Source organism: Pyrus communis, chromosome 12, assembly GCF_041283825.1.
Source record: "Pyrus communis isolate YQ-2024b chromosome 12, ASM4128382v1, whole genome shotgun sequence".
Taxonomy (NCBI): domain Eukaryota; kingdom Viridiplantae; phylum Streptophyta; class Magnoliopsida; order Rosales; family Rosaceae; genus Pyrus; species Pyrus communis.
In genome coordinates, this window is record NC_142576.1 from 1,407,999 (window position 1) to 1,478,421 (window position 70,423).

A 70,423-nucleotide genomic window follows, 5' to 3' on the forward strand; every position below is an offset into this window, starting at 1 on the left:
GGCTTTTTCTCTGTTTTTGGTTGGTTCTTATGAGGCAAAAGAGCTTCATTTCACCCATTTTTTATTCAGGACTTAAACGTAAATTTTGAGTCCAAGACTCCGAATTTGCATCTCATTGTTTGCAAGTGCGTATTTCTTCATTCTGTTTGGTTGTATTTAGCATAGTAAGGAAATCAGTCGAATATGGTTTGCCATGTCTTGTTTATAGCTTTTGGGGCTCTATTCACTTTGTGTTCTGGTACCCTCGGGTGCTCATCTGTCCTAGACTCCCACTTTGTGTGAATCAGAGTAGGTGAGTTACAACTGACTCATGTCATTTCCGTTTCCTGCTATTTGTGCATTTAAATTCCTTGTATTTGTGCAATATTCTCTTGCTTAATTATGTTTATTTGGGAGTTAAGGATTTAGTTTCTGTTTCTTATTTGTTGTAGTTTGGTTTTTTTTTCCGCAGTACCCCTTTTTTTTTTTTTTTTTTTCTCCTCGTGTAGTTTGCTTTCTGGGGAGTATAGTCTACTAAGTTCTGTATCGATTCTCTGAACCGAGTCTTAGATCTTGACCTGGTCTACTTTCTGTGGAGTTAGTTGGAAACTGGTTACATGCTTTTCTGGGTTTGGAACCCTAGTCCTTTGAGAATGCAAAACTGAAAATAAATTCTAATTGGTTTTGATCGGAGATGTTTTATGATATACGTCTTTGTTCGATTTTCATTTTGTTGGTTTTTGCAGTGATTTTCCTAATGTCCTGGAATTTGTTTACATATTTTCTCAATGTCCTTGTATTCTTTACGTAGTTTTTTTTTTTTTGGCGAAGATATTTTCTTTTACGTGGTTTGGGAAAATGAGAATATATGTTTTTTTTGGTGAAGATATTTGTTCACGTATTTTTTAGGTAGATTGGGAAAAGGAGAAGCTGTTATTAGAAGTTGATTTGTGAGTTTCGGTTTGCTTTGTAGAGATCCTTGATGGAACTTGGGTGAATTTGCAGGTTTCAACGCGTCACCGTCGCAGATCAATGTCCAGTTTATTGAGTCCCAATCGTCCAGGCATAGCAGTGCATTTCGAATGATTTGGATCGATCAAGTCATCGTAATGCAATTTCGTTTAAAATGGTTGCAATAAAACTTTGAAAGTACGATAACTAATTTGGAAGCCAAATGACCAGTAAGGCTTAATATTGTAGCCTTAGATGTAGCCTTCAAAAAGGCACCTAAAGTTAGGTTATTGGACGACAACCACCACCTCAATAGTTTGGTCCAAACAACAAAATATTTAACAAAGCCGGGGGGGAAGGAAGATTTTAATTTCTGCTGGACTTTTAGCGGCGATCTTTTTGACCGCCGCAAAAACATTCTTTTGCCACAACTAGTGACAATTTATATCGTCGTAAAAGACATTTTCCGGTTTTTTAAATATAAAATGGTCACTAAAAGTCAAAGAGTCGTTACTAAAACTATAAAACCGTGGCAACAGATCCAAAATCGTCATTTTAAACTTAGAATTGCTAACTTTGTGCTGATTCAAGTGTTTTTGTTTCTATTTTCTACAAGACATTTATCTTCCTCCCCTTAAATACACGGGGAGTTAAGTAAAATCATGAAAGAACTATGTTATGTCTCATTTTTCTGATGTTATACCTGCAATCAAAGTAGGAATTCAATCAAATAGCTTGCGAAGTACGTTTATTTGCAACTAATGCTACTGCGAATTATGGCATGCTTTCCAATCTATTATCTGAAGCATTCATGTAAGACGTTGCAGCCAAATTATACCCATTTAATTCATAAGATTAATTTTAATCTTCGAGTAGGTCTCACAACAAGAATTCGCAAAGCCTTCGGCGTAGCGCGATGTATCAACAAAGCCGAGCAAAACAATCACAAATAGTTTACACAACTAAGACACGTAACTACTTGCGGATTTAAGTTTGGAATGCATATTTGCGATGGTGAGAGTCATCAACATCAGCTTGAGCTATAGCAAGCAAGCACAAGCATGCGCATCAAATTCACAGCCTTGACATATTTTCCAAATTTTTTTTTCTACAGGATCGATGCAAGACGTTGCAGCCAAATAGCGAAACGGATCTACAACGACGTTGGGGTAGTATTGGTGTTAGATCAGTGGCCAGCTCTGCCGTTTGTAAAATTTCCATCTTTTTATGCTACATTCTAGTTTTTTGGATTGGGGTTTAGGGTTTAGAAAATATAATCAGGCTCACAATGTATGAAACTCAGAAATCTTTGTTTGTTTCTCGAGAAAGTATGACACGCCCCGATTCTGATGTCCGGAGGGATATCAAGATGGTCACGTGCTGGCCGACACCCGAAGGTGACGCAAGCCATTTATGAATGCAAATGCTGAGGACATGCACCTAATTTGTAGCAAGATAAAAGAATGTGACAAAAATAATATTTCAACAATGAATTCACAATGATAATGCATGGCATGATCAGAGCATATTCTAAATTAGATTACAATGGAAGGTGTTATTACACGAGTGATCAAGCAGAGGGGATAACACGATGTCACTGGTAGGGGAATGCCTCGTACGTTGGATCGTAGTTCTCGTTCCTATATCTTGAGGGAGCGCAAAACAAACATGAGTGGACCAAGTTTATATATATATATATATATATATAATACTGAAACTGTTAATGAACATACTAACCCCCAAAGTTTTATGAAAACTAATAGCATAATAAGTGATAGGTTTTTCGAAAACCCTAGCATGCCATAAAATATCTCATAAAACAAATCTCATATATAGTTCAAAGACATCTTCATAGTATAAAGTCATCCATCATCTATACTATAAATAAGTGTGTGAAAACATGTTCTAAATAGTATATCATCATCCATCATATAACCTACAAAGAACATGAGTTTGATAGAAAATATGGTATTCCAAAATAAGCTTAGTATAACATGATAATCAATTTCTCATAAAACGTTCACAAAACGTATTCTGTAAATCATGTTTTTCATGTATGCATTTCTACTATTAAAACATGCATTTTAGAAGGGGTCCACTCATACATACTCCGTCGAAGTAGAGCCGTACGAAATAGGAATAATGGAAACGTCGCTAGTAATTGCACCTAAACACATAAATGGGTACAATTAATAAAACTCAAACGATTTAATTTAGGAAAACGGATGCCAGAAATGGATCAAGGACGTCAAAATTAGCCTGGAAGGGGTTCCGGACGAAAACCCGAAAAAATCAACGTTGACCGATGACCAGTCAACGGTCAACGGTGAAAGGAAGTCAACGGTCAACGGGTTCGGGTCGGGTCAAAGTCAACGGTCAATGCGTTATGGTCAGACCGATTTAGGGTTGGATCTAGGTCACGGGTTGGGCTTAGGGTTTTTGGGTTTTTGGGCTTGGGCCCAGGTTCACACGGCCCGAATGGCCTGGGTTTTTGGGTAAAAAGGTGAATGGGCCTAAGGCCTTAAAGGAATTAGCCCAAGGGCCTTTGGGTTTTAGAACTTACCAAATAAAATAATAAATAAATAAAAGGGTTGGGTTGGGTTTCTAACGGGCCTAAGCCCGAGTCCTAAAACGGCCTAAATGGCCCTTGGTCCGAATGGGTTAGAACGAACCAGCCCAAAGCCCTCGGCTCGACGGAAACAAAAGGCGTTAGAGCTTCCCTAGCTCCGATCGACGGTAGAACCAAACCCTAGACTCCAATCTAGGTGTCAAATTAAAAAGGGAGGTGAGAGGAGTAAGATGATACCTTGGGTTCGCTATGGAACAACCGATAGTGGCTGGAATCTGGGTTTGGTGTCCTCGCGATTAGCAGGAGGTTTTGGGTGGATTTGAGCGTCCCGGAGCTTGCAGTGATGAGGAGAAGTGAAGGAAGCAGAGCACGAAGGTGATGGTGGTGGCTGTCGTCGGGATGGCTTGAGTGTGCCTGGGTGGATGGGGGAGAGTGAGTGCGAGAAAGATAGAAAGAGTTGAGAAAGAGAAGTGAAAGTGCGAGAGAGAGAAAAGAGAGATCGAGGAAAGAGAGGGAGATAGTGATGAGTTAGGGGGCAGCCACGTGGCAGCGTAGGGGAGAAAGAGAATCCAGATAAAGGGTCCATATTAAAATCGGATAAGGGACCAAAATGTAAAAATCAGCAAACCTTTGGGGAAGTTATGAAATTTACATTAATTTAGGGGTGGGGTTTAACAAAGTAGACGGGAAAGTGTAAAACATCTGAACGATTCTTACTCATTGAAACAAAGTAGAGAGGAAAAAACAAGAAGGATCTAACAAAATGATTCCTTCTATGTTCTTTCCGATTTCCACAATTTACAGTTGGTAATATATCGTGTATATAAGATTTATATACTAGAAGAGAGACTAATATACAAATTATAACTTTATCATATAGCTCACCGGGAAGAACAAACTCGACTTCTGCATGAACTTGTTTGTGTAGCGTACAGATTGCTATAGAATCATATATAGGAACAAAAAGTAGATAAAGCACTACATACAACGAAATCAATAAATGTTGTGAGTTGGTCTGATCCCATATTGCTTTCTCTTACTGCAAATCATGAATTAAGAGCATTACGTTTATCGACCTTTTGGATTGACAATCTGTGAGAAGATTGCGCTGGTGTCGTCGGTGTTCTCATTTGTGGTGGTGGTGTTGTTGTTGTTGGTTTCTTCTCCCAAATCACTGTCGCTTCCGAGGCTCAGGTTGCTGTAGTGTACTGCCATCATGTTCTGGTTTCTCAGATGGGGGTCGTCAGAGTCACTTCTTTGGCGTCTTGAGGAGTGACTCGAGCCATCTGTGTCGTCCTGCAACTGGAGTGCAAACTCAAGGTTCCACAAAATGTCGTTCAAAGTGGGGCGGTCGAGTCCTGAGTCGGACAAGCACTTCTCAGCTGTGTCTGCGAATTTTTTGACGCTTTCCATGTTGACTTTCCCCTTGAGGTGAGGATCAATGTTTTCCTCCACAGTTCCTTTTCTTTGGCAATGAAGAGCCCAATCTGCTAGACTGACCTGTTCCTTCGACAGGCTAGGGTTGAGAGCTGGCCTTGCGAACAATGCCTCAAAGAGGACAACTCCGAATGAGTAGACATCCGATTTTTCTGTCAGTTGCTGCCTCCTGAAGTATTCGGGGTCCAAGTAACCGAAGCTACCCTTCACCACTGTGCTAACATGGCCTTGATCCATGTTGGGACCAGTCTTCGAGAGCCCGAAATCAGAAACCTTGGCCTCCCAATTCTCGTCCAAGAGAATGTTTGTCGTCTTGACATCCCTGTGGATGATGGTCCACCTAGCCCCGGTGTGAAGGTAATGAAGTCCCTTTGCTGCTCCAATACAGATCTCCAGCCTTTTCTTCCATGACAGTTGACCTTGAGATTTGTTGCCCTTGTACAGATGCTCTCGTAGAGTGCCGCGTGACATGTAGTCATAAACCAAACACATTTCATTATCTTCTTCACAGAAGCCAATCAGAGAGACCAAGTGTTTATGCCTCAGCTCTGAAAGCATCTCAATTTCGGTCTGGAATTCGTGAACTCCTTGCTCTGATTGTGGGTTGGATCTCTTGATGGCCACTTTTGTTCCTCCATCGATGACACCCTTGTACACCTTTCCGAATCCTCCAACACCAATGACATTGGACTCGTCGAAATTCTTAGTAGCATGTTTCATCTCAGGGAAGGTGAAACGCCTACAACGGCCTTGAGCAGCTGACGAAAGGTGGGCGCTACCATTGCTCTTGCCTGAGGTTGTGGATTTGGTGCCACTGGTATGGGAATTGCCGTAGATTGGTAGCCAGCTAGAGGTGTGTGTATCGCTTCCCAGGGCCTTTTTCTTTCGTTGGTACACAACAATGCACAATGCAGCAACTATGCCGAAGGCTGCAGCTCCTCCAGCAGCTCCACCAATCACGTGAGCTTTGTTGGTTCCGCTTCCTTCCTGTTGCTGCTGACTTTGAAAGCTTCTCTGCTTTTCCTCAATATCCTTTGCCAACATGTCGGAAATCTTGGGATTAAGGCCTGCCAAGTTTTTACCTTGTTCGAGCTTGAATATCTCCACCCCATTGAGGAGCGAATCATAGAACTCCGGACTTGATTTCGTTAAAGGATGCAAAGCTAGCCAAAGATCCCCGTTAAAATCCTCATCGGCCGCTACCACATAATCTCTGTATGTAGTCACCCCCTTTCCTCCTGTCCATCCGATCACATCTGCTCCAGCCTCGGCGGTTAGATTATTAATGTAGATTGTGAACACCATTTGATTGGTTTTGGTGAGGTAAAAGTCACAGAAGTGTAACCTCACAAGGTACATGAATTTGGCATCAACTTGGTTGAACACCCATGTGAGGTTGTAACCGAGGTTGACATCCTTGTTCTCACCCATTGATCTCGAGGTCCTGTAGATATCAACGGGAGCAATGTATGGTGGCATATTTTTGTAGTTGATTTTTACATCCTTGGCGGCTTCATTGGTGACCCCAAGTTGCGCACCATATACATAAGCAAAGTCATCGTACCATGTCCTTGTTAGGTCGCCGGAGTCATTGGTTGGGGAAATAAACTGCCCCCCAATATTCACTCTAAACATGGTCTGCAAATTTGACCTCTTGCCGTCAAAAGTCTGGTCCGAAGACCCGACTATTGCAGCGTCGCCGAACATGTCAGGCGTTCCAATCAGTTCAATGCCATTCACAAATGCAAACCCCGAGGAAGGCGAAAAGGTGACCTCTAGAGAATCCTTGTTGAGGGGTGCCAGCAGATACTCTCTCATGATATAAGCTTGTGTAAGGGCCTTGCAAGTGATTGAAGCGCTAAAGTTTTGCAAGAGAGTGATTCCATTGGCGACGACCGAAAAATAGGACCCCTCAGCGTTGTTGCTGCCGTACACAGCCGGATAGAAATAAAGTCTAAGCATGTACCGCTGCTTCGGTTTCACAGGCAACTTGTATGTGGCATTCGCGGTGAAAATCCTGGCTTTCATGTATGGAACCTCGGAAAGAAGCTCAGGGTCCTGGTACTGCGCTTGTGCCGAGGTTGTCTTTGATGAATCGGCAAGGTACTTCGTGTCTGGTTGCCATTTCCTCCCATCTGCATCTTTGGCCTCATTTTCATAGCCGCAGCCAAGGATCAGCGGATCTGAGCCCGAGTTTGCAGCATTGAGGCCGTTCAAGAGCACGGATGCAAAGGCGAGAAAGAGAAGAATCGGGGTTTTGATGTACATTGCTAGCTAATAAAAAATGAAAACGAAAAAGAAAAGAGAGACAGAGACCGAAAGCTCTGTCAACGGCGTACAGGAAAACGGAGGACTCTGATCAATGAAGAAGTACAAGAAGTTCTCCTGTACGCCCGGAGAAACGACAAGGGTTTCTTTGGTCTCTGGTTTTTTCTTTGTATTCTTCTTCTATGGATGATGGTGTTAACCTAAGCCATACCTAACCAAACGCAAAAACGGTTAGCAGTCTTACCTGGACCTCAAGGACTAGACCAGGCAAGACGAAGACATAGGCAGAGGGTTGATTATTTGGTACTCTTCTATTTTTTGTAAAATGTGGGTTCTTTTGTTTGCTTAGTTCGTTTCGATTTCCATTTCTGAGACGTCCGTTGTTGTTTGACGGACGGGAATGTAGTCGGAAACCAATGGTTCGGAGCAAGAATCGAAGATTGTACAGGTTTTGGTTGGTCGTAACAACGTCTGAAGTTTCTGTTTGTAGTAAAAGAACATGCTAAATTTAGCAATTTCTTTATAATGTTTTTGTTTCATAATTTTGGAAAAATGTTTTGTGGAACCAATGAAATCTGAAGGAAGGAATCCACCGTTGATTTCATGGACTTATGAGCTGACTTCAATTGGTATATTGATTTCCATATGAACGTACCCCAAAAGCTGGAGAAACTACTCTAACGACCTCCTGCAATGTAGAACAGGAGCATTGCCCAAGCTTTTAGGTCTCTTTGCAGTGAGATTTTTAACCCAATGACTAAGGGCTGGTGTGAAAGATACTTTTAAAATGATTGAAAGTGTTTTAGAGAGAATATTTTTGGGTTTCAAAAGCATTTGAAGTGCTTCTTACAATAAACGCGAATCGTAGAAAGCACGCTTTCAACCATTTTAAAAAGATGGTATTACGTAATGACTATAAAAGTTGAATTTGGGAAAAGATTATACTTTTTTATCAACTAAGTGTTGTTTATAAGATTCAAACTCAAGACTTCTTATCACAAAGTAGAATTTGGCTGTCGGTAATTACAGTAGTACTTTAAAGATATTATAATAAGTTAGATGTTATTGACACTTCCGAATCATCATTTGAAACTTCTCTTTAATAAAACACGAGAGAAAATGCACACAAAGGAGTGTAGGATAATAATTTTTGTTTTGTGCCAATAACAACTCTCTACATGAATGTTAAATTAAGAAACTTATTAGCAATGAGTAGTAAACATCTGGCACTACTCTCTCTTGTTTTTTGAATATGGAGGAGTGTATGATGACTGTTTTGGAGTACTAGTACTAATAACTCCCTTAATTTCAAAGGATCATTCAAAACTTTTCGTTAATTAAAACACTTACAAAAGAAAATGCATACAAAGGGATTGGAGGGTAATAATTTTTGGTGCCAATAACGGCTCTCTACGTGAGTTGCAACTCCTCTTTGGGGGAGTGTCTAACGACTATTTTGGAGTACTATTAATGGAGTGCTACTAACAAATCCTTAAATTAAAAGATTATTCAGATGTGTTACATTGTTCATTGTTATTTAAACTACATTTACTTATCACATTACCTGCAATACAAAGGTTGTCAACAATTAGTTCAAATAGTAGCACTCGTGTGTAAAGAGAAGTGATTTGTGCACATTTATTTATTTATTGTATTTCTAAATTTTAGAGTGAATAAATTAAAAGAAAATTACAGAATATAAAATAAATAAATAAATTGTCCTCCATGAGCAAATTGGTCGGAAAATCCTAATTATTCACAATATTAAAACATTGTAACTTCTAGAATGATACTGTTGTCAATGGTAGGTAACCATTGATCATGTTATCATTCTTTTTTTAGTATCACCAGCTAAATCCAAGGACAAAACGTACATAAATTTAGGGAGCATGCCTGCACACGATATTTGTCAGAATATGAGAAGATATGTACGTGCTATGTACCCTCCAAAATTAACAAATTAATTAGGGAGGGTTTTGGTTAGTGACAGTTAGAAATGGATGGTGGAAATGGCAACGGATGTGCGTGGCCACCGCAGGTCCATCCACCCTCGATGTCCCCATTAAAGCCCTTCACACAACATCTGTGTTGAGCTGGTCGGGTTGGTGAGAGATCATGCACCCCAGAAACCCTAAATTCCTCTGATCCTTTTCTCCTTCTGATTATCTTTTTTGGGGAAGAAATAAAACACCGCCACCCCACCCCAACCCTCCAACCCGGCCCCGTACCACACTCAGATCGAAAGACCTACCTTGTCTGGTTGGTGCGGCGGCTTCCTTCTATTGCCGCTGTCACCACCACCACCTCCGTATTAAGAACACACACACATATACACATACATAAACCTTATACCATACATTCAATACCATACACCAGCACGTATGTACGTGCATGCATTTGGTTAATCAAGCAACCTCATCGTTTGTTTAATTAATTTTTAGTTACGTAAAAATGAAGGACGAGAATTTACACCGACGGAAGATGTCGTCATCGTCACCATCACTATCCCTTTCGTCCTCCTCCGAGGAGCTCCAGCACATGCCGCTGGCGCCACCCAAGATGATGAACCGGAAGCGCCTGAGCAAGCAGCTGTCCATGTGCGAGACGCCTAGGGACATCGCCTGGGAGAGGCGGCGGCGCCAGATTCTCAGCCAGGAGAGGAGGATGCACGGGATCAGAGACTCCGAAGACATGCATCTGACCGACGAGGACTTGCATGAACTCAAAGGGTGCATTGAGCTAGGGTTTGGGTTCAATGAGGAGGAAGGTCAGAGGTTGAGCGCTACCTTGCCCGCTCTTGACCTTTACTTCGCTGTCAACCGCCAGTATTCCCTGAGCCCCGTGTCCACGCCGAATAGCGCTAGCTCCCGCCATTCTACGTCGTCCATGGGTGGACATTCCTTGTCGTTTGGAAGCCCTACGAGCGATACCGATGCATGGAAGATATGCAGTCCAGGTATGACGACTTTTTATCATAACAAAAGTATGATAAGAGAACATTTTTTTTTAATAAATATACACAATATTTTAGAACTTTATCTGTCAAATGGGAAGGATGTTTCAGGCTTTGAGCTGCTTCTATCTTTGTGAAGAAAAATATCATCAAACTATCAATTCATAAAATATGAAATATGAGAATTTTATAAAAGAAAATGTGAAATATGAGAATTTAATATTATTGTTTACCATACTATGCATGGATATTGTAGACAATTGATGGTCATAGAATTAGTTTTTTAGATTTTAAACTTTTATTGTATTTTACTCCGAACTGTTTGTTTTGAAAAATATTAGTTTGATCTTGTGGATTTGTAGGTGATAATCCTGAACAGGTGAAGACCAAATTGAGGCATTGGGCACAAGCTGTGGCTTGTTCAGTGATCCAGTCTTCCTGAAGAGTGGAATCATCATCAGATGGCTTTGCTTGTACAGAGGACTAAAAAGCAAAAGCAAAAACATGAAAAAAAGAGGTTGTTCTTGTTCATGAGTGAGTGGTGCAGTTTAAGGAAATTGAAGTGTGAGATGGCTTTGCTTGTACAGAGGAAACTATTTATACTTTCTAGAGAGAGAGAGAGAGAGAGAGAGAGAGAGAGAGAGAGAGAGAGAGAATTCTACAGGGAAAAAAAGGAGAAAGGAGATCGAGAGGAGGAAGAAGATCGATCGAGGTCGGCTTAAGGTTATGCTTAATAAGGATTTCTTGATTAAATTGTGCTACTAGTTACCATCTAAGAGAGATTGAACATGTTAAGCAGCATGTATGCAAAAAACTGCAAATTAGAAGGATCTATTGGCACTCATCAGACCCTTCTGGTTGGTTTGGTTGGAGGATTAACGTATATAATTTTCTAATTACTTTTATAATCCAATTAAATTTCTCTTGGGTGCTCTGCACAGCACTTTTATCATGTAAGATATCTTATTTGGGACACATAGAGAGTTGATGATGTATGTTGGGGACATCTAACATGCAACCACACCAGTAGCACATCCGGCCTCATCGATCAAATATGAAAGTGGAATTGGAGGAATGTAGTGTATATGAAACAATTACCCTTAATAAATAGAACTCTTCTTAGAAATTTTTGTTACTTCTTATTATTTTTTCTTAAGGATTAATTGTTACTTTTTATTAGATATAGATGCTAATTGTAAAGACGTATTGCAATGATCATAAATTACAATATTTTTCATACCAATATTTGTCAAATGGAAGGGATGATTCAGACTTTATGCTTCTTCCATCTTTGTGAAGAAAAATATCATAATATCAGCCGCAATAGGTGACAACAAAGGATTTTCAGCATTTGGCTGCAAAACAAAAATAACCACACAATGAAATAATATAATCAAATATCACCACATATTTCAGTGAGATAAAGAAGACCCTTTGATCTTGTTGTGCCTTGGCCCGTTCGTTAGTGCGGAACCGAGATTCAGATTACAACCTCACCAAAATCACACACAGTTGAACAAAATAAAATACAAGAAATAAAGACACAGAGAAATTTACGAGGTTCGGCAAAAAACTGTCTACGTCCCCGGAGAGATATTGCTCTTCACTATGAGAATAACAGTACAAGTATACATGAGTTAAATCGACATAACCCAATCCCATATCCCTTGTACACCCACTCATAGAATTTTCCCAAGAGCCTCACTCTACCCCAAGAGTTCTTTCACTAGAATACTTTTCACTCTAGCTCTCTTGATTTTCTCTCAACCCATGTTCAACCTTTTCCATGGGAGAGCCGAATGCTCTCCCCCTTGGATGCTCTCTTTCACTGCAACTCTCTCTTCCTCTCTGCCACAAAGAGCTCTCTCTTCTCTCCCTTCTTCACACCGAAAATGAGCTCTCTTTATTCTGCTCTCTCAACTCTCCTTTCTTTCGGCCGCACACATCAACACAAGGCCACTCACCTTTTCTTCCCCAACATCATAATTGTTGCCATAATCATAAGAGCCACATTCAACAGAGCCGAATAAAAAAAAACAACCACCTTTACTTTTTTCTTACAACCATCATTATTTTGTCTCTACTCATAATGATGTCCACCAAACTTTTCTTTGTTTATTTTATGCACCGAAAAGCTATTGCACATTATTTGGCTACTAAATCCAACAATCTCCACCTTGGCCAAATTCCGAAAACATCAGAGACTCGAATCAACACTGTACCAAAGTCCATTGGCCTTACGTACCAGCATGCACACTCTGAATCAACCTCGTTGGTCCTGTTCCGATTCAGTCACTGCCAATGCATGTGCAGCTGCTGCAAGCTAAAAATCACCATTTAGCTTCAGACAGGATCTCAACACATCCTCGTCTCCTCCAGCAGGTTTTCCTCCTCTTCATTGTCTGCAACCTGGAAACTCGTCAGCGCGCCTATTTCCAGCAACAACCCATCGAGCCAGACAAAATTCCCACACTTCCTCCTACCTCAGGACCTTCTCATCACCTGTGAATCTCATAGCTCCACCTGCTGCAAAACCCTTGCAACACTTGAGACTAAACATCACTAGGAGAAGTGTTGCTTCGAGTACCTAGAGGGCATACTCAAAGTCTTCCACCACAAACTTGCTAACCCGGCCTTGCACCCGTAGCACTGTGGACCCTTGCCTCCGGAACCGGTTCCGAACCTGCTGTCTCTCTCAGATCCTCTTTCCAATTTTCTTCCACGATTTCAACCTTGAATAGCTTAAGCAGTCTTGTGCCCACCATCATCCATGGTCTCTTGTGTGTATCATTCCACACCAAAGAAGCTTGCACCTGCTCCAAACTTACTGTTTCTTTCCTTGCAGTAAAGTTTCACAAGGTTCTCGTACAAATCTGAAAGTGAGGTAAGAAGAAAGAGGCCTTTGTCTTCTTCCTCAACATCAACTTTCGCAGTTGATCCAAGCATCCCTAAACACGGCTTCCATTTCTTCAGGCTTCCATTACTTTCCTTTACCAAGAGCAAAACCGCCTCTCCCTTTAAACTGCTCAACTGAAAATTCCATGGTGAACAACAAATCTGGACCTCCAACGAACCAAAGCCCCCAACGATGCTCTGATACCAATTGTTGTGCCTTGGCCCGTTCGTTAGTGCGGAACCGAGATTCAGATTACAACCTCACCAAAATCACACACAGTTGAACAAAATAAAATACAAGAAATAAAGACACAGAGAAATTTACGAGGTTCGGCAAAAAACTGCCTACGTCCCCGGAGAGATATTGTTCTTCACTATGAGAATAACAGTACAAGTATACATGAGTTAAATCGACATAACCCAATCCCATATCCCTTGTACACCCACTCACAGAATTTTCCCAAGAGCCTCACTCTACCCCAAGAGTTCTTTCACTAGAATACTTTTCACTCTAGCTCTCTTGATTTTCTCTCAACCCATGTTCAACCTTTTCCACGGGAGAGCCGAATGCTCTCCCCCTTGGATGCTCTCTTTCACTGCAACTCTCTCTTCCTCTCTGCCACAAAGAGCTCTCTCTTCTCTCCCTTCTTCACACCGAAAATGAGCTCTCTTTATTCTGCTCTCTCAACTCTCCTTTCTTTCGGCCGCACACATCAACACAAGGCCACTCACCTTTTCTTCCCCAACATCATAATTGCTGCCATAATCATAAGAGCCACATTCAACGGAGCCGAATAAAAAAAAACAACCACCTTTACTTTTTTCTTACAACCATCATCATTTTGTCTCTACTCATAATGATGTCCACCAAACTTTTCTTTGTTTATTTTATGCACCGAAAAGCTTTGGCAAATTGCACATTATTTGGCCACTAAATCCAACAGATCTAATATAATTATGAATGAACGCTTTACCAGAATTAGTGAACCAAATATTAAAACTGAAGGTGAACAAATCCTACACAAAAGAGAGTTGTAGAGCATATATGCTGCATAAAACGAGTGTCCTATTGTTTATATGACAAAACTAGAACAAAGAGAGGCCTAAAAGCCTGAAAGTGGTAACAGCAAACATAGTCGAGTTGCTGCTATCTTCACCGAAGGCTTGCAAGCTCAAGAAAGCCTTTAAAGCCAAGATACCTAGTCTGCAAGATAAAGGTAGGAAACTGCACAATCCGTGCCTATCTATCTAGGAAAGAGAAATGTGAAGGACAACATCCCTAACCAGGAAAGGACAATGCTCAAAGGAACCCTCTCTGCAGAACTGCAAAGCAAATAAGCACCTAAGTAAAACAAGTATCTTCATAAAAGCTTACATTAGCATGGTGTTCTAACAAAACTTTCACGGCATCTTGTTGTCCATGACCGTTGCCCATCCCTACCGGTGCCAAGGTAAATATTAGTGCTGGTGGTGCAACCCCTTTGCACATTGCTGCTGATATTGGGAACACACAGATTTTACAGTTATTGTTAAAAGGTGGAGGTGATCCTAGTATCACTGATGAGGTAGTTAAACATCCTGACGTATGAATTATCTTTCCAAACATTAGAAAATGGGGATTTCCTTCTTTTCTAATTTAGATTGTTCGATCTTTTAGTGGCGCATAGATTAATGGTGACTTTTTGTTGCACCATAGGATGGTTTGCAGCTGGAAGAGGGAACCGCAGTGCCGTTGAGATTCTCTTTCCTTTGACATCAAAAGTTGAAAGTATCCCAAAATGGACGGTTGACGGCATACTTGAGTATATGCAATCTGAAACAAGCAGACAACAGGTGCCAAGATCTTGACATTTCGTAGTATACATCCACAAAACTACATAATGGTTGGATTGCTTAGATTTGGCCCAATATTGCCTCATAAACTATGTTTTGTATATGAAGTGTGAACACATAACATAACATAACAGGATTCCCTGGATTTGGCTCCCATTCTTGAAGCTAACTCTGACTTGTCGAAATTTTCAGGAAGCGGTGGGAAATTTTAAGGAACTTAATCTGTCAAAAGACTCTGCATCCCTGAAGAAAGAGCTGCCTGAGGTGCTCACTTTTACCCTGTAACTTAATGTACCATACTGGCTTATAGATACTTTGCACATTCTTGATATATGATTAGCATTAAGATTTATATTGTGTTTACGTCTAACGATTTATTCAGGTGACACCTGAAGCGAAGAAGAAAGCTGCAGAAGCAAAATCAAGAGGAACCAATGCTTTCAAAGGAAAGGTATTGGAAGTTGCTTTCTTCCTTAATTCAAGGGTGTCAACTCAAGGGTGCTTTGCTTTCTTCCTTAATTCAAGGGTGTCAACTCAAGGGTGTTTTCCGTAATACAAGGGTGCTTTCTTCCTTAATTCAAGGGTGTCAACTCCCTTAATCAACTCCCTTAATTCAAGGGGCTGTTATTTTATTTTTTCCTAAGCCACCTGTTGTGGCGTAAAGCAAGAGGAGCAAGAGGTGTGAAATCTCTTATATATTGCTGTACAATTGTAAAAGAATAGAGGGGTGAAATACAATTCAATCCTTGAAAGTCAATATGGTATCAGAGCAGGAAAATTAACCTGCGTCTGCTACACTGCTATCCGAGCGTGTTCAACCCTCAAAATGTCTGAAGAAAATCCGCTGATATCCGAAGTTGAAAGCTCACAAGTGCCTTCCTCCTTGAACATGCATGAGGTGGACGTCAACCCAAATCAAAGATTAAGCTCAGTCGTGTTGAATGAGTTTAATTACTTGCCTTGGTCGAGAGCTGTGTCTTTGGCGCTAGGTGGAAGGTCCAAGCTGGGGTTCATAAATGGAAGCATCAAAATACCTGATGCTTCCTCACCAAACTATGAATCATGGCTTAGCAAGGATCAGCTGGTTATGTCATGGCTTTTGAATTCCATGGATCGTAAATTAGCTGAAATATTCAGCTATTCAGAATCCTCGTACCAGCTATGGGAAGCGGTCAAGGAAATGTATGGCAGCCAAAACAATGCTGCACGGGTCTTCCAATTAAAGAAGGACATCTCCGATCTGCAGCAAGATGGAAAACCGTTTGTGCAACTCCTAGGAAGCATGAAAAACATGTGGAATGAGTTGGAAATCTATCGCCCTCATACAACCGACGCAGCACTGCTACGAAAGAGAGCAGAAGAAGACAAGATATTTCAACTCTTGTCCAGTCTTGATTCAACGTATGAAGACCTTCGATGTCACATACTCATGAACATTGAGCTTCCTTCTTTCACCAGTGTGTGTGCGACGATTCAACGGGAAGAAGTAAGAAGGAAAGTCATGAACATAGGTACAACGACCAGTGTACCTGAGGCTAGGGCATATATAACCAACGAAAAAAGGTACAAAGGAAAACATCCGAACTTGAAGTGTCAACACTGCAATAATATAGGTCACGTCAAAGACACATGCTGGATTTTACACCCAGAGTTAAAGCCTGAGTTCATGAAGGACAACAAGGGTATGCAAAGGATGAACCGTGCTCCACATCGAGCGAATCATGCGTCTACCTCCACCTCCAATGGGCCAGATCCACTCAAGAACTTCACAGCGAATCCAGCTGAACTCATGAATGAGTTTATGTCATATCTTCAAAGAAAGAAAGGAGTTGCTGGAAGTGATCGTGCTGATAGCATAGAAGAAGGGAACTCGACGGCATTGCTCGGCAAGTTTGCAGGGTTCTTGGCAGACACGAAATCCGTACCCCAAGAGGACATGCAAGGTATCATGTAAGCCTTTAAAACTGCTCTTAAAATAAATATGTTGCATGATTTTTGGGTTGTAGATTCGGGTGCCACAGATCATATGACCAACCATGTGTCTAAGTCTCAAAAATTTGAAAAATTTGCAAACCCTTCTCAAGTTTCAATTGCAAATGGTGAGAATGTAAAGGTCTTAGGGAAGGAAAAAAATGAAATTAATGTCAGACAAAATTGAATCAATGGCTTTATATGTTCCTTCCTTCCCATTTCAACTTCTATCTGTGGGAAAGATCACAAATACCTTGAATTGCTTAGCCATTTTTTCTCCTCACAATGTTAGTTTTCAGGATTGTGCCACCAAGAAAACGATTGGTGAAGGGTTTTATTTAGATGGTCTCTATTACATATCAAAGAGCAATCCGAGAGGGTTTCAAGCCAAGCTCAACCACATTCAAGATAATCAATTGTGGCATCAACGTTTAGCTCATCCTTCTTCACCCATTTTGTCAACTCTATTTCCAAACTTAGGAAAGGATGATATTTCATGTGAAACATGCCACTTGTCTAAATCCACTCGACTACCTTTTAACTCTTCCTTGTCTAGAACTAGTAAGTGTTTTGAACTAGTTCATTCAGATGTATGGGGACCAACTAGTGAATCATTTTATGGCTATAAGTATTTTGTGATTTTTGTGGATGACTTCTCTCGAGTCATATGGTTATATCTCTTAAAGTCTAAGAATGAAGTTATGGAAGTTTTTAAGGATTTTCATAACCTTGTTAAAAACCATTTCTCCTCTCAAATTCAAACCTTAAGGTCTGACAATGGCACCGAATATATGTCCCATATCATGAAACAATATTTAAGCACTCATGGCATCATGCATCAAACAAGTTGTGTTGGAACACCTCAACAAAATGGTGTATCCGAACGCAAAAACCGTGATCTACTTGAAAAAACAAGAGCACTAATGCTACAAATGAATGTACCAAAGAGATTTTGGTCTCAAGGTGTTATGGCAGCTGCATATATCATCAATAGATTACCCAGCCGAGTCTTGGAATTCAAGTCTCCACTCAAGGTCATGAAAGGAAGGAAAATTGACCTCTCACATCTTAGAGTGTTTGGCTGCATCTGTTTTGTGCATATTCAATCTCTTCACCGAGATAAATTAGATCCTAGAGCTGCTAAATGTATTTTTCTTGGTTATTCCTCTACACAAAAGGGATATAAGTGTTATAATCCCCAATTAAGGAGATTGATTGTATCCAAAGATGTGCGATTTCATGAAACTAACCCTTTTTTCAGCAAGTCAAATGAAATCACAGCCCAAGGGGATGGCATCTTGGATGTGTTCCCACTACCAAGAATTGAACTGGATGAACCACATCAACACGAGCTCAGTTATGTCAACGTTGATGATTCTCCCAATGAAGATAGCAATGAAGGATCTCACTCTGAGGATACACTGCATGACAATTGTGACAATGAAGATGATGCGAACGAGTGTGAAACAACGCTTCCAGCTCCTCGACGCAATCCAATGCGAGTTAGAAAAACTCCCACAAGACTTCAGGATTTTGTTATGTGCAAACCCACACATCCAATCTCCAATTGTGTGTCATACAAGAGAGTGACACCGAATCATGCTGCATTCCTAAGCACTATATCCAGTTACCAGGAGCCTCAGAATTTCCACGAGGCCAACAGCCAAGAGGTGTGGAAAGAGGCAATGCAAGAAGAACTTAAAGCTCTAGATCAACACAATACCTGGAGCATCACCAAACTTCCAACAGGCAAGAAAGCAGTAGGTTGCAAATGGATTTATAAACTCAAATTCAAGTCAGATGGTTCAATTGAGAGACATAAAGCAAGACTGGTGGCTCGGGGATTCACTCAAACATTTGAGGTGGATTACAAAGAAACGTTTGCACCTGTGGCCAAAATGAACACAGTAAGAGTGTTATTGTCTGTAGCTATAAACAAAGGATGGTCCATGTACCAAATGGACGTGAAGAACGCATTCTTACACGGTGATCTCAAAGAAGAAGTCTATATGAAATTGCCACCAGGGCATCCACAAAGCAATGAACCGAATGTGGTGTGCAGATTGCACAAAGCCATTTATGGCCTAAAGCAGTCCCCACGAGCTTGGTATGCCAAACTAAGCTCAGTTCTCACTATTGTTGGTTTCAAAAGCAGCAACGCCGATTCCTCACTATTTGTTCGCACAGGAGCTGTGGGCACATTAGTTGTGCTTATTTATGTTGATGATCTGATAATTACGGGTGATAATACTGACGAGATCTCCACTCTCAAACAGTCTCTCAGACAAAGATTTGCAATTAAAGACCTTGGGATATTGAAGTACTTTCTTGGTATAGAAGTGGCAACCTCACATAAGGGACTGTTTCTTAACCAAAGAAAGTATGTCTTGGATTTGCTCAATGATGCTAACATGAGCGATGCTAAACTAGCCACCACTCCTCTTGACAGTAAGCAAAAACCTAGCTTGAAAGGCACGCCACTCACGGATATCACCCATTATCAGCGATTGGTTGGAAAATTGATCTACCTCACAATCACTAGACCCGACATCACCTATTCTGTAAGTCTTGTGAGCCAATTCATGCACTCCCCGACTCTTGAACATTTGACTCTGGTTAAACGGATCTTACGCTACTTAAAAGGTTCAGTGGGTCGTGGTATCATCATGCGGAAGAATGACAACACTCAAGTCGTAGGGTATTTTGATGCTGATTGGGCAGGCAACGCAATCGATCGTAAGTCCACCTCCGGCTATTGTACATTTGTCGGTGGAAACTTGGTCACCTGGAAAAGTAAAAAGCAAACTGTTATCGCCAGATCCAGTGCCGAAGCTGAGTACCGTGCAATGGCTTCCACTGCGTGTGAGTTGATCTGGCTCAAGGTTCTTCTGTGTGATTTAGGATTTCCTGCAACTCTTCCTATGTCCTTATTCTGTGACAATCAGGCAGCCATGCATATAGCATCTAATCTCGTGTTTCACGAGAGAACGAAACACATTGAGGTTGACTGTCATTTCGTTCGGGCACAGGTGCAGTCGCAGGTAATTCAGACACGGTATACACGAAGCTTCGACCAGTTGGCCGACATTTTCACCAAGCCCTTGGCTTCTCATCAGTTTCAATGGCTTCTGTTCAAGCTTGGATCCATAAACCTTCTGGATCCAGCTTGAGGGGGAGTATTGGAAGTTGCTTTCTTCCTTAATTCAAGGGTGTCAACTCAAGGGTGCTTTGCTTTCTTCCTTAATTCAAGGGTGTCAACTCAAGGGTGCTTTCCGTAATACAAGGGTGCTTTCTTCCTTAATTCAAGGGTGTCAACTCCCTTAATCAACTCCTTTAATTCAAGGGGCTGTTATTTTATTTTTTCCTAAGCCACCTGTTGTGGCGTAAAGCAAGAGGAGCAAGAGGTGTGAAATCTCTTATATATTGCTGTACAATTGTAAAAGAATAGATGGGTGAAATACAATTCAATCCTTGAAAGTCAATAAAAGGATTATCAGATGGCCATTGATCCATATACACAAGTGTAGTATACATCTTACTCTGCTACTAACATTAATCATTTTCCCAGTTGTGTTGCAACTTACCAGTTACAATTTTCTTTTGGTCATTCCCACTCCCATACTTAAGACAAGTTTATTGGATGATTGTGGATCCTGTTCTACATAGAATAGTCTAAGCGGTTGAAGCTGGACGAAAATTTCATGGCGCTGATAAACAGAAACCGTAGTTTTCCCGATCCTCGTATCCTAAGGTGACCAGTCCGAAGGAGGCGGACGGGCGATTGTACCGGATTGAGATCGTTTCCTCTTCTTTCATGAGAGTGGCGTGTTGTTCTAATTAGGAACTGTGAGATTGCAGTAGTTCTTGCGGTAGCTTGCCTTTCTTCAGTTCTGTTAGGGATGAATGTTTGTGATTTTGTGGTAGTGATATTTTGAGCATTTTGTACCCTTTTCGTTTTTGCCTATTGCTCTTCCCGTCTAACTCGCGTAAGGCTAGCTAAGAGTATCGCCAAATAAGTCAAATTGTTTAAATTAGCAATAACGATAATAGAAGACAGCATTAATGTTTTCCAATCGAGAAGCCGAATCTGATGTGGTATAACATGGATTGACATCTCTCATTCCCTTGCTGTCAAATTTAACAGCACCTTCAGATTTTTTTAATTAATTATTAAATGTTTTTTTATTAATTTTTTATTAGTTTAAAACATTATTCTTTTGTTTCTTTTTATTCTCAATGTAAAGAAAGTACATGAATTATTATTTTATATTTAAAATTGACATATCGGTTGGAGAACAAAAGTTTAAAAGATGTCAAAATGTCATGCAAGCCTTCAAATTTAAATTTTAGGTTTAAAATTTGACATCTCCTTTGGAGATGGTCTAACCAACTTAACTCATGTTTAAAATGTTTTTTTTTAATAAAAAAAAATTAATCAAAAGGACCTTCGAAAACAAATTTTTATTAAACACACCTTATAATCATTTAGTAAGTGTTTTTTATTAATAAAATCTTCCAAGGAATAAGATAAAAAATAAATTTACATACACTCTCTTTTAAGTTGCGGTCTAAACTAATGCATAACTTGGGTTTCCATCAATGCGATTCGGGTTTGAAACTTTTTGCTTCCCTCTTGAACGCTTTCCTTTCTCTTAATAATAATAAATTTAAAAAAAATCTAGAAAATAAAACAAATAAACAACTGAAACCTTGACTTTATACAGAAGGGCACCACACAAAATTCCAATTGTATTTCAACACAAAATACAATTTTCTCACTTAAAAAACAGAAAGGCCGCAAACAATTAAAAAATAATTAAAATAAATTAAATTTCCGAGCTTTCTCTAACATTCTCGAACTTTCAATCGATTCAGGTCAAAATCTCCCTCCGCCGCCCAAATTTCCGATCTCGCATCAAAATTTCCCGGATTTCCACCAACATGCCGCTAAAACCACCGTCGAGTTACGGCACCACCACCGTCACCGCCGTCCAAATCGACCCCCAAACGTCCAAAGATCTCACCTTTACCTCCCGCCCCAAACCCCAGACCTCCTCCCTACCCCTGTACCCCACTATCACCTCCCAATCCGTGTACCCGACGCGCCGCCCATGGCGCGAGCTCTTTTCTCTCACCTCCTTCTCCGTCCCATCCAACTACGCCGACGCCATGGCGCGAATCAAGCGCAACACCGCCTACTTCCGCGTCAACTACACCATGGCGGCGCTCTTCATCGTCTTCCTCAGCCTCCTCTGGCACCCGATCTCCATGATCGTCTTCCTCATCATACTCGTCGCCTGGCTCGCCCTCTACTTCCTCCGCACCACCCCCGTCGTTCTGTTCAACCAGACCTTCGACGACAGGGTCGTCGCCATCGCACTGGGATTTGTCACTGTCGTGGCGCTGGTATTCACTCACGTGGGTTTAAATGTGCTGGTGGCGCTGATCGTCGCCGTCGTGATTATTGGGCTGCACGCGGCGTTTCGGGTCACGGAAGATTTATTTCTCGACGAGGAGACCGCCGCGGAAAACGGGTTGGTCTCGGTTGTTGCCAGCCAGCAGTCCCTACGCCTGCCGACCACTTACACCCGGATTTGATTTGAACCCGGTTAAATCGGGTTTCCGGGATAATTCGGATTTAGAGTTTACTGAGGGGGTTGGATATTATTTTACCAGGAAAATTGGGATTTTTGTGGGAATTTTTTGGTTTTTGGAGGACTGTTATGCAAATCGTAGGGGGAAAATGTAGCGATTGCAGTGGGAAAGGTGTTTGATTTTTTGTTTTTGCTTTGATATCAAATGGTCGGTAAAGATTTGTTACTACTACTACTTATGTAACAGTTTATGGTGTATTTTCTAGTATATTCAGAGTATTTTATACTTCGTTAATACTCCAGAGTAATGTAGAATTTTCGTTTGAATGTTGTTCAATTGATGATAAAATCTTACGGCAATGTTGTACAATTCCTGATGGACATGATCGAATTAAGTAGTATGAGTATATTTAGTCTCTCTCAATCTTGAGACATCCGTAGGACTCTCCTGATTATGGTAGCTTTCGTATTGGGTATGACCGAAGTTTATATTTTTAGGGCAAAGATTGTTTACCCTTCTACTTTCGGTGTTCTTTTGTTTGTGTGGTCATAATTAAGTTACGTCAACATTTTATATTACTATTCATTTTTATCTTATTATCTTTATAAAAAAAACAATATAAAATGTTGACGTGTCTTAATCGTGATCACACAAAACAGAAGGGCACGGAAGGACACCGGAAGTAAGAGGGCAAACAATCTTTGTCCATATTTTTGGGAGAGGTTTCATACAAACGGTTTTGTCAGACAGGCCTGTCAAAGATTTTTTTAATGCTTGCATCCAAGTTTGAGAAGAACTTTAATAGAAAAGCTTGATGGTGTGCTTGGTTGGGCACTTTCACAAGGAGTGAGATGCCGTGTATTGAGAACTGTAACTATATGAAGTTGAATGGTACCTTAAGAGGGTTAGTTATTTTATAAAAGTGGCGTGACCAATCATGTGATTAAACTAACTAATGTTCTCTCAATTTTGATATTGTTTTACTGGTCTTTGTCAAATGGTTGACATGGTCACTTTTCCTGTAATTTCATAATCCAATTTAACTCAATTTTTGAAGTTTAGAACTTGGAAATGGCAAAAACTCAAATTTGAGATTTGGCATTTGAACTACCACAACTTTGATTCAGAGTTTTCAAGACAAGTGAAACATTATTTGTGTTCTTCAATCCTAGATTTAAGCATGTTAGAAGTCCGACCATTTGAGCTACAAGTTCTTTGGTCAAAAATCGAAAGTTGGTCAAAACTTGGCCACCATGTGGAGGGTAATTCAAGAAGTGGGCGCATTACATTAGCTAACAGACCTAACTCACGTCTACCGAATTTCAAGGTTTTACTGCAAAATCTTAATCGATTTTCAGAAATAAAGAAGCCGATGAAGAAAGAGAGACCATCCAGATGGTAGGAACAAGTTTCTTCATGTATTAAAAATATAAGTGAACAATTCCTTCTCAGAACAACATTCAACATCGCAATTCGTATCAACGACAAATCATTCGGGAAACAGAACTACGGAAACACAGGCCACGCTTTTAATCCTCCTCTAGATTGATGGAGTCCTTGAACTTTCCATACAGAATTTTCTTCAACTCGGCCATCTGTGCAAGAATAGAATCCTTCTCTTCTTCAAGTTTCTCTAAACTTTTGCTCGTCGCCTCTTGCATCGCTTCTATCCTGCTCTCTACTTCTTCTTTTGGCACGTGGGCGAAGACTTCACCTATCTGGAACCGGACCACCTCCTCGTCAGTCAGAATCAACTCGTTGCTAGCATCCTCCAGATTATCCGTTGATTCCTGGACGGCAACATTGGATCAAGAAGAAGGCACATCTTACAAAATAACAGGATAACAAATAAATAAATGCACTGGTCAATAGAAATGACGTTCAAGTCCAACTGTTAACAGTAAAACGTATGACTGAGTGTTGACAGCCAACCTGATACAAATTCTTAAAAAGTTTAAGAGGAGAAAGGCAATATCCAAAAACAATTAATGTCACAAAGTGATGGCCGACTACTCAATGGACTAGAGATCTACGATAAGACTCCCAAGGAAAATAGAAAACGTACATCAAGTTCACAAGACTCGGGCAATGGAACAGTCAGGTATAAGCCTTTATCCTCCCATGGAAAATCAATGGTGCCAAAGTAAACTTTGACTTAAAGAAACACGCAAAATGATCATAACACAAAATCCCAGCATGGAGGCGTACTGGATAAAGTTGATGATTGGTAAGTTGGCATATATCAGGAACCATATTCCACGCCGACCAACAAGTTTTTTCATGTTAAACCATCCACTAAAACCATGGAATCATATGCATTTCCACTATCAACCTTCTTCGAGGCGACTTTCTGAACTTACTGCCAGTTGTACAACATAAAATTGGTTGCTTTCAGGGTAGTTTGAGAAATCATTTGATAAACCAATCCTGCAAAACCTAGAAGACTAACGAACATACCAATCCGTCTTTAGCTTAGCAGCAGCGAGGCAATCGGTAATCATATGCAATTCCACTATCAACCTTCTTCGAGGCGACTTTCTGAACTTACTGCCAGTTGTACAACATAAAATTGGTTGCTTTCAGGGTAGTTTGAGAAATCATTTGACAAACCAATCCTGCAAAACCTAGAAGACTAACGAACAAACCAATCCGTCTTTAGCTTAGCAGCAGTGAGGCAATCGGTACCATCTCTTTTCTTTTCGTTTAATCAATAAACAGCCAGTTAGCTTCTCTCTTCACTGTTTTGCACTTTCAGATTGCAATCGCCCTCTCTTCCCGCACCCTTAATTCAAAACGCGGTACAAGTTCTACATACCGTCGACACGAATCCATTTAAACAAGTGCATTTCTGATTTTATCAGATTCAAGACACAAACAGAATATGCATTCTACAAATTTTTGCAATCACATCAGGTATAGGAACAAAAAGACTTGATCTTTAAACAAAAATAAGAAGAAAAAAACTAAGCAACCCCAAACCCATGAAATTTGAGACAAAATTACAACGTGGTTGGACGAATTTTCGAACCTCATCTCAAGAAATGCAACAAATCAAAACAAAATCCCATTAAATATAAAACAAAATAAAAAAGCCAAAAAATTAATTACCTTGGCAAATTTGATCTCGTCCTCGAGCTCGTGAAACCGGTTATTCAATCTGCCAAATTTGTTGATGTTCTGCTGGTCCTCCCATGTCACCTCCGTCTCAGATCCTCCACCCTTTTGCCCCAATACCAAAAATTCATAAGTTGAATAAATATAAATAACAAAACTTTTTGCACGGAAATATTTGAAGTAAATAAGTACAGAGACATTAATCATGCGAATGAAATATTGGGTTCGAATTCACCTGCTGCATATTTGATTCAAAGCGTTGAACGAACACGATGAAGAAGCTCAGTTAACGGTGAAGAGTAAAGTCTGTCAAGAACACAAGAGGGTACTGTGGGCATTTCCGTGCTTATACCTAATTAGTCAACGAATTGGGCTGTTAACAACACAAATACAGTTGTGGGCCTTCCAAGTAAAAATAAGGAAAATAAAATTTGGGACTTTTAGTGATGAATTGACAATTTACATATATAGTTCTACAATACTTATTACATGACTTTCTGTAACGACTAAATATGGCACCAATGTTTATTTGCAAACACTCATCATGTGTCTTCATGCGACGTGTATTTTTTTTAATCCAAATATAGCTTCAATATTTCTTCTTACAACACTCATCAGGCAACTTACGCAATAAGGAAGTTTTTTTCTCCAAATGTCGTCTCAAATCTTCCTGCAACGCCTATCACATTACCTCATGTATTGAGAGAGTTGTTCTCCAAATATAGCCCAAATGCCCATCTCTTTAATACTCTTTTTGTAATCTGACTAGTGAAGTTTTTCTATAACACTTATCACGTGACCTAATAGTTCCAACTTTAGAGTTACCTTTTTCTTCGGCCTCATCTGGGCAAACTATGTTAGGGTTTTAAGAAGCCCATTCCAATGCCAATGCATGACCTAATCTGGAAAGAGATTCTCTCCAGATCTCACTCTCCAAAGCACAGAGATTAAGTGATCCGGGTCTTTAAAATTTGATCCAATAGCTAAAAACAGAGAAGTTAGTAGAAACTTTTAAAAGTTATAATAATTTTTAACTGTTGGATCAAATTTTAAAGGTACGGATCACTTGATCCCTAAGCTTTGGAGGAAAAGATATGGAGATGATCTCTTTTCACCTAATCTGGTGGGAAATAAAACAAGACCCTAGAAATCAGGGTTTTGTCAAAATTCAGAAATGTCAAAGGTTTTTTGTGTCTAATTTCAAAATACCCAAGAAATCAGGGATTGACCTGAAGAATTGCATCCAATTAGAAAACAAGTGGTAACAAAAATGCCACCAGTAAAATAATCACATAAAACTCTGTAGATAACATCATCTAATTTTAGCCATTCTTGCAAATTTACCACCTTCTGTTTCTGGAAAGAGTACTCCACTTCATGACCTAATTTTGCCTCAAAATTGCATGCATGCTAGCAAAAACTCATGGCAGCTGCACATCAGACTACCCATCTAGTGACTATTAATCTTTTCTTTTATCTTGTATGTTCTTCTTCATCAGCAAATAATGTCAATGGTGGCGGATTCAGCGTCGAACTCATTCGCCGAAACTCGCCAAATTCACCATTCTACAATCATAATACATCTCCTCCAAAGAGCTTAAGCAATCGTTTTCGACGTCTATTGGAGCCGTCCAATCCAAACATACCGCAATCAGAAGTGAGACGCGACTTTGATGGCGAGCATCTCATGAAGTTTTCAATCGGAACTCCACCTGTGGATATTTATGGGGTTGCAGACACAGGCAGCACATTAACATGGACGCAATGTGAGCCGTGTATCGATTGCTACAAGCAGAAAAATCCCAAGTTCGACCCGAGAAAATCGTCAACGTATAGGAACGTTTCATGTGGTGCACAAGAATGTAATTTACTCATAGATTCTGGCCCTAACTCTTGCTCATCATCTTCTGACCATCGTCAAGAGCTCTGCAATTACAATTACAGCTACGTAGACGGTGCAACTACCATTGGATTACTTGCGAAAGAAACAATCACGTTGAAGGCCGCGTCCGGGAAACCGATTCCCTTACAAAATATTGTGTTTGGTTGTGGACATAATAATACAGGAGAAACGTTTCAGGAGAACCAAATGGGAGTAGTAGGGCTTGGAATTGGAAACATGTCGTTTATTTCCCAAATTTCCCCTGCAGTTGGAGGCAAAAAGTTCTCCTACTGTTTGGTTCCATCCCATGCAAATCCCACGTCCACAAGCAAGATGAGTTTTGGGAATGGGAGTGAGGTTTTGGGGGAAGGGGTGGTCTCAACGCGGTTGATCTCCGAGCTTGACAATAACGCTTATCGCGTCACGCTCGAAGGCATGAGCGTTGGAGACAAGTTTGTGCCTTTCAATTCATCCGGTAATGGGGCTTCGCCAGGGAATACTATTCTCGATTCCGGAACACCAAACACGTACTTGCCTCAACAATTTTATGATCCTTTGGTGACGGAGTTGAAGAAGCAGATTGCGATGAGCCCCAATGAAATAATGGACCCAACTTTTGGGACACTTGTTTGTTACAACAACAAGAACATTTTCAAAGGGAAAAAAATTACCGTGCATTTTGAAGGTGGTGCTAAGTTGCAGTTGACACCAAATCAGATATTTTTCTACCACCAAGAGTTTCAGAATTTCTGTTTTGCAATGCAGAATTCAAGTTATGTCACTCGTGATGATTTTATTGTTTATGGGAATTATGTTCAGTCTAATTTCTGGATTGGTTTCGACCTAGAAAGAATGGTGGTTTCGTTTAAGCCAACTGATTGTACAAATAGTAGTAGCAGTGTTATTGCTACTCCCTTTTCCTTTTCCTCCACTTATGTTTTGAATTTTCTTTTATTTGTAATTTTGACGTTCTAGAAAATTATAAAAAAAATGGTGTATTGTGAATATTTTCTCTATTTACCTTTTTCAACTAACTTTGTGTATTTCTGCATGCATGTTAGACAAGTCATATTTAAGTAACTGCACAATTTAGGCTTTAACTAAGATGGTCTTCGGAATTGTCATAACTCTTCATTTTGGTTTCTGCGATTTAAAATCGATATATAGAATTGATCTTTAAGATTATCCATCATCAATCATTTTAATCATTTTATCATAAATCTCTGTTGAATTGAAGAAACCACCAATTAAGGAAAATGATTGATTTGACAAAAATATCCTTAATTTAAATGAGATTTCTCACTGAATAATCAAAATGATTGATGGTGGACAATTTTAAGATCACTTATATCGATTTTAAATCTCAATGATCAAAGTAAAAAATTATGCCAATGTCAAAGATCATTTTAGCAAAAAAACCTTACAACTTATGGATCGATGGGATTCTTAAAAATAGACACAAATTAACACGCACGTGTTCGAATCCATCCCAGATGTATCAGAAATTCATACAAATGAAATCATAAACGTGTTCAAAGTTTGAAGTTTTTGTAAATTTTATTTAATATTTTAGTGCACATATTAAAATTTTAAGTTCAAATAGATTTTTCCATATGGCATATAGACCTGGAGAAGTCAAAAGTTTGAAAACTCAAAAAATGAGGTTCAAGCTTTAACCAGGGTCGACAGTAACAACAGAACCTAATAAAACAAGAGGCGTGGAGCTTTTCACACAAAAAAGTGGCCCCTGTGTCCTCTTCCAAATATTCTAAAATTAAAAATATCAACCCTTTCTAAGATTCGAATAAGAACTCCATGTGTTACTAATGTATTTTTAGCCATTAACACAACCCTAGGCACCTTCTATTTTAGCACTAATTCCAGCTTTCTCTGTTCTCTTACATCTTCTTTCCTGAAATTGAATGTAATATATGGCATCTGCAGATGTAGTGACTATGATTTTGATCATTTATCTAATGCTATATTATAGTTCAGCTATAAAAGTGGTGAATTCTGATATTAATGACGGGTTTAGTATCAAACTTATTCGCTAAAACTCTCTAAATTCACCACTTTACAATCATAATCATAAAATTTATCGACATCTTATGGATGAAAGTACCCCACAATCAAAACTAAGGCGTGACAAAGAGGGTGGTGAGGGTGCACAACTTATGAAGCTCTCTCTTGGAACTCCACCCTATAAGATTTATGCAGTGACGGATACAAGAAGTATGATGTTGTGGACGCAATGTGAGCCGTGTCCGAATTGCTACAAGCAGAAAAATCCCAAGTTTGATCCGAAAAAGTCCCCATCATACGCAACACTTCCATGTACTGCACAAGAATGTAGTCATGCTAATGACACTGGCTACACCTCATGCTCAAAGGATGATCAAAAGGTCTGCAACTACAATTACACTTACATGGATGATTCAATAACGCAGGGGGTGGTGTCAAAAGAGACAATCACATTCGGATCCAGCTCCGGGAAGCCAGTTTCGTTCAAAGATGTTGTGATAGGTTGTGGACACAACAATACTGGGAAAACCTTTGGCGAAAACGAAATTAATCGATTATTTCTCAACTTGCTCCTTACGTTGGAGGCAAGAAATTCTCACATTGTCTCGTGCCCTTTGATCCGGATCACCCCAATGATGCAAGCATCATGAGTTTCGGAAGGGGAAGTGAGGTTTCGGGTGAAGGTGTAGTTTCGACTCCATTAATCACCAAACATTGCAAAACCCAATATTTTGTCACGGTTGAAGGAATCAGCGTCGGAGAACAGTTTGTGCCTTTTAACTCATCAGGTTCGGTTTCAAAAGGGAACATGTATCTCGACTCGGGTACACAAGTGACAATGCTGCCACAAGATTTTTACGGCAGATCGGTTGAACAAGTAAAGAAGACGATGAATTCGTCACTAAAACCAGTCGAAGTAAATGACGAGTCTGGAACTTTGCTTTGCTACAACACCACGGAGAATCTCCAAGCACCATTATTCACGGTTCATTTCTACGGCGGTGCTAAATTGCAGCTGTCACCGGCACAAACTTTCTATCAAAACAAACAACATAAACTACACTGCTTCGGAACGCTTAACTCGAGTCATACCATAGGTGAAGGAATTGGTCTCTATGGAAGCTATGCTCAGTCAAATTTTTTGGTCGGTTTTGATCTTGAAAAGATGTTGGTCTCCTTCAAGGCAGCTGATTGCAGAAAAACTAGCAGTACTAGTAGTTCTAGTCCTAATAGTGCTTTTGCTATTCATATTTCTTATTTTTTCAACTACGTTTTCAGTTTTATTTTGATTGTAATTTTGAGAATTAATTAGTTGAAGGAGCATATGGGTGTTTACGTAAGCATTTCTTTTCCAAAAACTAGACATTTTTATGATTAATGCTAAAACGTACTTTAACTAGCATCCTAAGTCAGCCTTCCTGCCTCCAGGGTGTTGGAGACCAAAAAAGGCATCCCATGACGAAGAAACATTTCACCTGCACATATATAATGTTTCAAGAAAAATAATAAGTCGCAACTTAATGTGCCAACCAAAAATATAAGTCGTACAACAGCAAAACCAAAATGTAACTAGTTTTTTTGTGCTTTTTAATAACGAGACCGGGCGGAGTTGAACTTCGAAGCTCTCCCAATAGTTGGAAGGAAAATAAAAAACTACAAAGGCTTGCTTGAATAAAGGCTTACTCTCCATAAATTCTTTTTTTTACTTGCCCTTATGGATCTCCAATCGAGAAACTGTATACAAGCTCCGCGGCTAGTCTCTGCTCTTTGGACTAGTATGGTGGTTGGTTTTCTTGTTCTCAAAGAGGTAAAACATCTCATATGTCGTGACACGCAGAGCATGACATTTACTTTTATAAAGTCCGTATAACTTCTAAAAAAAAATTCATTCTTATGAATAAAGTACCATTCAAAGAGTGCATTTTTGACATAAGTAAAGGACCGTTCTCTACCAAACCTCTAATTGGTAAGATATAACTTTGTGTAGTATGGCCAAAATAGTTCATGCGTAGTTTCGAACTTTCAATGTCCCAACTTTTTCCTAGATCCTCTTTTTCATGCAAAAAATTACCATTTCCTATATCCTCTTTTCATGCAAGACATCGATAGTGTGTAAGCGGGAGTGAATTTAGGACCTTGATCGGATGCATGGATAAATTAATGTTCTTAATCACTTAAGTTATGTCCTGCTCTATTTTGTATTCTTAGCCAAATTCTCTTACATATGCACTCTTGCGCTATTTTGTATCCTTATTGAATTCCTTTTGAAGAGAAAATTTTCAGTGTGCTCATAACACGGTCCGGTACACCAAATGTTATATTACAAGTGATTGAAATTTTTTTTTAGTATCCAACCACTTTATAATGATACGTAATGTACCCAGCCGTGTTCTGGACACACTGAAAAATCTCTCAGGTTCAATTTCTATGCCACCTGGGACTAAGATTAGATCTTCTTGGTTTTATCAAGTGGTGGTGATGGCAGAAGACCCAGTAATATTCCAAGCCAGGAGCCAAGTATTTACTCATGTAAAATGTAATTAATATGGATATTATTATTACTGTGATATTAAAAAAAAAAAAGTTGATTACCAAAAAAAGAACTTGAAACCAAAGAAATGAGGTTCTTGCGCATGCATGCTTTGACCAGAAAAGCGTGGCCTGAAAACCTCTCCCATGCAAATTTTCTAAAAACAAGCATTGCTAGCTACTTTCTTATTAAACCCATCTTTGCAGTACTTTTCTTCTTCTTCAATCTAAATCCCTCTCCTAAGCTCTCCTATGGCAGCTGCAGGCACTACTGCTTTATACAATCATATAATTTTGATCACTGTTCTAATTTATCTATGCCATAATTCAGCTACATCTAGAGTAGCAGCATGCAGTGGTATTAGTACTAATGGCGGGTTTAGCGTACCACTTACTCGGCGAAACTCCCCAAATTCGCCATTATACAATCGTAACAAAGTTTTTCGGCATCTCATGGGACCAGCCGGTGACCAAAACAGCCCACAGTCAGAAGTAACACGGGACACCATAGACGGTGAGGGTGCACACGTTATGAAACTCTCAATTGGAACTCCGCCATTTGATATTTACACCGTCGCTGATACTGGCAGCTCGCTCATATGGACGCAATGCGAGCCGTGTCCAGGATGCTACAAGCAGAAAAAACCCATGTTCGACCCGCGGAAATCCTCGACGTATCATATCATCCCATGTTATGCGCCAGAATGTAATGCTACTATTGATGATTTCTCATGCTCAAGAAGTGGTGATCAAAATGTTTGCAGTTACAATTACGTTTACATGGACCAGTCGAAGACACATGGAGTAGTCGCAAAAGACACGATTACCTTGGCGTCCGGATCAGGCAAGCCGGTTTCGTTCAAAGATGTTGTGTTTGGTTGTGGACATAACAACACTGGGGAGAATTTTTCTGAAAATCAAATGGGAATGGTAGGGCTTGGCCTTGGGAACACATCACTTGTTTCTCAAATCGCTCCCTACGTCGGAGGCAGAAAGTTCTCCCATTGTCTCGTGCCGTTCGACCCTGATCACACGAATGCTGCAGGCACGTTAAGGTTTGGGAACGGAAGTGAGGTTACTGGTGAAGGAGCGGTTTCGACGCCTTTGATCATTAAGGATCAAAACGACAGGTACGCGTACCAATATCATGTGACAGTTGAAGGAATCAGTGTTGGAAACACATTTGTGCCTTTTGACTCATCGGGGTCGGTTTCGAAAGGGAACATGTTTCTTGACTCTGGAACACAAGTGACAGTACTACCACAGGATTTCTATGGCCAATTGATGGAACAAGTAAAGAAGGCAGTTGATCTGAAACCGGTTCTAGTAGGTGACCCGAAAAACGGAACTCGGTTTTGCTACAATACAAGCACGTTGGATCATCTCAAAGGAGCGACATTGACAGTGCATTTTGACGGCGGTGGTAAAGTGCAATTAACACCGGAACAAGCCTTCTTCCATACCGAAGATGATGGATATAAGCTGTTGTGTTCTATGTTGATGAATGCCACCGAAGTTGCAAGTGAAGACCTTAATGTTGCTATTTATGGAAGCAACGCTCAGTCGAATTTCTGGGTCGGTTTCGACCTTGAAAGAATGACGGTCTCCTTCAAGCCAACTGATTGCAGAAAGAGTAGTGGAGATGGAAAGAGTAGTGGCGATGGAAAGAGTACTTCCACTGTCATTCAATTTTCCTATTTTTACACCTGCCTTATTAATTTTCTTTTATTTGTAATTTTTTCATTGTAGAAAATCGTTCAAAAGAAGAAAAATAATTTCCGCACACTCTTTTCACGACTTACACCTCCATTGATTTCCTTCTTGACTTATTTAATCCAAAAATTAGAAATAAACAAAGAGTATGCACATGAAAAAACGGGATGATTGGAAATTACTTCCTGAAAGAATATGAATATGAAAAGAAAAAAAAAAAAAAAAAAAGAATTTAGGGGGTTTATTCAATTGGGGTTTTGAGGGATTTTTATTTTTATTTTAAAAGAAGTTTATAACATTCTAGGTGTATTCAATTAGAAATTGATTTTAAAGAATTTGAGAAAGTTAAGGAATTAGAGGGAATTGGAGAGATTTCATAGTGTATTTTAAACATCCACAAATCTCACATCGTCCCATGGGATTTCAAGAGAATTGAATCAAAATTTTATATGGAATCTTTACAAATCAATTAAACTCTATAAAAATCCATGGATTTATAAATCTATTAAAGTCTCTCAAATTCTCAATTTAATACACCCCTTAATATATAGAAGGGTTATTATACAAATGGTCCATGAGATTTGCATGATCAATAGAAATGATCTTCAACATTGAAAATCAATAGAAATGGTTCCTGAGATTGTCCACCATCATGATTTTGGTCATTCCGTTAAAAACTCTTTGGGCAATTTTCAAAACTTTGTAACTCAATCGATTCTTAATCAAATTCGACTCATAATATATCAAAATGAAGATAAGAAAGTATAGAACAAGATTATACCTATTTGGAAGCCCAATGATTGCCTGAGATGATTGGAAAATAGCCTGAAATGTGACTGGTCCGCAGGAAAACTGGAAAACTCGCTGGAAACTGGGTAAACTTTAAACATTCATAACTTCTTCAATACTCAACGAAATCGAGTGATTAAAAAACGAAAATCATACTTCTCGACGATACAAAGAGAATGGTATCTTTCTTTACTGCTAACTCACTATGGTTTGGCCGGAAAACGGCTCAAAAGTGGCTAACTCGAAAATGATTAGCCACTTTCGAACCGTTGTCCGACCAAACTACAGTGAGTTAGCCTTTGAAAAAGGTACCATTCTCTTCGTCTCATCAAGAAGTATTATTTTCGTTTTTGAATCACTTGATTTGGTTGAGTATTGAAGAAGTTATGAACGTTTAAAATTTACCTAGTTTCCGGCTAGTATTCCAATTTTTCCGCGGACCAGTCACCTTTCAGGCTATTTTCCGGTCATCTCCGGCAACCATTAGGCTTCCAAATAGGTATAATCTTATTCTACACTTTCCTATCTTCATTTTGATATATTATGTGTCGAATTTGGTTAAGAAACGATTGAGTTACAAAGCTTTGAAAATTGCTCAAAATCGTTTTTAACGGAATGACCAAAATCATGGATGGTGGACAATCTCAGGAATCATTTCTATTGATTTTCAATCTCAGGGACCATTTCTATTGATCATGCAAATCTCAGGGACCATTTTGTATGATAACCCTGTATAGAACAAACATATGATCTAGCAGATAAACTCAGTTGAAATACCAGTAAAATCTGACAACAGGTACTATACATATTGAACTGGTAAACGATGAAGACAACATGAGATGAAAATTTTATTTGTTCTTTCAGAGATTTCGAACCCTACGATCAACAACAAAAGAGAAACTTTCATTGTTTTACCTAGAAAACGAGAGTTTTATTGGTTCTTTCAGGGATTTGGAACCCTACGACAATAATTGAGGACCATTACAAAATCTTTAGCCGAGGAGCCAACTGTTGCCGGTACCCTTTTCGTTGTTGGTGCTGTTCGGCACCACATCTCAACTAGGGTTTCTAGATGCCATGTTGGAAGCACTGGCTGACCCCGACACAGTATCTCCACCTACAAGGAAATAAATTAAAACTTGAAGGCTTGAAGCAAAAGTGGAAATGAAATCACGCCCTATTGCTTCTTTTATTGAAAATTAAGAGAAACATTCGTTTCAAAATGCATGCAATAAACATCAAAGTGTTCCAATGCGTCGCGTAGAAAAATGCTATGGCACTTAACTCATAGCATCCATGTCAGGGAAAATGCAAGCTTTGTGTATAATAGGAAACAGAAGAGAGCTCAGGTTGCGGTGTCAAACTATGGTTTGATATATCAAACGCGAAAATGAATTTCTAGGTTTTCATGAGCAGCCATAGTAATGTCAAAAATTCGAAATCTTCTCAGCTTTGTAGGAAGACAATCAAAATATACTCACCTCATTTTCACTGCTAAGTTCAAGTTTCATCGCAAGGTACTTCTGGATTATTGATACGGGCATTTTACCATCCCTACAAATTAAAGAAAAAGTAAAGTCAATACAACTTAGTCCCAATATAAACATGGAAAACGCTTATGCAACTTAAAAGCCAAATCGAATTTTATCTCCCACGCTGTAATAACAAGCTAGATAACTGCAGGAATCCAGAATAACAAGTATGAACACTCAAAAATAGAAATATTGCAAGATTTAATACTTGTGTCAACCAAAACCATTTTTTAATCATGGATCGATGAAGATTTATTGAAATAATTTCTCAAATCCTTCTTAAATCTAAACCTTGAACCAGTTACTTATAGTGCTCGCTAACAGGAAAGTAGTCATGTAGTATTTTCAATATCGCTTCACATTCATGATTTTTTAAATTCACAAATTGGAATTGATTTGGAAAGACTTGGGGAAAATATGTGGTTCAAATATATATTTGGGAAGGGCAGTTGACTTAACACTGTTCTGTTTACGTTTCTGGTGTATACCATTCTTACCCGTTGATGATATATTTAAACCATGTGACAAGTTTACACACGGTAAAAGATTAAGAAATTGTAACCTCGAACCCTAAAAAAACCATAGACAGACACACACAAAGCTGAACACACATTTTGGTACTCGTTGCTCCGTCCTATACATGTTTCAGATGATTAAATCACTAAGATATGACAACGGATCAGTGTAAAACAACATTACCATAACATCAAAGGAAGTAAAAGGAATACAGAAACTAACTTTATTTTCAAGCAACATGCTGATATCTGTGGCAATGAAATTTCTCCTTTCCTGAAGAAATTTACATCAAAATCAGGGATCGGCATGAAAGAAATCAAAATTGCGCTCCCAAAATATAAAAAACCATATGAATTTTATAATCAATAGAACATCTCACCAGTCTTCAGATGCTACCAAGGAGAACCAAACAGGAACATTTCTATACTTAACCCCACATACATCTAGCATAGGTTGAGTTGAGGCACTTGCTTCCCCAGATGCTGCTACCCTCTTCTGATTAGCTGCACGCACCCTTTTACGTTTCACCGGTCCTGATGCCCCTGCTCCATTACTATTATTTTTTCCTCTTGCATTCTGGTTGGCCTCCTTTTTTTTGGTTTTGGGCGTATATGCATTCCTGATGCAGTCCAGAGCATTTGGCGATTCTCCTTCTGCCTTATTTTGAGACATATAAAGTTCATTATCAAGGGAATTGATTGGATCTGACGTGGCATGCAACCCTTGTGAATTTGGCTTCGAGGACTTGGTTCGGTTAGCAGCCTCTACAAGACAGTTTAAGGGAGTCCACAGGTCAGCTTTCCCTTCTGTTATTTCAACGTCATTGTTCATATCTTTGTTAGGATTTCGCTCATATGAATGCTCAAGCAAATCCTGCATAATTGAATAAACATGCAAAAATATATATCGTTAACAGGTTTCAAATGTACTCAGGTCCCCCAAACAAAACCATTTATACTACCAGACAACAAATTGCTTCAGACACTACTTCACATTGTATGTATGTTGCCATGATGTCCTCGAGAGTCTCTTTTTTTCTATAATTTATCCCTCATTGGTCGGAACAATTGTAGTTCATTACTCATGTTGGACTGTAGGCCATGGATCACCGTCTCACATCATCTACCTTAACTGGGCAGGTGTCTCGTCATTCTATGGTGTTTTTGACTTTTTCTTATTTCTATTAAACAACAATGTCAAATCCACTCCAACATTGCTATCATGTAAAGACATTGTGAATATATCAATAAAGAAAAATTCAAGGTACAATAAGTTAGGGGGAACATGAAGCAAAACCCTAAAACAGTGTCGGAAAGCCAATTAGAAACAGAGAATGGAAATGGGAAAGTGGGAAAAGAGGACCCCTGCTCAAACCAACAGCGAAAGTCAAATATAGAGGATGAGAAATCACTTGAAACAACTCCTAAAAGAAGTGAACGTTTGGGCCCCAAAAGATCATGAACAAAAACTGCACCAACACACAGAGGACAAGAATCCCACCAACGAACCCCAGTATGATCAACACCAAAGTTTGATAAGCAATCAGCTACCTGACTACCTTCCAATTAATATGAGAAACCCAAATCCGCATGGAAGAGAGAATGATGCAACAGTTAGATAAACCAACCGATAAATGCAAGGGCACCTGGCAAGATTTTTGGGGTTTTTTTGACTTGAAAAAGGTTGAGCGTGATCATTTTCACTCAAGCTTGAGAGAGAATGTTGAAGAATAAAGTAACGAAGACCAGCTAGAAAATCTTATTTCCTACCATAAAAGAATATTGGTTTTCCTTTCTTTTTACAGGGTTTCCTAGTTCATGTACGAGAGTGACCTGATTTCCGAAGTGAATAACTTGTGTTAGAGTTATGATGGATGTATCGTATTGTCTAACTGTTGTCTCAACATAAAGCATTGGACTTGTTTGGTTTTTCAACGAAACTAAACATAAATGCTATTGTTTCGTGCGAATAACCAAAATCCTGCCCCCCTTTACCTGGCTCTTATTTCGTGCGAATTCAACAAGATTACCAGTTGAGTTAGAGCTCACTGGATGGTCTTCTGTAGAATCATCCTTCTTCGCAGGTTCTTCAGCAGAAAAACTGCATCCTCGTAAAGCAGCACCCTTTCTTGACAAAGCTCTTGATCTCTTTCCAGTCATACCTGACTGCACTGGAACTTTGGGGGCACTGACTACCAATGAAGATAATGATCTCTCCTTCCTTTTCACTGGCAACGAAGATGGCGTAACATCAGGATCATTAGCTTCAGGCTTGTTAGCTTCAGGTGCATCAACTTTCTTTCCTTTAACAGGAAATATCTTGGCTATAATATCGTGCAAATTATGGTCTGGCCTGCAGATCATCAAGCAACATCCTAAGCATGTGTGAAACATTTTAACGTAAAGCTCCAGTGCACATTTACGATATTGTGATTGGAAATTCAGTACAACAAAAAAACTATTGACTTGTTTAAAATCACATGACAGAGTGCAAGTAGGCACCCTAATCACAGATATTGGTATCTTGATAAAGCATTAATTATGGGATAAAAAAAATCTGCCTTTATCTCAGTCTGGAAAGTTTCAAATTATTCTGATGATTGATAAAACATCAACTTTCTAAGCAAAACCACAGTTACGTCGTTAATTTTTTTAGAACCATTTACCAAATCTACTTACTTTCCCTATTGCTAAACGATAATAAACAAGCGTCGATTTAATATCTCCCCTATGGTAGGTTGGGAAGCAGGGCAATGCAACTAACACTACATAAGTATAGGAGTCCACTAATTTCACTTCTATAAGTTACCAACAACACCATGCATTTACCTAAAACCGGCTAACCAATACGTGAAATTGTAATTCAAGGGAAGATGAAGCGTCATCGTTTCAGAATATAGGTACATTTACCTGAGTTTTTCGACAGGTAAAATTCCGAGATCAATTTCACAGACGGGACAGCAGTCCCCCTCCTCATCTGATAACTTCTCGTAAATGCACGTCCTGCAAACTGGTTTCGAATTCAACATTTTACAAAAGTAAGCATTGAATTACAGAAATAATCGAGAAAATTCTTCGAAAACAAAGCCTTCTCATTCAATTCTATGGAAAGGCATGGCAATAGAAACAAATTAAACAAAAATTCAAGGAATGACACGAAAATTTCACGACGTGCTCAGGTGTTGATCAACACAAACAAGAAAATCACACATTTTAGTGTCCAAATTGCAGAAACAATCGAAAATTTGCAACCAAAACACAAATTATGCAGAAATGGAAAAACAAGAACAGACCCAGATCATAAAATTAGCAGAAAATTATGAAACAATTAAGGGAAGAGGAGATTAAAAAGAAAACTCACACGTGTGGAGGCAGAGTGAAATAGTTGTAGCCTCCTTCAACAGCTTATTACAAAGAGGGCACGTCATGCATGCCTCCAGTTTCGCCCTCTTGACTTTCACCACCTGACCACCACCATCACCAGCCGCCATCTCTTCCTCCACCTCCTCAGTCCTTATAATCTCCGAACCTCTGTGTCTACGTTCCCCTCCCCCACCCCCCAAACCACATTCAACGCCCGACCCGACAGAGACGCAGAGGTTTTCGTATGATTATGTGAGGAAATTAAGGAAAGGGTGGGGCTTTGTTTTGGGTTTCATCGGACGTGTCGGATGGTTGGAGGTGTCGGATCTGAGGGGAGTGAAGAAAGTGGCGGGCTTTTGGGGCGAAATTAAGAGAAGGGTTGTGATTGCTTGCGGGAAAATCACGTTCGGTATGTTGGGGATTTTTGGACAAGGTTGAGCTTCGATGAAAAAACACGAGCGAGAGAGTTTGGAGTGAGAGAGAGAGAGAGAGAATGTGTGTGTGTGCGTGTCTTTGAGAGGAGAGAGGGAGTTTTGCCTGTGATTTTGGTTTTACCAACTCTCTTGTATACACGTTACACGTAGCGGTGAGTAGGCCCTGCACCTAATAGGTCTAGGTTCAAATATTTTCTTCCAGGATAAGGTGGTTTTTTTTTTTTTGGGAAAATGACGGATTTGTTACCGTTTTAGGTGGCATGCTTATCCAACATGTAAGTATTTCCATACAACAAAGTGACTCTATTCGTTGTTACAGTAATATCATGTGATTTGTTAATCTTTTGAATCTTTTTAAGTTGGTGTCGTTTTAACAAGTTTTTAACGTTGTGAATCATTTTAGGAGGGTGTATTTAATTGAGAATTTGAGAGATTTAATGGATTTTTTCAGGGTTTAACTGATTTGTTGATATTCTATGTAAAATTTTGATTCAATTCCCTCGAAATCTCATGGGAAAATATGAGATTTGTGGATGCTTAAAATACACTACAAAATCTTTTCAATTCCCTCTAAGTCCTCAACTTTTCCAAATTCTCTAAATTATAATTCTAATTAAATACACCTGGAATGTTATAAACTTCTTTAAAATTCTAATTGATACACCCGATTTATAAGAATTTTAATAAACTATTTTAAAATCCTGATTGAATACACATTGAATTTCAGATAATCACTCAAAATCTTGTTTGAATACCCCTAGATTCATTAAAAGAATTAAAATGTCTCAAAATCCCAATTGAATACACCTTCCCTTAAATTGGCAGCGATGTAATAATTGTTTAATGTTGTTAAGCATTTTTTATTGCATACTTATTCAAAGAATAAGTTTATTTCTGCAAACAAAAGTGACTCCATTCGTTATGACATGCTTATTTTGTCCGAATCGCTTTAACGATAAGGCGGCCTTGGCATTGCCATTTCTGTTGGTGCTGCACCGATCAACACTCCTCACTGTTGCTTGAACTCCAATCCCGGCGTTTGTCACACACACACACACACACACACACACACACATGCATACATACATTATCTAAGATTCTATAATACGGCCCACAAGTCGTAGTTGTTTGGCTGTGGATTATAGGGAAAACTTGTCGCTCTAACATTCGTCAGCACTTTGTCTCCATGCACTGCCGGCCATGGCCAAAACACAGAAGATGACTTTGAAGATAAGGTGGGAAGGCTTTTCAACCTTGTTGAATGTTGGTGATGCAGTAAGATTTATAAGAAAGAGAAATCGAACGAAATTCCAAAGTTAGAATCCACAAGGAAATTGAGTAAATTCAAGTTTGTTGAATAATAGTCGAAAAGATGACAATTCTAACACCCAAGCGGTGTATTTATACATCCAAAACATAAAACCAAACCCATAAGAAAAAGTTAAAGAGAAAACAAAATAAACAATTAACAAACTGCCAAAGTTATCCCTATGTCAGGAGCAAAGCTACCAACACACCGTTCTTTTGAAAATGACATATTATAACCCTAAGTCCGATGCCAAAACCCTAATTTGTAATCCTTGGATCATGTTGCCTGCTTTGCACTTCTTGACCTACCCTTCAATCCAGTCATCCATCTGTTCATCAATTGGACTAATTACTTTTAGAAACACAGTTAAACAAACACTACTGAAAGTGCTTAATCTGGAAGCCATAAAAGCTAAGATAAAGCACACATAATTAATCAAAACCCTACCCCCGTTTACTAGCAACTTATTTTGAGAGGTCATTGCATGCGCAGGAGCTCACTGGATAATATTCTGCAGAATCATCTATTTCCAGAGGTTCTTCAGCAGAAAAACGGCATCCTCCTAATGAGGAAGGTGTAACATCAGGATTATTAGCTTCGTGCTCCCTAACTTCCGGTGCATCGACTTTCTTCCTTTTAACGGGAAAGATATCTTGGCTATAATATTTTGCAAAATATGGTCTGGACTGCAGATCGTTTAAATGACATCTTAATTAAACACGTGTAATTAAGAACATTTCAACGTAAAGCTCCCGCACACATTTGCAACATTATGATCGAAAAACTAGTGCAACGAAAAAAACTACGCACTTGCGTAAAGTCATATGACAATGTGCAAGAAGAAACCTTAGTTACAAAAATTTTAAATTTGTTATAAATTTTCAATGCAAAACCACAATTAGGTCATGATTTTTTCCAGAACCATTTTCCAAATCTGTTTCTTTTCCTGTTGTTAATCGATAATAAACAAGCATCGATTTATTATCTTCCCTACGGTACTTTTTTTTTTTCTTCCAAGAATAGAATTATCTTCCCTATGGTACTTAACTTTGGGAAGGAAGGTAATGTGACTAACACTATATACGTATTCAAGTCCACTAATTGCATTTCTGTAGGATATTTACTTTCAAAATGAGTAAGGTTTATGTCTCCCCTCTTTTCTTGTATTTCGTTTTTCTTGCTTAATGAGGGATAAGGTTTATGTCCCCTCCTGACTAGGTATAACTTCTTTTTTCATATCAATAAATTTCTTTTGTACCTTCCATGTTTTCCTAAAATAATAATAATAATAAATGAATGAAAATAAAAATTTCGGTAAATCCTTAATAATGAACCCCAGGAATCAGCGACACGATGCATTTACCGTTAGAATATAGGAACATCACCTGAGTTTTGTCATAGGGAAATTGCCGAGATAAGTATCACATACTGGACATCTGTCATACTCCTCTGACAGTTTATCGAAGATGCACTTTCTGCAAACTAGTTTCGGATTCAGCGTTGAATTAGAGAAATAATCGAGAAAATTCTTCTAAAAGAAAACCTTTTTCTTAAAAATTACTAGGAATGATACGAATTTTCGCAACGTCTTCAGGTGTTAATCAGCAAAGACAAAAAAATCACACATTTCAGTTTTCAATTGAGGGTAGAGGAGATTAAAAAAAGGAAACTCACACGTATGGAGGCAGAATGAAATGGTTGTAGCCTCCTTTGACACCTTATTACAAAGACCGCACTCAAGCATGCCTCGATGATCTCCCTCTTCACTTTCACCACCTGACTACCACCAGCGGCAGCCATCTCTTCCTCCTCCTCCTTAATCCTCATTATCTGAGAAAGACAATGCTTTTTTGTTGTGTATTTGTGCTTGCACTAAAAACCTTTTACCAATTCTGTTATATAACACGTAACATGTAGTGAGTAAGCCCTGCACCTAATAGTTATAGGTTCATATATTTCAATTTTATTTAATGTTCTTTCCTTTTGGGTAAGGTTATTTGAAAACTGATGGATACCTTACCATTTTTGGTGGCATACTTATCCAAAATATGGTTTTATTTCCATTAAAGAAATTGACCCCATTCATTGTGATAGTTATATGTTGTGAGTCATTTTAAGTTCGCGTCTTGTAATAATTGTTTAATGTTGCAAATCACTTTAAGTTGGCGGTGTCGTGATAATTGTTTAATATTGTGAATTATTTTAAGTTTGCGGTGTTATGATAAATGTTTAACATTTGAATCATTTTATATTGGCAGCGCTGCGATAATTCTTTAACAATTTGAATCATTATTGGCAACACTGTAATAATTATTTAACATTGTGAATCGTTGTAATAATTGTTGAATGTTGCCAATAGTTTTAGGTTGGTGGTGTTAAGATAATTGTTTTCGTGCAAAAACCAATGTGTCATTAATCGTTTTAACTTGACCGTAATATTGTTTACGTAATTTTAATATGAGAAGATTCGAATCATCAGCTAAACATGCAACATAAAGTTTTTTTTTTTCTAAAAAGAACAAAGAAATTACAAAAAAAAACTTCTCTCCTCGGGCAGCCAACACCAACAAAGTCCCAACAAGCAGACCAAATACGGGACTCAGAAGAGAAAGCTTGACCCACAGCAGCAAGGGCATGGGCAACAAATTCAATTGGCCTCACGGAACACATGATGGAAATCAATAGCAACGAAACGACAACCAAGACTCTGGATGTTCCAAATAATAGTACGAAGCCTCCAGGGGACAGGATTTTAGAATCACCTTCAACTTTCATGTACCTTAGCCTGCAGTATTAAGGGCTGCATGCAGCCCGTCTAGCAAAGCTTGACCCTACGCAATCAACACATTAATTAGCAGTACCAACTTTTCGAGCTCCAGCAAGTAAAGGGGAACCGGACGCATCACGGATAACAAAAACACTGGCAGCTTGGCAATTGAGGATAACAGACCCATTAAAGTTAAGCTTGAGAGACGCACCATTAGGCAGAGACCATCTAATCTGGGAAGAGGGCTCCATAAGAATAGTGAGAATTGTGAGCTTAATTTATCACGCCCCGGACCCGGGGTTGGCAAAAAACCTCAAATCCGAAGTGCGAGTCAAAAATAAATAAACAAAAATGTTACAAAGACCTTTGATGCGATCCAACAATTTATTAGGTCCCAAAATCATTTTTTATTGATTTTAAAGTTGAAAAATAGAAAGAGAAAAAAAAAAGTAATAGACTGTCACCCAAATATATTTTTATGTGTCAAAAATCTTCGGAATGTTCTAAATTAATTTTACTAAACATGTGGTGCGACGAGAATGAATCAAATTTTGGCTTATAATGAATCTTGTAAAATTCCCTAAATCGATTTGAAGTGGGTTATAACTCACATTTTTGTGAAGAAAAAAAAATTGAAATTTTTAGTTTTTGGAAATATTTTGCGTGGGACCTAAGGAAAATGTTGCAAGACCTTTGGATGTGATCTTACCATTTATTAGGTCCCTAGATTATTTTTTATTGATTTTAAGAGTTAGAAAATAGAGAAAATAATATAAACTAGTTGAGGGCCCCCAAAGTGATTTAAAGGTGTTGAAATTCTTTGGAATGTCCTAAATTAGTTTTAGAAACATGTGGTGCAACAAGAATAACTTGAATTTTTGCTTATAATGATTCTTGTAAAATTTCTCAACGTCGATTTAAAAACGTGAGTTTAGAAATTTTTATTTTTACGAAATGTTTTATGTGGGAAAAATATTGCAAAGACCTTTGAATGGATCCTATAATTTATTAGGTCCAGAAACAATTTTTTTTATTGATTTTTAAAATTGAAAATTTGAAAACCCCTAAATATATTTTTTTTGTGTCAAAAAATCTTCGAAATGACCTAAATTCATATTAAAAAAACATGTGGTGCGAGAAGAATGACTTGAATTTTGGCTTATAATGAATCTTGGAAAATTTTCCAAAATTGATTTTAAAACATGGGTTGTAACCCATAGTTTTCGTGAAAAAATTGAAATTTAGTTTTTAGAAATATTTTATGTGAGAGCTAAAGAAAATGTTATAAGGATCTTTGGATACTATCCTTGTCACATACCGGCCCGGGCGGGACCACTTCCCGGGCCCAACTCTACCGTAGCACGATATTGTCCGTTTTGGGCCCCGACCACGCCCTCATGGTTTTATTTCTGGGAACTCACACGAGAACTTCCAAATGGGTCACCCATCATAGGAGTGCTCTCGTGCGCTACTCGCTTAACTTCGGAGTTCCCATGGAACCCGAAGCCAGTGAGCTCTCAAAAGGCCTCGTGCTAGGTAGGGATGTGAATATACATATAAGGATCACTCCCCTGGGCGATGTAGGATGCCACAATCCACCCTCCTTAGGGGCCCGACGTCCTCGTCGGCACACACGCGACCAGGGTTAGGCTTTGATACCAAATGTCACATCCCAACCTGGGCAGAACCACTTCCCGGGCCCGACTCCACTGTAGCACTATATTGTCCGCTTTGGGCCCCGACCACGCCTTCACGGTTTTGTTTCTGGGAACTCACACGAGAACTTCCCAATGGGTTACCCATCTTGGGAGTGCTCTTGTGCACTACTCGCTTAACTTCGGAGTTCCCATGGAACCCGAAGCTAATGAGCTCCCAAAAGGCCTCGTGCTAGGTAGGGATGGGAATATACCCGGGCGGGACCACTTCCCGGGCCCGACTCCACCGTAGCACGATATTGTCCGCTTTGGGCCCCGACCACGCCATCACGGTTTTGTTTCTGGGAACTCACACGAGAACTTCCCAATAGGTCACCCATCCTGGGAGTGCTCTCGTGCGCTACTCGCTTAACTTCGGAGTTCCCATGGAACCCGAAGCCAATGAGCTCCCAAAAGGCCTCGTGCTAGGTAGGGATGAGAATATACATATAAGGATCACTCCCTTAGGCGATGTGGGATGCCACAATACACCCCCCTTAGGGGCCCGACGTCCTCGTCGGCACACACGCGATCATGGTTAGGCTCTGATACCAAATTGTCACATCCCGGCCCGGGCGAGACCACTTCCCAGGCCCGCTCCACCACCGTAGCCGCTTTGGGCTTACTATTCCCTCACGATTTGGTTTTTGGGAACTCATGAGCAACTTCCCAATGGGTCACCCATCATGGGATTGCTCTAGCCCCCTTCTCGCTTAACTTCGGAGTTCCTACGGAACCCGAAGCCAGTGAGCTTCCAAAAGGCTTCGTGCTAGGTAGGGATGAGAATATATATATAAGGATCACTCCCACGGGCGATGTGGGATGCCACAATCCTACAATTTATTAGGTCACGTAATTATTTTTAATTGATTTAAGCTGAAAATAGAGAAAATAATATATAGGGGAGCCCAAGTATATTTTTATGTGTCAAAATTCTTCGGAATATCCTCTATTGATTTTAGGAAACATGTATGTGGTGCGACCACAATTGCTCAAGTTTGGGCTTATAATAATCTTGTAAAATTTTCCAAAATTGATTTGGAAAACATGGGTTATAACATTATATAACTCGCAATTTTTGTGAAAAAAAATTGAAAATTTTAGTTTTTTGAAATATTTTGCATGGAAGCTAGGGAAAATGTTACAAGACCCTTGGAGGTGATCCTACTAATTATTTGGTCTCAAGACTATTTTTTATTAATTTTTAAAGTTGAAAAATAGAGAAAATAATATAAATGCCCTCCAAATATATTTTTATGTGTCCAAAGTCTTCGGAGTGTCCTAAATTAATTTTAGGAAACATGTGGTGTGATGAGAATGACCCGAATTTTGGCGTATGATAAATCATGTAAAAATTCAAAAAATTGATTTGAAAATATGGGTTATAAATCATAGTTTTGTGGGGAAAAAATGACAATTTTAATTTTTGAAAATGTTGCAAGATGTTTGATTGTGACCTTATTATTTATTTGATCCCGAGAGTATTTTTTTATTGATTTTTAAAGTTGAAAATATATAGAAAATAAAATAAACTAATAGAGGGCCTGTCACATCCCGGCCCGAGCTCGACTCCACCGTAGCACGATATTGTCTGCTTTGGGCCCCGACCACAACCTCACAGTTTTGTTTCTGGGAACTCACACGAGAACTTCCCAGTGGGTCACCCATCCTGGGATTGCTCTTGCCCAAACTCGCTTAACTTCGGAGTTCCGATGGAATCCAAAGTCAGTGAGCTCCCAAAAGGCCTCGTACTAAGTAGAGATGAGAATATACATATAAGGCTTACACGATCCTCACCCCTAAGTGATGTGGGATCTTACAGGGCCCAAATATATTTTTGTGTTGAAAATCTTAAGAATATCCTAACTTAATTTTAGAAAACACGTGGTGCGTTGAGAATGACTGGAATTTTGGCTTATAATAAATCATGTAAAAATTTTCAAAATGGATTTGAAAACATGGGTTATTACTCACAATTTTTGTGAAAAAAAAATTGAAATTTTTTGTTTTTTTTATAAATATTTTGCATGGGAGCTAAGGAAAATGATGCAAGACCTTTGAATGTGACCCTACTATTTTTTAGGACTCAAGACTAATTTTTATTGATTTTTAAAATTAAACAATCCATAAAATAATATAAATTAATAGAGGGGCCCCCAAATAAATTTTTATGTGTTGAAAATCTTTTGGAAAATCCTAACTTAATTTTAGAAAACATGTAGTGCAACAAGAATGATTCGAATTTCAGCTTATGAATCTTTCAAAATTTTCCAAAATCGATTTGAAAACGTGGGTTATAACTCACAGTTTGTGAAAAGATTGAAATTTTTTGTTTTTTGAAATATTTTGCATGGGAGCAAAGGAAAATATTGCAAGACCATTGGATGTGACCCTACAATTTATTAGGTCCTGAGATTATTTTTTTTATTGATTTTTAAAGTTGAAAATAGAGAAAATAATATAAACTAATATAGGGCCCCAAATTTATTTGTATGTGTCGCAAATCTTCAAAATGTCCTAGATAATTTTAGGAAACATGTGGTGTGACGAGAATGACTCAAATTTTGGCTTAAAATGAATTTAATAAAAAATTTCAAAACGATTTGAAAATGTGGGTTATAACTCACAGTTTTTGTGAAAAAATTGAAATTTTTTAGTTTTAGGAAATATTTTGCATGGGAGCCAAATAAAATGTTGCAAGACATTCAGATGTGATCCTACTATTTATTAGGTCCCAAGATTATTTTTTATTGATTTTTAAAGTTAAAATAAAAAAGAGACAATAATTTAAACTAATGATTTTGGACCTTATGAAATTCACCGAATGACAAGGAAATGTTCTCTTGTTTACATATAGCATGCAATCATTTCATTAAAAGAGGGAAGCCCTTACTAATGGTGCAATCATTCACCATGATGATCACATCTATATTTATCATAAGGTTGAAGTACATTACGATATCTGATAATACCTCTTGTTATAATACAAGAAGCAATTCCGCTTCAATTTATTCCATGGTGAAGCTTAGTTATCAGCAGTATAAGTTAAGTTCACTACTAAGCTACTGAATTCATCCGGCGTTATAGGCTTTAGTCGCCGCAGTCGACAAAATCGTAGTTGACGATAAGGTGGCCTGATGCGTAGCCACTACCGTCGGTGTCAATTTGGTTAAACATATTCACATCCAAGTCTAGCCCTCCGTTGCTGCATTGATCAATAATTCTCACCACTGTTTGTGCTCCTGTCCCAGTGTTTGTCACCTGCACATATATAAATTCATCAAATTAAAATTGTACACACACATTTAGTATAAGAGCGTTCTGGTGCTAACAGTTAGTATGTTAAAAGGAACGTTCTAAGCTAATCAGCTAATATGTTAATGTAGGAGCGTTTTAATGCTAACTAACTAATACGTACCAAGAGGCACTTTCCGCAAACGTCCTCTCCGCTAGGGCCAGCAGGTCCGCAAAATGCAGTCCATCCATATTTGCTGCGCCATTCGTAGGATTGATCGGCATCCCATGTTGAGCAGAATGCACTAACAGCCCGCAAGTCGTAATTGATTTGGGCTGGATTGTAGAGGTGGTATGTGGATCCCACAGTAGCACTTTGTCCCCGCGCACTTCCCACTAGTACACAGATAATGACCGAAACTAACAATACAAACCATGGTGCAATCTTCCCTGCCATTTCGTGGTTTATGTGATCTGTAATTTACGGTTAGTTGAAGTTAGAGGCCGAGGGTAATCTAACCTTTGGGAAGTTGGAATTGTATGGGGCGTAGGCGAGTTAATTGGCTACCACTATCACCTTAACGACTCAGGACTCAACTGAGGGATGAGTTTTTGCATCGGCTTTGGATACAATAGATATAGAGGCTTTAAACCTTACTGTTGGACGTGACAAAGACGGCATACAGCAGCGCATTGTGAAATGTACAATACATATATCGTATATACTGACACGAGAGAGAGAGAGAGAGAGACTAGAGCAACTAGTTGACTTGTGTACTACCAGAAAAATATAGAAAATCAGATCATCACAATGATGTTTTGATTAATCCCGGTTATTAGATTAAGATTTTAATTTTATCATTTTAGTTATTCACATATACACATTATAATATTTGTAGGTGATAATTTACGCAAATTAATTAAATGATCAAAATGAAATTTAACTTTTTGATGAACTTCGACAAACCAACAATAGGCATTTACTTCAGAAGGCACATATCGCACTACACAAAGAAAATTGAGCCAAGAATGAAAAAACCTTTTTTTTCAAATGGTAAAGAACATTCATAAAACAATGTCCAAACAGACATAATACAACGTATGTAGCTCTAGAAAAATGAAAACTAGAATACCCAAAGAAAGCATTGAACTTGTGTGGGCTGCTTTATAGCTCTTTAAGAGCAATCTAACACTTTAGGATAAATACTGATAAACCAAGCCATGTGGTGTATCATTTTACGTATCATTAAAAGATGGACGACTTTGAAAATATATAAAGAAAAAAATAAATTCACATGTTATAATTTGAATAAAATAGGAACGCCACAAGCCAATTAGGGAGAAAGTGTTACCAAACATTATATGTAACACCAAAGTTAATTGATTTGGATTATTTGATCCCGTAAATTCAGACCATCCAATGCTCATAACATTTAATTCTATGTAATACTGAAGTGGACCCCAAGAAAATGCATATAAAGCCAATTAATAAACCCGACAGCAAAATGCACTCCTCTATTAAAACAATATTGTAAAAATTAATTAAGAATATAGGATTATATGAAAAAGTTCATCGTTATTCGCATGTCAAATTTACATGTAAGTTAATATTTAGAATCGATGCAAAATTTCTCATTGTTGTGTACTTTTGTTCTATGTATCAACTTGAACCTAAGAGACAATGTTGAGTAACGTAACAAGGTGATTTCCTGGATGCATCGATCGATCTGCATGGCCACTTTGACCAGCTTTCTACATATCTGCCGTCGAAGCTCATGGGCATAACTCACATTTAACATTTTGCAAGTCTTATTATATATAGTATGATGAAAGAATCAAGATCGATTTAACATAATTTACATAAATAATTTAGTATGATGAAAGAATCAAGATAGATTTAACATAATTTACATAAATAATTTGATTTGTAGTGAAGTTTTGGAAGTTTACCAGAGCCCCAGCACTGATTTCACATCTTATTAATAAAAAAATGGCATTAATAACAAGGATATCCTCTTCGTAATCGCAGTTGTATATACAATATCAACTACCAAAAAAATGAGTGATTTGACAAGACTCTTGATGAAACCTAGAGAAAGAAAAAAAGTCACTAGAAGGATCCCACCTTTTTACGAGTGGCGAATTTCATGCCAAATACCGAAACAATATGTATTGAGTGACGTGAAACACATGTATCTGTTGGACTTCATACATAAGAAAACCCAAATTTGATGCCATGAATAAAGTTGACGTTTCAATTTAAAATCAAATGATAATATGAAAAATAGCAAGAAGGAAGGCTAGTGCCACAATAGAAATCAAGCACCCTGATGGTCCTCTGCACTCGCTTCGTGACACTCTTTTCCACTAGGCCCTCATAACCCCACATAACTATATATTGACAAAATGTAAGTTCAATTATTTATAAGCACATGCAAGTTTTTTTTTGTTTTTCACCCTAAGGGATTCATCCTTTATTATTCATCCTCTAAACATAATGGATAATTAATAATTATAAGTAGCAACCTGAGAAGTAGGCACATGACTGCTCTGGCATCGGCAGCCAATAAATACCACAAGTTGATATCAAAGGGAGCAGTTTCCATTATTTATTAATCCCTTTTGGCTATAACCATAAGAGAAATGAGAGTAGCTAGTGTACGGTTTAATCGCCACAACTGACAAACTGGTAGTTGGCCATAAGTTGGCCTGGGGCATCGCCTTTCCCACCAGTGTCCGGTCATTTAAACACACCCTCGTCCAAATCTAGGTCTCCATTACTGCACTGATCACCAATTCTCACCTTTGCCTGAGCTCCTGTCCTCACGGTTGTCACCTGAGGTGTAACAAATCAAATGAAATTAATCATTTCCACACTACAAGAAAACACGGGTTAGTTGACAGAATTTTGTGGTGCCGACTTTCTTTTGCGTTGAATAGGTGACTCGAACAATAACGCTAACTTGAATTTCGTAAAAAAAAAACATATAGTTAAATGTGACAAATTTTCATGTTTATGTGACAAAAATTTGTAGCCACAAAAACCTTGTTTTCTTGTAGTTCTAGTAAACTCTAATTAAGCATGTGTGTTTGTCGCAAAAAAAATTACTTACTTCATTACGTACTATTCTTATATATTCACTTAGATGTGGAAGATTTGAATAACAAATTCAATATTTAATTATTACATTGTCTCATTATATAACTTATAACTTATATCCCATATAGGGTATCATTAATTGTATAACTATATCCAAAAAAAATAAAAAATCATGTATGGACGTACCCATTAGCACTTGCCACAAGATGCTTGACCCCGAAACCCGACGGTGCCGCTAAACGCCGTCCAACCAAACTTCCGACGCCACTCCAAGGGCTTATTAGCATCCCAAGTGGACCAAATCTAGGTTTCAGTCGAGGACCTACAAACAGTTTGTTGTTTTTTAAAATACCAAGAAATAAGACTTGTCCAAGAAACACAACTAATCCAGTCGTAGATCTTCTATCATTTGGGTCTCTTGCCTAATTAGCATCACTGAATGCTATTAAATTAAACTTTTCTCGATTATAACTGATTCCCAAATGCAGTGTCCCTTTTAAGTACCTCAAAATTCTCTTCACACTGTAAAGTGTGCAACCATGGGATTCCGCATAAATTGGCAAACCTGGTGCACAGAGAATGCAATATCAAGCCTGGTGAAAGTGAGATACTATAATGCTCCTACAATGCTCCTGTACAAAGTTGGATTCCCATAAGGCTGACCATCATCTTTAAGCAATCTGTTATATGGTAGACATGGAGCGTCACAAGGTTTTGACTCAATCATTTATGTCTTGACTAACAAATCTTGCACATATTTAGTCTGTGATAGAAATAACCTAGTTTTGGTATTGGAAATTTGTATTCCTAGAAAATAATGCAATGGTCCTAAGTCTTTGATCTCAAACTTAGCTGTGAGAGCTTGAATGACCTCTTGATTTGCACTAGTTGCATACCAGTAATTATAATGTCATCAACATATAAAAGATAATGACAATACCAGAATCCACTTGTTTCACAAATAAAGATGAATCAGAATATGTATTCTTGAACCCCAATTTAGGTAGAAATTCAGTGAACCTCTCATTCTAAGCTCTAGGAGCTTGTTTTAAACCATACAACGATTTATGAAGTTTGCAGACTAAATTTGGATGATTGGGATCCACAAAACTAGGAGGCTGAGCCATGTAGACTTCTTCTTGAAGAATGCCATGCAGAAAAGCATTCTTGACATCTAACTGTCTTAAAGTCCAACTAAAATGTGTTGCAAGTGCCAATACAATCCTCATTGTAGTTGGCTTAACTACAGGGCTAAAAGTTTCCCCATAATCCAGTCTTGGTTCTTGACTGAATCCTTTTGCCACTAATCTGGCTTTATGTCCAGCAATAAACCCATATGCGTGCTTTTTGATCTTAAATATCCATTTACACACCCACCAAATTCTTGTTTACAGGCAAAGACACTAGACTCCATGTACCCTAAGAATGAAGAGCATCAACCTCTTCCTTTATAGCTTTCAACCAAACATGAACTTTTAAAGCAATCTTGTAGGTAGCTGGCTCAGTCAGTGACAAATCAACACCACCAGATTCTTGTGGAGTATTCAAGAAAGCCTTCTTTTTCACAATTCCACTTTTGCCCAACTGGCGACTCTAACCGTTTTTACTGAACAAGTGATCACTGTGGCCAACTTGATCTCCAAATCTCGTTGCTATGAGATTATGGTATACTAAAACAACATTTAAACAAGTAAAATGTACACATTCGAGTCCACCTGTGGATTTGAGATAACTAAGTAAAACCGATTGTTCATTTGATTAAAGTTTAAACTACGCATCATGTTTACAAAAATTTAAAAGGAAAATATGCGTGGAGCATGAAGTGCACTTGCCAATATAGCATGTATATTCGCTGCAAGTGAGTTGAATGGTTTGAATTTTAAAGTGTAAATTAAAGTTGCTAAAAAAATTGTAAACTGGAAGAATCCTAGAAAGTAAGGGACAAAGTTTACAAATCCCAAGTTTCGTGTCGGTGTTCATGCAACTTGCGAGACCCTAGCCTTTTATACTATGGATAGAGTTGACATTTCCTGAACTGAAATCGAAATCAAAATTACCGAAACTGAAATTTACTAAACTTTTCGGTTCAATTTTGATAAGCAAACTTGGTAGGTTGGATTTTACCGTAATCAAAACCGAAGTTTTATTATTATTACAAATATATGATATATTATTGTATTTGGTTGAAATTAATCTCAACTATTGGTTCATAAAAACAATTTTATTCTGTTATTCTCTCTCCCTCCCTCTCGACTCATTCTCTCACTCTCTACCTCACTCATTTGCTAGTTGTTTTCAATTTCAAGTTTCAACTTAAACTTAATTATATGCCATTTAAAATTTGAAGTTACATAAAAATTTGACACTCAAATTCAAACCCACAAATTCGCATAAAAATTACACCAAGATTTGGCACCCGACGTTATTTAATATGGCTAAAATTGGGAGAGCCTATAATATTTGACCTAACAAACAAAGGCTGATTTATTTTTTCTGTTTACCAAACCAAACCGAAGCAAATCTAATTTGTTCAGGTTACCGAACCGAAATTTTGATTCGATCGGTTTTGATTTGATTTTTTTCGTTAACCAAAATTTCAGTTTGGTTTTTAATTTGGCATTTTCGGTTTGGTTACGAAACCGAAACCAGCCCTAGGTTATAGATTAGAAAATAATTCACTTCCCATAAGGAGAAGGGATATACGAATATTATAAAAATGTTTGACTTATTATCAATATTTGAATAGTTAAACATCTTTGAAAGAGAAAATTAGATTCTCAAATCCCAATTTTTATGCTGGCGGGTGATCTTACAGTTGCACAAAAGAACCACCATCTCTGGCATTCCTGCAATAATATATGGTCTTTATGCATGCATGTTCTTCTCTAATTTACTGTTCATGCTTCTGAGAATCGAGCTACCTAGCTTAGGTTCATTTCATATTCGTATCGTAAGTTCCTGCTGTGACTTGTCTGAGATGGTTAGATTCAAAGGCAGGGGATAGAGGCTAGAGGTGCATGAATGGAGGAAATGGTCCATATTATTTTTCAATTATTTGGTCCCGGTAGCTATCGATGCCATCAAAAGATATGAATACCGAAGAGAGTTAGGGTTTTACCATAAAACCAATTGACAATATGGAGAGTAACTCAACTCCTTACAAGCCCTTGTGACAAATTTTCAGGCTTAACATGTGGACAACACAAATTAGGTGAAGTGGAGCATGTATGACCGTTGGGTTTCACACATGAGCCAACCTGTTCTTTTACCATTAAAAAAAAGTTTGGGTTTCATCTTAAAATCAATTGGCAATATAGAGAATAACCCAACTTCTCCCATTCTCATAAATACTTAAAAAGAAATACAGCCGGAGGGTGATTTTTGTACTCTTATTCACCTTCTAAACAATTTTTTAAATTTGAATCGTTGATTTCTTTTTGTTAATCCAATGGTTAGAAAGAAAAATGTGTACAAGTATAAAAAATAATGTGCATAAATCATTTTCTCAAAATTTATCGAAGAATTGTTGCTTATAAAAGTTTCTTTTTTTGTTGGAAGGTGCTTATCAAAGTTAGATATTAACATTTTTATGCAGAAAACAGAGTGTCATTAGACTAAATAACCATAACCATGTACTTATTTAAACAGTGCTAGAAGTTTTATTAATTCCACACAATTACCAAATATGTCAGCAACTTTATACAAAAGTGCAACCAATTTATTTATATTGATATAAACCAGCAGGCACCAGCATAACCATGCACGTATTGTTGCATACATTTTGTCCGTCCTTCCTATAGAATTTTAGAAATTGCGTATTCTTTTCGTACAAATAATATTGGAGGATGAATAAACCAAACGCAAAACTTCAAATGTTAAAATATGTACTCTTAACAAATTAAGCTACAAATTTCTCGCATGAATTGCGTATTTAATCAGTCGACAGCTCGTTTGTTGCGCATAGCTGTCTAGAAATTATGCTTGTCACATACATAATTGATCAATCAAAAAATAAATGCCCCCAACAATGTGCACATGTCCCTGCTCCACCTTATCACGTATGTAAAATTCATGGATCTAATTCATCGTCTTCTCAACAAATGGAAATATAAATAAATGAGTGAGAATCATTATAACGTTTTATAAATCGATTATGTGTTATTGCACTGACACTTCTCGTAGTGATGTTGAAAGAAATTTTAAGTTCGAAATTTACCCGTCAATTATCAAAAGTTAATATAAAATTATGTCTTTTAAGTTACTAATAATATCATAATTTAAAAGGAAATGTCAGATTATTCTGAAAACTAACATTAAACATTCATCAAAAATTAAAATAAGAAAACATAATGCAGAGAATCTCATCATACATAAGGCATAAAGTACAGTGCCAAATTAAAAATTAGAGAGAATAAAATAAAACCACTATTGACAAGTAACACTGGCAATATATATTATATAATTATTAAACAGTAGGGCTATGGACAATAAAGAAAGTTGCACGTGAGCCACTATGAAGTATGAACATCTTCTATAATATATATTATTGCTTCTTGTCCCTAACAAATCTCCGAATATATTCTTCCATGTAACTTTAATTAACAACATTAGACGACCAAAAAAAAAAAAGAAAAAAATACAGAGTCACAGACATCCAAACTTCGTGCTCTCCATCTGTGTAGAGCCGGTCTGCTTACATTTGATTGTGTCCATGGCAGAAATATCAACCCACCGCAATCTAGCAACTTCTGTTCTTGCACTTCTCCACCGCTCTTGGTGCTGCAATGCAGTGGAAAAAATTAGACCAAATTAAAAGAAGACTACCATTTTATTTTAAGTTTTAGTTTAAACTTATTTGACAACTGTTTTCCCTTTTTAAAATTTTGCTTGATTTAAAAAACTGAGAGCTGAAAACAGTTGCCGAATAAGTTCTAATTTTCGTTCAATAAAAAATTAAAAACCAAAATTGTTACAAATTACTCTGAGTTTTCATGACATATTTAATTTAAGGCACTAACCAAGTCCAATAGCCTCAGATCCCTTCATTATTCGCAGGCGTTTGCATGAATTGACAAACATTCTGTGACAATCCAAGATAAATTTAGTGATGTGCAGCCTAATTTTGAACTAGATATAATTAAATTCGACTACTATATATGTATATGTAATTATGTATATGTACAATGTTAAGAAAAAACTTACTCCCATGGCACATCTCCAACAAGCATCCAATCTCCATCCTTGTCCTCATAACTAGGCACATACTCAGAACCACTCAGAAGGTCTATTAGTTTGCTCTCGTTCACGAAATCCTTCATTCCTTGTGACCCACAGTTACCTTCAATATTCCAAAATTAAGCAAAATTTTATCACTTGTAAATTACTAAGAGGAAAGGAGGGTATGAAAAACTACTTCTAAGCAATATATTCCTTGGTTTTTATTAATTTATCACAAACCATAAAACAAGGCTATGAAACTGAAATATAGTGGGTTGAAGAGAAAATCCCTATCAATTAGAGTACCACTTGCTTTATCACTTTGAATGTTACTAAATATCCAAAGGTATGAAAAAAATTGTGTTACTTGTAATTAAACTAAGCATTATTAATTAATTAATTAATTAAATTACCGATGGTGAAGGAGCTAAACATTTTGCTTAAGGCAGTAGAAAGCTCTTGGTAGCTTTTGTACAGCTTCAGGTCCACCTTACGCAAGTAGGGCGCGCCATCCATGCTGACTTTAACAAACGCTGCAGTGATACTGTTGGTCTTTTCACCCTCCTCAGAGCCACTCTTTTGGACGGCCAGGATGTTCTTTCGGAATGATCGGACAGGTGGCCACCCTACAGCTTGAGCCCTGTAATAATACAATAATGTGTAGTATAGTTAGGTAACATGTATTTACTACTTTACTCATATTATAACACGTGAAAGGCAATCTTAAGTCAACAAAGCTCTTTACTTTACAAAGATCGGTAAAAGAACGTTTATGTATGCATGCATACACTTACTTTACAAAGAGATTATTTTCACGATAAATTATTTTACTAATATATATCTCAAGGTATAACATGACAACTTTATCAACTATTATTATCACACGTAAAATAGTATATCTTTGGTACTCATAGAATTTAATCAATAATATACACGTGTGTACAGTAATGTTCTTGTCTATCTTGTTTTACTTTTGATGAGTTGTCCTTAATTCACGTTTAGTGGTTGAGAAAAAAAGCAAAATAAGATTCTATATGTTTTGTAGGTTTCCTTAGTCTTCCCGACAACCAACCAAACCATTCAAAAAATACCTATAATTCAATACGTAACGCAAACATTGTACGTAGTCCATACTCATGGCAATTATTTCTCTGGATGCATGTGATCCATGGAAAATAAAACCAAAAAAATAATGTATCAAACAAAACGACTTTCTAAGTTAGTGTTTCATGAATTGTAACAAGCGATTTAGATTCTAACTTGGTACAGAGAAATAATATATAACTTTGGTCAACTTAACAAGTGCTCGTTTTATGAGCACGTACTTAATTAATTCACAATTTTACGGTCGTCTTTCCGTAGATAAAAACCATTTGCATCGTCTAAACTAATAGAAAAATACTCTAGTAACAGTGAGTAATACTCGATGAAAATTATTTGTACCGTCTCAACTGACACAGTAATACTCAACTAACACACTAAGTAATACTCAAACTAAACAAGTAATTACGTAAAAAGAGAACTTACTTGGCAGCAGGAGGCTTAGTTGGATTATTTGACCTAGGAACAGGAGCAACATTCTTCTCCTTCTTCATCTCCTCCACTTGATCTTCATCACCAGCCGATTGATCTTCAGATGAAATATTGAGCTTCAAATCAACAGTTTCAGCAAACCCTCTCTTTCCAGTGTTCTTGGAAGCTTCACCATCCTTTCCAGCAGTGCCTAATATTCCACCAGGCAACCCCAGACGCAGTTCTGTCTCCTCAAAGTTTATCAAGCTGTATTTCTGATCCTGCTCTTCGTGTATCAGACCACCCATCGTGCTTCTAGGGGTTTTTCTCTCTTCTTCTTCTTCTTCTTCTAGGATTTTTCTATGTGTGTTAGGGTAAATATTTGAGGCTGTAGCTTTCTGGATCTGAACAACTCGATGATGTCTGTGAAGAGGGTGAAAAGAGAAAATGTGCAACGTACTTTGGAAGAAGTTGAAAACAGGTGTGGTGCGGGATGATATATGGTTTGCTGAAGAAATCTTTGGGTGGAATTAAACGGTTCAGATGACGCCAAGTGGAGGGTTCAGTTAGCTGGATCGCTCGGGCCTTGTCGGAAAATTGATGTCACGGGTGATGTCAGGTTTGGAATGATTGTGGGGAGGCAAATGGACACAAGACAACATGGCGCACTCTGTTTGCCTTTTATTTGTTTCCTTGCCATGGCTCCGTCTTCACCAATGGTTAATCATTAATTTTAAGGGGGGTTTTAACGAAAAATTCACGATATTATTTATTTTAATAAAAAATTATATTTTTACATTAAAAAATCAATCTTGATACTATTCATTTTACCCATTATTTTGTCTTTATCATTAAAACTCAAAGTTTTCAAGCCATTTTCATTAGTTTTCCTTAATTTCAAACTTAATTTAATTAAAGATAATATTAGAAAGATCAAAATTTTTAAATTAAATTTACAAATTAAATGATGTAGTTTTAGATAATTGGATATTAATTAAGATTTTGTTAACGTACTTATCTCTTATTTGATTTGTAAATTTAGTTTAAAATTTTATCTTTCTTGCATTATCTTTTAATAAAACGTTATTAAGTAAACAAATTATTCTTAAACTTTTATTTTAAAATCCAACTATAAGTTATTGACACTCCTTCAAAAATATCTCTTTCTAACATAATTGGTCTACTTTTCCTATTCATTAATATTTTTTAATTAGTTTTTTAGTTGCCTAACTTTACTAATTATTACAAAATGTTTGGTCCTTTTTTCCTTTTAGGAGACAAGTCTCCATGGAGATGCTTTAGCTAGCCTACCTCCAGTATTAAAAAGTTCGGAGTGTCTTTTTTTTTGTTTTGTGATAACGAATAATAATCATTGATCAATATTGATGTAGATCAAATAGCGATTGGGTAGCAAATTAAGTTGAAAGGCGCAAATTCGGCAACAAGACTTAACTTTAGCATATTTTGGGCTCTGAATGTTATATTTTAAGCTGAATTCTATAGTTTGATATGCTTTACCAGCAATTTAAGATTTTAATTAGGCCGTTTGTGTTCTTTTCCTAATTCGTTTCTTATACGTGCTCCTAAAAGGTATAAGGCTAAGAGACATCATAAAACAACTCCTTTTTATCTGATTATACAAACAGCCTTTAGGGTGTTAGAGCCGAGTTCGTTGCGTTAATTATTAATCAATAAACTTGAGGGGTTTTTCATATTTTCTAGTGGATTTCAGTTTATTTGTTTTTTAAGGTGGTCATTTGATGCACGTTGTAGCAAATATCAACCTAATAATCGGATTCATCTCAATCAACTACTCATACTCACCCCATAAACTATGTGAGATTAAAGATTATTTTTACGATGGAGAAGTACTTTAATCTTTTAAGTCCTCAATCGAATCAAGCTAACCTTGGATCGCACAACATAATGCGTTTGGCTACACTATTAGTTTTCAACTCGAACCTTATATTGGCAATGAGTGGAGGTATTATGAATGTTTATAAGAAAATATTATGGGCAATACTGTATATTTGGAATCTTCAAACATAAAATGACTACTACACACTCCTCTTTACCTTCTACACACCTCTTAATTTTTTGTCGTCGAATAAATTGAAGAGGATCAAAAAGCAGAAGTTAACAAGCATATGTGAGAGATAAAAAGAGGTATATATGTGGATAGCATCACATTATAAAATGGGGAGATATATACCAAGCATATGCTTCTTGCGTTATCATTGATGTATGTTTACCATTTAACATGACGGAAAGCCATTTAGTACTACGGTCCCTTTCACTCGTAAGTGAGAAGTATAATTAGGTTCGATTCTCGTCAAAGGTGAATTTGAATCATATTATTATTAGTCCATTGTAAGGTTAAATCCACCCCTTCTTCTTTAATGTAGATAATATCATTTGTTAAAAAAATAAAAAAAAATAAAAAAAACATGAAGGAAAAGAAAAAATGGACAGGTTTTGAAGCTTTTACCTACTTCAACGTATCCCATCTGCTTGCGTCTTTTATATCACAAAGATGACCTTTGCGGATATGAACAAATTAAAGCAAAGGTTGAAAGGGATATCAAAGATTATCCAAAGTTATTCCATTACCACCACAACAAGTGTTACAATCTAATTCGAAAAATGTAAACTCAAATACCATTTAATTATAATTAAGTTGATGTCGACCTTGAGCTTTATAAAACCCTAGTTTTTTAAAACCATAGGCGTCTACCATTGAAATCTAACCCTAAAGCCCTCTCATCTCCCTTTCTTTTGTCCTAGGTCCTAGAAATGAACAAAAAGGAACGAATCATGAACAGTAAACCCTAATTTTTAACCCAAAAAAATGTAAACCCTAATGATTTCGTTGCACAAAATTTGAAATTTGAAGCCGTTGATTATGTTGAATTTGCATGAATCATTGAATCCAACGGATTTGATTTAGCCATACGCATGAACCTGGAGGAGGGAGAGAGATGGGAACGCGTGGGAAAAGTCAACTCGATCGACTGAGTGAAAACCACGTGCATTTCTGCACTATTCCATTGTAGAAGAAGATAGGAGCACTGACAGTCTGGGGCCCACAACCACCAGCATTAGGTGCCATTGCCATTGCCATTTCCATTTCCATTTCCAGATGGGATTCCATTTTTTTATTTTTTTATTTTTTTGCGTGACAGACTTTTTGAGCCATCACATGTCGAGTAGCCTCGTACTATATATTAGATTAAAAAAAAGGAAAAGAAATTATCAACCAAAATAAATTTATAAAACGAAATAAAGGCAATTGATCTAGTAATTCAGAAAGAGATTTCAGATTAAAAATAACAATCAAGTGTTATCTTATTAAATGAGGTTAGAATTACGTTGTGGTTGGATTTACACCAAATCTTCTGTTAATTTTTATCTTTTCAAATTTTATTGAAACATTTATCGTTAGAGAAATATGACACCATATAAGTTTGTTTTTATCAGATAAACTTATAATTAGTTTTGTATATGGTTTAAAAACTTCCCCCTTTTATAATTTATAGAATATTACAGTTGTTCTTATCATTTCCCGTGAGTAGTGTAAATATTGTTAAGATAAGGAGTATTGTAAAGAATCTAAGCATGTCAAATGTTGAATAATGTTGAATAATTGCAAACACCATTGGCATGCATAATTTTGTTGCTGACTTTATATGTGATTTCGGTAAACAGTGTCTGAAACCACTTCAATTATTTTCGTTCTTATATATTTGCAAATAAATAAATGAAATCTTTTTATTTAATTACAAATAGGGATAAAGAGCAGAACGTGATTGGTACTGATGATATGTTATTCCATTAATTGGAGTTTACTTAATTATAAATTACATTATCAATAATCTTGTAGTGATCATATATAATGAAATAACAATATGGGATTTCAAAATGCCTAATGAGAAACTTTCCTTGAAGATTCAGTGTCACGATAATAATATTAATTTGCCAGTGTTCTATAACTTATAGTAAAAGTATCCAAATACCATGTAATGAGAGTCCCTGCCAGTCATACCTGAACACCTTTCTAATACATATCGCTTCCATATAGACAGTAGATATATTTTTAGGCTTATTTGTCGATTTTTCTTTCGAACTTGTAAGGTGCTGCCAATTTATTCTATGAACTTTAATTTTAGATGATTATCTCCTAAATTCTTATAATTAGCCAAATTCCCCCACGCCGTTAGATTTTCTAATTTTTCATCTGATTTTCCGTCCATCCTGAACAACAATGTCTTTTTACAGGCAAACTGACTCGCTCAACTTAATTCACCACAACCTCCTCCTCCTCCTCCTCCGAATATCTTATGAGCCCCTTTCATTTTCTATGCTTCTCTCTCCAAAGTTCATAACAGATTACACACAAAGCAATAAGAAATGCCACTCCTGCAAAATTTCCCATCGACTTCGACAGTTAAATCTCATTTCCAATTTTTCCACCCCACGTCTCTAAACCTCAATCACTCTCCCAAAACCATCTCCAAAAATCTACTTCCACCAATTAACACCCAAATCCCAACCTGCCCACCACCCCATGCTTATTTTCTCTGCAACTACCCCACCAACACCCATCAATTTCCACTTTTACCCACCTCTTTCCTCCTATTTCCCACAAACTCCCGCATCCCTTAAACCCAACGCCACTTCCACTCCCCGACCCCATGACCTCTTCGCCATTAACGCATTTGCACCTTCATCCTCCAAAACTCTAGAAACCCCTTACCCATCGCTCGCTACGTCACGTCACTTCGACTTTGATGGGGACCCCAATTCCAATTCCATAGTCCCTCCGCTTTCGCCATCGCCTCCTACCTTCCACCTTCCCCATTGACTTCTTGCAGAGGTTTGAGAAGGACCAGAAGATCATGCTCCCATACCTTCATTTCTAGAAACTTTGTGTTCAACAGTTAGACCTCTTTTGCCAAATCATCAACCCTGATGCTCTCTCTCGATCAGTTTGGCTTTGGTGAGTAGCCAAATTACTTTTATGCTCGTAGAATTTTCTGGCGTTGATAAAGATAGATGGAATATTTGATGGAAAATTAGAAAATCTAACAGTATGGGATTTTGGCCAATTATAATAGTTTAGGAGGGTAATTGTCTAAAATTAAGTTCAGGAGAGAAATTGACAGCGCCTTACAAGTTTGAGGGGGAAATCGACAAATACCTTTATATTTTTATGTTGAGAATGAACCTCACATTAGTGGGAGGAAGGACCTTGCATGAGCTTATAAGTAAGTGGGCTACTCCCCATATTGCCAATTGTTTTATGGTGGAACCTCAACTTTCTTCATGGTATCAGAGCAGGTTGCCCCATGTGCAAAGTCAAACGGTCACAAGCGTTCCACGTCACCCTGTTGTGTTGTTCATGTATTAGGCTTGAAAATTTGTCACACGTGAGTGACTTGTTAGGAATAGCAACCTTGCATGGGCTTATAAGTAAGTTGAGCTACTCTATATTGCCAATTGATTTATGGTGAAACCTCAACTTTTTCATGGTATAAGGTTGTAGCACGTGTGAAAGCAAACGGCAACACGCTCTCCACATCATTCTTTTGTGTTGTCCACGTGTTAGGCTTGAAAAGTCACCACATATGAGAGGGCGTGTTGAGAATGAATCCCACATTGTTAGGAGGAGGACCTTGCATGAGTTTATAAGTAAGTTGGGCTACTCCTCATATTGTCAATTGATTTAATGATGGAACCTCAAATTTCTTCACTTTATTAGACATGTGGTCAATTAAAGTGATACAAAAAAACATTATTCAATGATAAACTGACTCTCTTGAGATCATCTACAACCAAGAGTTATATGCTAGTTTTAGCTTGATCATGTAAAGTTCTTCTTCAATTAGGAGTGTATATCCTAGTCAGCAAGCAATGATGAATACAAATAGCTCTCAGTATGGCTACTTGTAGCCCTCTAGCGGGCTACATTTATCCCTCCGACAACTTTTTTGTGATCCTCGCAGGCTTCTTATCTCTTTCCTCTCTCTCGCTCTCTTCAAATATAACAAATTCATAACGTTTGAAAAATAATGTGGAACCATTTCTATGACGTTTTTCAAATGCCACAAAACACGTCGTAAATCGAGGAGTCGTGGAAATTCTGATGACGTTTATGCAACGTTATTGTTGATTCCTTTAAAGTTTTTGGTAAATGAATAATTATATTAAAAAAGAACTAATATAAGTAACAAACTACAACACATTAATGACAACAAAGATCAAGCTAAAATTGGCTGCTTTTATACCGCGCAATCCAAAAGACAATTAATATTAAAATTTTCAGCACAATCGCATTGAAAATAACTCTATGAGGCTTTAGGAAAGGGGAAGAAGGCTAAAGCTTTATGGGATGTTTGGTGTTGGAAGTTTTTTGGAACATTTAGTTTTAATTCAGATTGTCAGGTGCTAACCGTGCAATCAACTAATAAGGAAATAAAAACATCTTTGCATATGCTTCGAGCTAGGGTTGCAACCGTTACAGGGATGGCCGTTTCAGAAAGCTATAGACATGGGCCACAAGGCCATGTTAAATGTTGCATGATATTTCATGGCTGGCTCATCCATCGCCATGGATGGCCAACAAGAAACAAACTGCTCCATCTTTGATTCAATTTTCTCATAAAAGCTGACGAAACACAGAAACTCAGAAAAACACAAATGACAAGGATCTGCCATCCACCACCAAACAAACGACTTAATAGAGAGAATGAGAGTCCCTCGTGTGGCGTGGACCCTTCTCCTTCAAATATCCAGGACCCAACTGTCAGCATCCTACACCTCTCTAGACCCTACACGTGTGCAGTAATTAGCATGGAACCAAAAAACCCAGCACAACAATCCATCAGCATCGAACAGGAGACAGTACAGACAGACACCACACGTGTGACTTTAATAGGGCGATGCTGATGGCTTGAAGCTTGAATTAACCTTTTCTTCTTCTTTCATGGTCCACGAGTCTCAGTGACTCAGTTGCAGCTTCTGAATTTCACATTTTTATCGCGAATTCTCTAGATGCTATGGGAATATTTTATCTACTGAAGTTTTCTGTCGTCCGTGTTTCCGTCAAGATCCAATGGTCAAGATCTATCTTCAAAAACTCCTGTAAATGTTATATACCGGAACAGCAAATTTTCTGTGGAACCAAACGGAACAGCAATCAATCTACTGTTTGATACGGAGAGCTCTTTATTCACAACCGTTTATTTCCCATCAAAACACACAGCATCATGTGCATGTCTTTTTATCAGAAGCTTCAAATCAAGTTCAAAAGGCAAAAAATGAAAACCCTAAACGTGGTTTTGTTGAGGTCACGAGTGCATTGTCCCCCTCCTACCTTGCCTTTAATTTAATGAGAAAACGAAACTGATGATCCATTTCAAATTAGATTTATCATATGCGTTGAAATGTAAATTTTGGTGAAATAAATACGAGCCAAGTTGCACATATGACATGTGACTTATTAAAACCGGATGAGTCATCAAGCACACGTAGACTTTTAGAAAAAAAAAATTATTAAAGAATTATCTTTAATTAATCTTGATTTAAATTAAAGAAAATAATAAACAAAATGAGTGCCAAATTAGAGAGATTGGTCAAATCAAGGATGACGATTGGTTTATTTGATTTAAATCAAAGATTATTTGATTAAATCAAGATTATTTGATGAAGTCAAATAACGAACCAAGGCCAAATCAAGTTTAGGTGATTTCGTCAATTAATTGAGTCCAAGATCAAGACCAAATCAAGCCTCAACCAAGGTGGAGATGCCTATAAATACGAGGCTCCAAGACAACTAATGTGCACACGCTACTAAAAACTGGTAGTAAACAAATATTGTACATGTTAAAGGAAGTTGAAGTTTTACCATACAACAAACACATGTGAGCCTTTGAAGCTTAGCCACGAACAAAACCATGGCCAATGAAGAATTAGACACAACATAATCTCTGAATATCGGCTTGTGTATTTCTCTTGTCACATTGAATAATATATTTGCAGTTGAACTAACCTAACTACTTCTACATGTACACTAATACGTATCTTTACTTGTGCACGTAAAGCCAATGACGCAGCACTTCTTTGTTTTTCTTTTGTTCTATCCAATGTTACCCAACATTTACAACCTATACTCTGAAGTTGGAAGAATTTGAAGTAGCGTTTTTCCTAAGAAATGAGAAACTATATATACTAATATGTTTGGTCACAGCTGACAAGTGAAAGAAAGTAGCTAGCTTATATATGAAAGCCCTGTAAGAAAACTAACAACATAAACAAATTGATAATACTAGGCAAGGATGAAGATGAAGAAATGTGTGTGTGTGTGTGTGTGTGTGTGTGTAGCTGCAGATGGCGTAAAGGTCAGAGGTTTGTTGTGGTCGGGTCCCAAAGGATGTGAACCTAACTCTATGGGGCCTTATTTATCGACCATCATCGGCCGAAGGAGGGCTCATTATCTGCTGTCATGAAAATAAAATTAATAAAAACTTGTGGACCCTTTGTGTCTCTTGTTAGTTTGGCCCTTCCCTCTAAATAATTGTCAAAATTGAGAGAAGTTGCAGATCAATCGTGCATACGTGAGAGCTGAATTCAACTATTTACGCGATGTCATAAAAGTAAAAATGATTAGGATCAGTTTACACATATGTTCGTGACTAATCGTAGCATGCCTCTTATAGGTTTCACTTAACTTTCTACACAAATCCAACATTTCTCCGAAGGAATTATATTTAAATGTATACAAATTGAATATAGTCTCACAATTATTGGTGAATAATTCTTACCTCTAAGGCCACTTCATAATACCAAAACTGGACAAGAGATGCACAAAAAAAGGGAAGGTTGTGGAATAATTTCGTATAAAAAGATACAATCAATCAAAGCCTTAATTTAGATTGCTATATTCATCCATAATGAATCTTGACATTGTTTGTTAAATTCTAGTTAATTTTAATATTTTAGTTATGCAACGATATTCTATTATGTGGGATGTGGGATTCAGGTTATGTGCATCACGAAACAACCCTAAGACCCTTTTTCTTCTGTGCGGAGCCCTAAAATAGTAACGGCATTAAGTTAGTACGGTTCTCCTGTTACTAATTTAAATGTTTTGAATATGAAAGCTCACATACAATCTTTTTTTTGTTATGGTTTTATTTATAATCTACTAAGTATAATAAAAAATTTCAGTTTTAAGTCAAGAAAAATATCATTAAAACATGGTTTTAATAAGGATGATCATCTCATTTTGATTGAAATAATGAAAAGAAAAAAAAGTATATTCGTGGACTCGAAGGAAACGGAGCGTATTGAGGCAAGGGCTCATGGCGTCACATGCCAAAAAAACATGCCCTAACTTTTGCCCTAATTAAAGTCATGCCCATTCGGCTGCCCGGACCACCTCATTCCAAGAGGGGATTCTTTCCGGATTCATTTTATAGGAATCCTAAAAGTTCTTATATTTTAACCATTCATCATACATTATGCAGTCAATTTTCATTGGATACTATTTATGTTTAATTTTAAATAAAATAAATAAATAATTTTAGATCACACGATACAAAATAAATAATTAAGATGTTAGAATCCTCGTCATTTGAATTCGGATGGATCCAAATCCCCCCATTACACCATGCCCTGCCCATCAACGACAGTCCATGTGGGCCCCAAACCTCACATGGTATGCACCCACCAGCCATAGCCCTTCTTGATCCGAGGGTCCCAGATACCGCGGAATCGATTGATTCATCTGGGTCGTTGGATTAGAAAATAAAAGTCTTCAATTTGGGCGGCTAAGTTTTGTCCCAAGCTTGTCCCAATTTGGAAGGACAACCGCCTCAAATGTGCTGCTCGTGTCACAAACACCATAGCTGCCCATGTCTAATTCATACCTGCCTAATTTTGCTCTGTCCACGCTATTTTATGGCGCGTGACATCCACTTTCTCATTTTATGTACATCTATGTAAATTACATGTTCACAGGTGTGTAAATGTCAGTAAAGTAACATATTATGAGATCAGATTGTCAATTCACTGTCATTTTTTGTGCACTATATTCCATCTTTCTCAAAGACAATGTGTAACTTTTAATCAATATTCTTTAATTCGAATAACATGTGTTGGAATTGTTGATTGTTTGCTTATAGTGTAGAATCATCCCTTAAAGCTTAAAATCTCGATTTCTTGTCTTGAAATGGTTATTCAATTCTAAAACTAAGTTCACAACCATTTTATATCTTACACATACAAATTATGGGGTCAATTAAAATTATTGTAGCACGTTCTTATTTTTATTCTTGTAACAAAGGTGTACAAAGAGATTTATTTTTACATATCTATCAACAGTTCAACAACATACTACGTTAAATTATCACTTGAAAAACCTTTAGCAAGCACTACCTTCCATCCGTAAAATTTGTGTAATAATGTGGCATGCACGCGCAAAAGGAAGAAAGATGCAAGTACCTAACTTTTGTTAATTTCCCTAGACAATGTCCTTGAACTTTATGACTATCTCCACTTCTAATCTATATAATACCATTCAGCTTCATTTGCCCTCCACACAATTATATTCTACATCTCCCCTCTCCTCAAAGCCTCCATCACCGAATAGTCACGACTTGGTTATTTGCTAGTTCATCGTCAAGGTTTGAGCAGAAGAACAGTCTTTGAAGAAAACACAGAGAAATCATGGTAATGTTTGCGCAGGATCTTGAAGCCACGGAGCTAAGATTAGGGTTACCAGGCACCAAGGATTCCGAGCAGAACACATCTTCTACTACTTTGATTAGCAAGAGCAACAAAAGACCACTGCAACCCGACATGAACGACGAAGACAGAGATTCTTCATCCGCCAAAAGATCCGACCAGCAGATTTCTCAGCCTCCACCTTCCAAGTAAGCAATCTTGGTACATATAAACTAGATGCTAAATATATGATTAGGGTTGTTAAATAACATGGTTAGTGATTAATTTGCGGTCAAACAACTTAAACTAATCTGGTTAAGTATTGCAGGGCACAAATAGTAGGGTGGCCGCCGGTGAGACAATACCGGAAAAACTGCCTCCAAGCGAAGAAAACTGAGGCGGAGGCAGCCGGGATTTATGTCAAGATAAGCATGGATGGAGCTCCATATCTAAGAAAGATTGATTTGAAGGTGTACAGAGGGTATCCTGAACTGCTTAAAGCGTTGGAAGACATGTTCAAGTTC

General features: G+C 37.8%; 7 protein-coding genes, 2 long non-coding RNA genes and 4 pseudogenes across 13 annotated transcripts in view; 7 read left to right on the forward strand and 6 right to left on the reverse strand.

Moving 5' to 3' along the window:
* LOC137744160 (uncharacterized) overlaps nt 1-1,178 on the forward strand; it is a 2,240-nt gene extending 1,062 nt beyond the window's left edge. The window contains exon 2 of the long non-coding RNA XR_011069596.2: nt 985-1,178. This is a non-coding gene — a long non-coding RNA (uncharacterized LOC137744160). The remainder of the gene's footprint in view (nt 1-984) is intronic.
* Nucleotides 1,179-4,191: 3,013 nt separating this feature from the next.
* LOC137745881 (receptor-like protein kinase ANXUR2 pseudogene) lies at nt 4,192-7,656 on the reverse strand (annotated as a pseudogene). The gene has a single exon (XR_015954488.1). The product of XR_015954488.1 is annotated as a receptor-like protein kinase ANXUR2 pseudogene (transcript).
* Nucleotides 7,657-9,291: 1,635 nt separating this feature from the next.
* LOC137746254 (uncharacterized) lies at nt 9,292-11,283 on the forward strand. Its single transcript, XM_068486330.2, has 2 exons — nt 9,292-10,160; nt 10,520-11,283. Exons 1-2 carry the CDS (start codon nt 9,656-9,658, stop codon nt 10,597-10,599), a joined length of 585 nt encoding a protein of 194 aa, XP_068342431.2. The 5' UTR covers nt 9,292-9,655; the 3' UTR covers nt 10,600-11,283.
* Nucleotides 11,284-21,626: 10,343 nt separating this feature from the next.
* Nucleotides 21,627-22,745, forward strand: LOC137746124 (PRA1 family protein E). The gene has a single exon (XM_068486196.2). It carries the CDS (start codon nt 21,798-21,800, stop codon nt 22,452-22,454), a length of 657 nt encoding a protein of 218 aa, XP_068342297.2. The 5' UTR covers nt 21,627-21,797; the 3' UTR covers nt 22,455-22,745.
* A 1,102-nt stretch (nt 22,746-23,847) lies between these two features.
* On the reverse strand, nt 23,848-25,939 carry LOC137745601 (putative prefoldin subunit 4). Its single transcript, XM_068485577.2, has 3 exons — nt 25,801-25,939; nt 25,560-25,670; nt 23,848-24,241 (listed from the first exon to the last, which is right to left on the reverse strand). The coding sequence occupies exons 1-3, from the start codon at nt 25,807-25,809 to the stop codon at nt 23,981-23,983; spliced, it is 381 nt and encodes a 126-aa protein (XP_068341678.1). The 5' UTR covers nt 25,810-25,939; the 3' UTR covers nt 23,848-23,980.
* A 957-nt stretch (nt 25,940-26,896) lies between these two features.
* On the forward strand, nt 26,897-28,422 carry LOC137744740 (aspartic proteinase CDR1 pseudogene; annotated as a pseudogene). The gene has a single exon (XR_015954247.1). The product of XR_015954247.1 is annotated as an aspartic proteinase CDR1 pseudogene (transcript).
* Nucleotides 28,423-29,378: 956 nt separating this feature from the next.
* Nucleotides 29,379-30,781, forward strand: LOC137745421 (aspartic proteinase CDR1-like; annotated as a pseudogene).
* Nucleotides 30,782-32,106: 1,325 nt separating this feature from the next.
* On the forward strand, nt 32,107-33,747 carry LOC137745422 (aspartic proteinase CDR1 pseudogene; annotated as a pseudogene). Its single transcript, XR_015954515.1, has one exon. The product of XR_015954515.1 is annotated as an aspartic proteinase CDR1 pseudogene (transcript).
* Nucleotides 33,748-35,252: 1,505 nt separating this feature from the next.
* LOC137745172 (E3 ubiquitin protein ligase DRIP2-like) lies at nt 35,253-40,451 on the reverse strand. 2 transcript variants are annotated; one of them, XM_068485076.2, is made up of 7 exons: nt 39,909-40,451; nt 39,458-39,557; nt 38,543-38,900; nt 36,928-37,421; nt 36,771-36,821; nt 35,982-36,054; nt 35,253-35,617 (listed from the first exon to the last, which is right to left on the reverse strand). In XM_068485076.2, exons 1-7 carry the CDS (start codon nt 40,036-40,038, stop codon nt 35,444-35,446), a joined length of 1,380 nt encoding a protein of 459 aa, XP_068341177.2. In that variant the 5' UTR covers nt 40,039-40,451; the 3' UTR covers nt 35,253-35,443. The 2 variants fall into 2 exon arrangements, with proteins under 2 accessions (XP_068341177.2, XP_088537738.1); XM_088681612.1 differs by lacking the exon at nt 36,771-36,821 and having other exon boundaries at nt 39,909-40,449.
* Nucleotides 40,452-41,678: 1,227 nt separating this feature from the next.
* LOC148692128 (uncharacterized) lies at nt 41,679-43,577 on the reverse strand. The gene is made up of 2 exons (XR_015954009.1): nt 43,328-43,577; nt 41,679-41,981 (listed from the first exon to the last, which is right to left on the reverse strand). It is a non-coding gene; the product is annotated as an uncharacterized LOC148692128 (long non-coding RNA).
* Nucleotides 43,578-49,204: 5,627 nt separating this feature from the next.
* LOC137744704 (pathogenesis-related protein PR-4-like) lies at nt 49,205-49,805 on the reverse strand. Its single transcript, XM_068484488.2, has 2 exons — nt 49,533-49,805; nt 49,205-49,375 (listed from the first exon to the last, which is right to left on the reverse strand). The coding sequence occupies exons 1-2, from the start codon at nt 49,803-49,805 to the stop codon at nt 49,205-49,207; spliced, it is 444 nt and encodes a 147-aa protein (XP_068340589.2).
* A 7,159-nt stretch (nt 49,806-56,964) lies between these two features.
* LOC137745192 (auxin-responsive protein IAA16) lies at nt 56,965-59,829 on the reverse strand. Its single transcript, XM_068485099.2, has 5 exons — nt 59,193-59,829; nt 58,079-58,305; nt 57,651-57,786; nt 57,467-57,528; nt 56,965-57,227 (listed from the first exon to the last, which is right to left on the reverse strand). The coding sequence occupies exons 1-5, from the start codon at nt 59,483-59,485 to the stop codon at nt 57,187-57,189; spliced, it is 759 nt and encodes a 252-aa protein (XP_068341200.2). The 5' UTR covers nt 59,486-59,829; the 3' UTR covers nt 56,965-57,186.
* Nucleotides 59,830-69,762: 9,933 nt separating this feature from the next.
* Nucleotides 69,763-70,423, forward strand: part of LOC137745251 (auxin-responsive protein IAA4) — a 1,110-nt gene continuing 449 nt past the window's right edge. Inside the window, exons 1-2 of the mRNA XM_068485169.2 lie at nt 69,763-70,108; nt 70,228-70,423. The exon at nt 70,228-70,423 is cut by the window's right edge and continues 449 nt beyond it. Coding sequence (XP_068341270.2) covers nt 69,903-70,108; nt 70,228-70,423 — 402 coding nt within the window. The 5' untranslated portion in view covers nt 69,763-69,902. The remainder of the gene's footprint in view (nt 70,109-70,227) is intronic.

What these genes read in the sequence shown, in the direction of transcription:
- LOC137746254 (XM_068486330.2), top strand. Translation starts at nt 9,656, where the DNA reads ATGAAGGACGAGAATTTACACCGACGGAAGATGTCGTCATCGTCACCA. An exon ending in ATGGAAGATATGCAGTCCAG is followed by an intron (nt 10,161 to 10,519) that starts GTATGACGACTT and finishes GTGGATTTGTAG; the next exon opens with GTGATAATCCTGAACAGGTG.
- LOC137746124 (XM_068486196.2), top strand. Translation starts at nt 21,798, where the DNA reads ATGCCGCTAAAACCACCGTCGAGTTACGGCACCACCACCGTCACCGCC.
- LOC137745601 (XM_068485577.2), bottom strand. An exon ending in ACGAGATCAAATTTGCCAAG is followed by an intron (nt 24,242 to 25,559) that starts GTAATTAATTTT and finishes GTTGCCGTCCAG; the next exon opens with GAATCAACGGATAATCTGGA.
- LOC137745172 (XM_068485076.2), bottom strand. Translation starts at nt 40,038, where the DNA reads ATGGCGGCTGGTGATGGTGGTGGTCAGGTGGTGAAAGTCAAGAGGGCG. An exon ending in TTCACTCTGCCTCCACACGT is followed by an intron (nt 39,558 to 39,908) that starts GTGAGTTTTCTT and finishes ATTCGAAACCAG; the next exon opens with TTTGCAGGACGTGCATTTAC. An exon ending in GCATGTTGCTTGAAAATAAA is followed by an intron (nt 36,055 to 36,770) that starts GTTAGTTTCTGT and finishes TTTAATTTGTAG; the next exon opens with GGATGGTAAAATGCCCGTAT.
- LOC137744704 (XM_068484488.2), bottom strand. Translation starts at nt 49,805, where the DNA reads ATGGCAGGGAAGATTGCACCATGGTTTGTATTGTTAGTTTCGGTCATT. An exon ending in TTTGCGGAAAGTGCCTCTTG is followed by an intron (nt 49,376 to 49,532) that starts GTACGTATTAGT and finishes ATATATGTGCAG; the next exon opens with GTGACAAACACTGGGACAGG.
- LOC137745192 (XM_068485099.2), bottom strand. Translation starts at nt 59,485, where the DNA reads ATGGGTGGTCTGATACACGAAGAGCAGGATCAGAAATACAGCTTGATA. An exon ending in ACTAAGCCTCCTGCTGCCAA is followed by an intron (nt 58,306 to 59,192) that starts GTAAGTTCTCTT and finishes GTATTATTACAG; the next exon opens with GGCTCAAGCTGTAGGGTGGC. An exon ending in ATCTGAGGCTATTGGACTTG is followed by an intron (nt 57,228 to 57,466) that starts GTTAGTGCCTTA and finishes ACTGCATTGCAG; the next exon opens with CACCAAGAGCGGTGGAGAAG.